This window comes from Haemaphysalis longicornis, unplaced genomic scaffold (assembly GCF_048455015.1).
Source record: "Haemaphysalis longicornis isolate Haplotype H1 unplaced genomic scaffold, Haemaphysalis longicornis Haplotype H1 scaffold_7, whole genome shotgun sequence".
NCBI lineage: Eukaryota > Metazoa > Arthropoda > Arachnida > Ixodida > Ixodidae > Haemaphysalis > Haemaphysalis longicornis.
Window position 1 is genome coordinate 85482490 of NW_027526422.1, and position 50916 is coordinate 85533405.

Here is a 50916-nt window from a genome sequence, read left to right on the forward strand (position 1 = left end):
AAGTAATGGTGTCAAACGTTCAGGGCAGAATGTTGTCAGAGGATTATAGATGGTATCTTCCGATACCCGTGAAGCTGTGGCTGATTTTGACTTAGGTGGAATTGTCTTTGGAACGTCACCGAACCATCTGTGTCACCATGCCACGCCAAACGCTGCGCACGAAAACGACAGTGATAATTGTGATCATCTGCTTCCTTGTCCATCCCCTGCCTTGAGAAAGGGCACGCTAGTGGCGATGACAGCCTTTTTTGTTAATTTTCCACGTGTCGACGAAGTCGACAGAGGCAATTATGGCCGTGGGTAAAAGCTTGCAAAGAGTGGACTCGAACGGCGTGGGAGCGGCGTGGAAAACGTCACCGTGAAATATTGCAGGCTTCTCTCAACGTCATCAACACCTTCACTGCGACTTGTGCGTGTGTCCTTCACTACGAATTTGGAGTGTCGGAACCAGCCCTTGACCTTCCTTTTTCACTAGAAGAGCTTTTTTCGGCCCTCTTCGATGTGAACAAGCGCTCCACACCAGGCCATGATGGCGTCAGCTATGAAGCCATAGCTCATTTGTCAAGGCCTTCTCAGCTGCATCTCTTGGAATTTTATAATTCAATATGGCAAAGAGGTAAAGTGCCTCCGGAGTGGAAGGTTGAAAAAATAGTACCACTTTTAAAACCTGGGACAGCGCCAACAAGCTATGCATATTTCCGGCCTACTGCTTTGCTCGATTGCGTTGCAAAGTTAATGGAAAATATGGTACACTCAAGGATGATCCGGTTTCTTGAGACCAGGAAAACTTTCCCCCAAGAAATGAATGGCTTCCGTCAAAACCGATTATCGATAGATAACATCATCGCTCTAGTGTCTTCTATCGAAGAGTCACTCAATTAAGGCTGCAAACCAACTGCCACTTTTCTGGACATCAAAGCTGCCTTAGACTCGGTCCTCCACGCAGCAATCCTTGCCGCTCTTGAATACCATGGTCTCGGGGGCAGGATATACGCTGGACCGCAGCTTTTGATGTCTACTGCAAATTCCCCCCTTTTTACTACGCTGTAGAAAATGGTGTACCACAATATGCGGTACTAAGTCAATTGCTATTCAACTTGACCCTCATTTCACTCAAGTGAATCCTGCCGCGTGGAGTGAAGATCACGCCATATGCAGATGACACCTGTATCTGGTGTGCCTCACGTTCTCGACGATCTACACAGCAGCGCCTACAGAAAGCCCTCCATAATATCTCCGGCTACCTCGCAGCCCGAGGCCTTCAACTGTCCCCCAATAAAAGCGTAGCCATGGGCTTCACACGAAAAAACATGGATTGTTATCCACTGATTCTAAGCGGCCGCACACTCTCATATGCACGAGTTCAAAAATTTCTTGGAATTTTAAATGATCGCAACTTGACCTGGTCACCCGAGATTAAACGGTTACGGTCCCGCATTTCTTCGGCCACTCAGGTTTTAAAATGTCTTGCTGGTTGACGCTGTTGCAGTGATTGCCATTCAATGGTTATGCTGCACAACAGCTATGTGGATGGTGTGCGGAGGTACAGCCTCCCTATACTAAATAGAATATCAGTAACAAGCCAGAAGAGTCTTGAGGCAGCAAGGAACAACAACTTACGCATCTCTCTTGGGCTTCCGAAGGGATCTTCGAGCATCGGAACTCTTGCAGAAGAACGTTGTTGGCCTTTTGACGTGATTAGGAAACAGGAGACTCTTCGGGCACATGCACCTGAGGCACCGGCTTCACTCAAGAAACCACTTTTTAAGTCGGGTAACCTCAAGCTGCTCGATCTCTGGATTCGCCCAAGCAATTGTTAGCATACCACTGTTAATTCCAAGCCAGCCCAAATAAAAAATGCCACCACACTTCCCTCCTTGGAACATTACTCCCTTACAAATTCAGTGTCGCATCCCTGTAATTACCCCCGAAAAGACAATGCCCCAGACGCAAATACTACATATCGTGCTGGAATGCGTGTATGAAGTGCATTCGGCTAGACCACAAATATTTACAGATGGATCGTCATCCCCGCAAAGCTCTTCATTTTGAATGTACGTGCCACTTACTGGTGAAATGTTTTCATTTCGTCTTCAGTAACCACCGTTTTCTACAGCGGCTGAGCTCTATGCCCTTAAAGAAGCAATTGTTTACATCCCACTCCACGAGCTCCATCAGTGGAGCAAGTCTACATACACCGAGGCAGCTCTGCAAGTATTGTCAAGGAGGAGCAGGTCTCTCCCCCCACCATACCGCAGCCTCCCATGTCTCCTACCTTCACCGTCTCGCTTGCATTGCTGGACACAGTATAAAATGGCAATAGATACCTGGCCATAGTGGTATTATTTGAAATCAAAAAGCCGATAAAGCGTCCCGTATGGGCCTTAACCACAGGAAATACTGTCAGGTGTTCTTTACAAAAGCGCAAGCTTCTACCATGACGCATCGCTTTGCAGTAAGTTAAAGAAACCCGTTATGGTGTAACCAACCGAATAACCAAGTCTTTTTGCACGCGATTGACCCGGCGTTGAAATCAAGACTTCCAAGACAGCTCCCTCGTAGCCTAGAAACATTATACAATCTCCTACGACTGAATTCGGCTTACACCAACAGTTACCTTTTTCGCCTCGGACTGACGACCAACCCGTACTGCGACAACCGTTCTTCTATTGAACGGTTGAACGTATTTTATTAGAATGTGTGGCCTATTCGGCACCAAGATCCCGTTCTGTTTTTAAAGATATTGAACGCCTAGAACAAGGGCCCCTAACTCTGAATACTATCCCATGCAGGACCATGGACGTTTCCCTCAAAACAGCGTCAGGCTCTTGAAAGTTTGTGTGCCTATTTGGAATACATTGGTCACATTTTTAAAATTGCGAATTCTGTGACATAATCGTGACGTCCGTCAAGCACGTCAAGCGACCCCAGTGTTATTTTTTTTTTTCATTCCTGCCCACCTCTTTCCAGGGCCTTTTCCCCTACATCTCCGATCCCTAGCAGAAAAGCATGTAGGCAATTGCAAACATCGCCAGAATTACCTGACTTTTCAATAAAAAGCTTTCTTCCTGCCAGATATCAGGCCGGCTAGCAGCGTTAACCAAGTTGACACAATGAGGTAGTTGTTGAGCCAAGGCGTGGCGGGAGTCGAAAAATGAAGCTCTCCAAGCAGAAGCAGAGGGTTTACTTTCGTGGCACCCAGTGGTGTCTTCGTCGTTCGATTCCTCGAGGAGCCAGCCTCGAGCCCCGAGAGCGAGCTCTGAGCGCGAGCTATCCCTCACCATCTCCGTCACGTCTAGGTTTATTCTTCGTCCTCTTCATGCATCGGAGAAGCGTGGCGATGATAATTTTCAACACAGTGTTTGAGGTAGCGACAAGTGGGGCAACATCCGCAGAATTTCAGGGGGGCCAGCAAGAACGCGCGGAAACAACTCGCAGAAAGGTTTCGTGGAACTGAAACTGGTTAAGCTTTATCACGGCCCGCCCCACTAGAACTGTGATTCAGTCTACTCTGTGAATTGAGGTTGCTTTTTGCTTGAAACATTGGCGTTTGTAGGGAATTCGTGAAAAAAAAGGTTGGTACAAATGAACAACGTTCAATTGTGCGTCCGTCTGGCAATAAAATGTTGCTAGCATCAGGCTCCTCAAACGTCACCTTTTTTTTCTGTTTACGTGCTACACAGAAAAATGTCTGGATAGCAAAAATTTCTCTTTGTAGCACGTAAATAGAAAAAAAAAACGTATACGTATTAGCAGAGTCCTTCATTGAAGGAATCTGGTATTAGTAACGACCACACGCTTATTTTTTTAATTGTGCAAGTTTGATCTGCAGCCTACTCTCTGTACTCGAAATTAGCATTGTTGTTTTGAACAGCAACGAATATACGTCGGTACAGTGCATGCATATGAGCGGAAGACGAACTGTAACAATGACGTTTCGCAAGCTGTATTCAGCGCTACACAAGCTGTGAAGGTTAAAGTGGAGAAGCCAGCAATGCTCATAAAAAAAAAAAAATTCTGTCGTGTTATCTGCTTTCGTCTGCTGGCAGCACAAGCAGCACCGCCCGGACAAGAAGGCTAAACTGTTTGTATTTATCAGAAATGACCAACGCTAAGCACTAGACAGGTTCCGCGCCTACCGTCGGTGTTATGCTCCCTGATAGCTACTGTTATCTTAGACGGCGAATAATTGATGAGCGCCCCGTCATCACTAGCGTGGCCCACGCTTGGAATTCCGTACGGCGTTTTCCTTATCAGCTCGGGGCCGTCAGAAGCCGTGTGCAAGCTCGCTACCATTGTTTACGGTAAATCGGCGGCCCTCATTGGCTATTGTGCGCTGTCCCTATTGACTGGCTCCCCTTGTGTCTTTTCCAACGCAGCACGATGTTCGTTAAATAAAGCATAGAGCCTGCTGGTGTCCAACGCGTCATTAGTCACCGTCCACCCTCTCTACTTTGCCTGATTCTCTGCGCAAACTACGCAGGCTTGACGAACTCGCTATTCTCGATGGCCTCCTGGGACGCTTCTCCTGCCGTGGTTCGTTTAAAAACAAAATGAAAACCCAGCGCATTGCCTCAGCGCGTACGAAACAAAAAGAGTTTTACTAAAGGCACTGAGTAAGGCCGCAATTTGCTTTCGCTCCACGATCATTATGGTATCTTTTAGTGTTCACATCTCCACCACAGTTCGCAAACTCCACGGCCACCCCTTCAAAGCACAAAACATTTTGGCTCATAGGCGTTGCCCGTCGCAGTCCCAAAAGGCCACAAAAGCCTTACTTCACATTTTGAAGTACTATCTTAACGGTTGTAGGGACGTTACTAGTGCGCAGCGTCCTCCGTTTGCCAGTTTTGTCAGTTTACCAACTTAGTTTTGTGCATTTTCTTTTTTTTTCATACGTTCTTTGTACTGCCTCTGTGCTTACCATTCCCACGCATTTTTTTTTTCTGATTTTCTGCTTATCTTCTCTCTTTCATTATGCACCGCTGTCCTTCCTTTCCCTCGCAATTCCCGCCTCCCCACCCCCCTGTGTGAGTAGCCAACCGGACAGCTTACTGGTACCTTTGCCGTACTGCTCCTCTCTTCGTTCCTTCGTTTCAGTGTAGCACTAGAGCCGAGAAAAGGGCTAACGAGTGGAACAGCTGTGGGGAGGGGGGGCTTTACATTCTTGGGAAAGCGAGAAGAAATACACCGCAGCCCATGAGCGGAAGTTCTCGGCAACATTCGAAGTGATTCGAATGAAAGCGCATTATTTGTAAGCGTCAAGTCGAAGCTGGGCAAGAGGCCAGCGTGAAATATTGATCTTAGCACTCGACGGTATCCATGTATGACAAAAACAGCAGCATTTCAAAAATGAAAATCTCGAACTCTTTACTGTAGAAGAAAGTTTACGGGGGTCCACATACGTCGTGGATTAAGGAACTAACTCGTGTGAAAGGAATCCTAGCTCAGATTAAGATGATTGAGCGGAGTTGGGCAGGGAATGTCAATGCGAGAACTGATAGCAGATCGAATATCCGACTAAGATTACCGCTAGCAAGTTATGGGGCGAGAAGCAGGGGAAGACAGCAGAAACTCGGCACGGAGGTCACTCAAGAAAATTCAAGAGCGAATATTTAAATCAGAGAACGCATTATAGATATGACGGAGAGTCTGAGGGAGAGAAGGACTTCGTACTGCGGTGGACATCAGTGGGTGCACGATTATAGTCGTGACACGCACTTATCGCACACGCTAAGTATATACTGTGAGAAGTTCCTAAACCAGCGTTTTAAGCGCCCACAGCTTGTTCTCTTGCTGACATTGTGGTTTTGTTCCCACTCCCGATCTTCTTAATGGGGCCATGATGACGAAATACAAGTTTGGTTCATTAAAAGGACAAAACATATTTTGCCCCGATAACAATGATACAAATCTTATCGCGAACTTCAAACCAGTAATTGAGATAACCAAGAAAACATATGAAGCAGTGGCGACACCCCGGGTCCTTTTCGGCAACTTTTCTCTACGACGTCAAAGAATCTTCTTAGTGCGATTGGCGGCTGCCGACTTAAGCATCCAACAAGAAACATGACTGAGGGGGATTGTAATAGGGCCCCTAGTTCCGTTTAATTGTAGCGTTCGAATGCTAACATATCATTAACCCACACCCATAATGTGTTTTTAATGCTCGCCTGTATTGCGTCATTCCTGCCCATAAAACGTCACTCTAGCGCGAAATTTGAAAGTTTTCTACACTTCTTGCATATTTTTCGGTTAGAAAAATGTTTCTTTTTTTCATGGTTTACACGGACCTGAGTGAGTTGCCCAAGGATGGTTCTTTCAAACTGAACAAAGTTGTATTTCCTTTTTATGTCCCCTTTAACCATTTTGCCCCAGCAGTGGTGACTGCGGCACCTGCGCACCTGTGCGAGCGGGTTGCTGCTCCACCGAATTGTTCCCTCGTCTTCCCGAGTATTCTGGTAAGACGTAGTCCTCACTACAATCTATGATTGTTTGTATATGCAAGCTATTGCAGCTACTATAAACTTTGTCCCCTTCTTTTCTGCTTGGTTCTGTAATCTGAATGATTGTTTTCACACGATGCTTTTGCGAGCACCAGGGGAGTCGGAAGGGGGCGCAAAAGGGGCACTCCGCCCCCCCCCCCCCCCCCCCCCAATCGCCCTTCCAAACCGTCCCAGAAAAATTTCCCCGCCCGTCGCTCTCCCTCTTTCCCCTCAATACAATGGATTTGCCCCCCTCAAGACAAAATGCAGCCGACGCCCATGGTGAGCACTGCAGGCAAATGTTCTGCCACCACATATACGTGGCAGCTTCTTGCACGGTAAAATAAAAAAAAAGCCATTTGATAAGTGTAGAAAAGGCAAATTACAAAAAGGCAAGCTCGCCGAAATGTAGCTCGCGATAGCGCTGTGGTTCCGGGACTCCACTCCCGGTGGAACCACCCATTGGCGGGGTGAGTCTTCTTTTTCTTTTGTGGTGCATTTCCCGAAACGTCGCAGATGAGAGACAGCGGGAGAAGGAGGAGTGAATGAGCTCGATCCATGGACCAGTGTTTCTCATATGCGGGGTCAGAGTTGCCTTAGGGGACAGAGAGGGAAATTTCGGGTTCATAAGGGGTCTCCGCGATGCTCTCTAGGAAGCTCTCTTTCCACTATCCTTGTTTTTTTTTTTTTTTTTTACCGTGGTTTACAAATCTCACTCGCCATGCAAAAACAGTGGCTTTGCTGCATGGTCAATTCGTACGTGCGTTGAACTCCTCCACATGGCCTCTAATTCATAGTCGGCTTTTTGCACAGTGCTGAATGAAGCTCTGAAAAAAAAAAAAAAAAAAAGACACACGAAATGCAAGTGCACGGCCGACCAAGGCCGACCAAGGACAAATTGTTCGACAACATGACACATATCAATACACTTCTCTCTGAGCTACCCATGTCCGGAAGCGATTCCCAGCATGGTTGAGAACCACTTTCGTGCACCCGTACATTTTCACCACTCAGTAGTAGGGGCAAAGCGCAGAAATGTTAAGGGCCGTTTTGCCGCACAAACACAAGGAAGGGATGGTGTTTTTTTTCCCCCTCTTTGAACGAAAACAATGTTCACGGCGGGCGTCGCCTGCGCGAAACGAATATGCAGACGTGCTGCACCTGTGAGGTTGTAACTACGGCTCGCATTTCGCAGTTTCCTGTCGCTTCTCGCGCATTTATTTTTACGACCGCGAAAAACTTCGCAAAAAGTAATCTGAATCGGATGGAAGCGGAGCAATGAGGTTGTTTAAATTGCGTTCCGTGAGATGGCGCGGTAACTCCGCTAGAGCGGCTGAAACATTGGGTCCCCACGCGTGGATGTCTTGCCAGGCGGAGGAAAAATTAAGTTGCTTAGGTTCACCTCAGTTCGGTACAGCCCCACTCGGTCTCAGGCGCAGCGCGTACGCCTTCAGCTTTAGCTTCGTATCGATTGATTGTTATACGGAGTGCACCCGAGCATATCGTTCTAGAAGAGCTGTCTGTAAAGCGGAGCCTAAACATGCCTAAACTTTCGTTGCGACGGAAAGGATGAAATAAACGCAAGGTGGAGACAGCTTCAGCTTATTTCGAGGTTATAAAATCAATCACAATGTCAAGTGATTGTCAACCTCATGAGTTTCCTGGGGGTTTGAACTGAGGTCAGGTAAACAGCAATGCGTGCATTGCGAGTAAATTGAGACATTTTACCTCAACCGCGTTAAACGTGCCTGTTCAAAGTTTTAATGGTGTTTTACACGGGGACGTTACACCCCGCTATAAAGCTCGCTGAAGGGAGGCTTACTAATGGACATAAACAGTCCGGGAGAAATCCTTAGGTGCCTATACACTAAGTCACAGCGCATGTGAAGGCCACCCCTGTGCTTCCTTTAAACAAAGCGCTTTCTGCTAAGCGCTCAGAATATTGCAGTCATGTCAAAGTGTTAGCCGTGAAACACCAAAAGTAGTCAAGGTTCCCTCTTGACACGTTATAAAACACGCGGTATTACTAGAACAGCTATATATACATTAAGGGTACTAGGCACTAAATACGTTTACGTCGAAACCACCACTTTTTCAACTATTATGCGTTGGTGCCTGCGGCTTCTGCTTAGTTATCCTTCTACAATTGGAAGCTTGAATACACTTCCACAACAAGCGTGTGCTTTTCCAAAAGAAGGAAGAAAAATACAGCCCTGCTGAAAATAGTATACTATGGAACAACTATACATGTTGAACGCAACTATGCAGTAAGTTGAAATTATGCATCTTGTCCATTCTAGATGAGCTATGTAATATAAAAAAAAAATTGGCCGCGTATCTGCTCCTTTCGTTGCAAATGCCGTCAAAAGACGAGTCTTTATCGGCTTTTGCGAAGTAAATGCCTCCCTTCGCTTTACCGATCACCTCTCATGTTGTTCCTCTTGCATCGCGCTCCTCCCAAGGTAAAGACGCCAAATGTTTGCTTAAATCATTTTAAATTTCCCGCGTTCCACTGCTCCAAACCGGGTGTCTCGATGCGAACGCTGCCGTACGGCGAAGACGTGCGTTGATCGAGGCACCCTACTTCAACGTTTATAGAACCGCGTTTCCCTCCTCCACGTGCGTTGCAAGCAGAACGTGGAAACTATCTAGTGGAACCTTGCGTAACTGTTGCCGGTTAATTTCTTAAAATGGCGCCAGAAGCTATAGTGGCGCGGGCGACAGCAGGCGAAGGCGGAGTGAATTCTTTTTCTGCAGTTGATGAAGTATTTATTTCGCAAAAGTCAAGCATGTTTGAATTTTTATAAAGGAACACTGCAAATATCACTTCTGTATTGATTTGTTGTCTCATATTTGCGTAATGTCTTGTTCTTTTTCAACAATGTTGATAACTATGAACATTACACCGGACATGGAAGGGTAGATTTAGCTGTGACTATATAAGACTATTGCGCAGGCATTGTTTTGCTTTGGCCGGGTGGCTGAATCGAGTCACAGACAGACAGACGGACAGACAGACAGACAGACATACAGACAGACCAAAATTTCTGGGTTTAAGTAGCCCAACTTTTTGCTTTATTTCGCACTTGGGTGCGCGTTGCATGCCGAATCTGGAAGCGGAGGCGCTATGAATTACTTCAAACCATAAGGGGATCTTTAACCTGCGTAAAATTCTGACTACACGAGTGTCCGGTTTTCGCCTTCGACAGAAAAACGGCTGCCGTTGCCGGGATTGAAACGCCGTCCTGTATGCTGGGCATTGCAGAACAATGACTTAGCCACTGAGCCACTGCGATATGTAATGTGTTGTTTTAAACAGCATGCCACTTTATTTTAAATATGAGCTCATTTCTATTCATAAAACTTGTCCCTTTTTCACAATTTCAGTAGGCTTGAGTCCTAGGCATCAGGTTTTATCAAAACCCTGGACACTTATTTCGCTTTCCAGTTACCCCGTTCGGCGCTGTTCCGTGCGCGAAAGCCGACAGTGCGCCTTTCAGAAACTTTCAAATTTAGATTCGCCATCCCGGTCTCGAGTCTCACTCTGCCATGCATTGTTTATTGTGCCACAGTGAATCGTGTCGGGATGGTAAACAGCTTGTCTATTTTTCAACGTTCTTTCTTTTATGGCGCAGTGCCTGCAGGTAAAAAAATAACACACTGTCGCAGACTGCGAACACGTTATAGTGTCTCTGTCTCTTGCCTTTGTCTCTCCTTGTCCAGTATTAGTTCATTGCGTTGGCCTTTGTCGTGCGCCGAAAACAACGACGTCATTTTATTGTCCCTGCACGTCAATGCAGTTTTTGAACCCGTGCCAGTACGTGTGCTTCGAGCGACTCGTGCTGCCCAAGATCACCGTCAGGAAGCACGCCGACGGAACTCTGTGTACGGTAAGCTCCCGTTCGCCGACCTTGCATCGCTCTTGCTGCTGCTGCTGCTGCGGGTCCACGTCAGAGCCTCCCACCGACTCGGAACAAGTTGCCCGCTCCTAACTTTTGTCTGGGCAGAAATATATTTTCACAAAATCTCCCAACAGATTCACGGCTTGTTCCTGTTGGTTCCTGACCGCACATGCACTTCCATTGTCTCGGAACAGCTGGATTATTTACCGCTGCATCTGCGCGGAGTCACGCGATGAATCCTACGCGAATCTGAAAAAAAAAGAAAAAAACTTTTTTTTTATTTAGATGGTGTTGTGACGTAAATGTCTTCAGAGGTATGTCTATGTCGACGGCACTCTATTATGCGTCGTTTTTCACGGCCATGTTTTTCGCGCTACGATTTCCGCGTAAACCCGCCCCGTCGCAAGCACAACTGTCAGAAAAGCGTACGGTTTCGCGATACTGCTCTCGACGACAAGAGAGGGCGGTGTTTTCAGCTTTCTCCTGTAACACCAGTGAGGATCACGTGTTTGAATGCTATTGCCCTTCAGCGCTACGTCATTGGTCCTGTCCCGCTACGATTTCCGCGTAAACCCGCCCCGTCGCAAGCACAACTGTCAGAAAAGCGTACGGTTTCGCGATACTGCTCTCGACGACAAGAGAGGGCGGTGTTTTCAGCTTTCTCCTGTAACACCAGTGAGGATCACGTGTTTGAATGCTATTGCCCTTCAGCGCTACGTCATTGGTCCTGTCCCGCAGTGCGCATTGGGATGGCCTGCTCTCCCGCTTTGAGATGCAGCCTGAAGTGTCTCCAGGACGCCGTGGATAAGAAGTGACCAAGTTTAATGTCGGAGTCCGCGCGTTAATTCCCCTCTCCCGAAATGCTCTGAAGCGTACGCAGACACGCATACATTTTTACGCCAAAAAAAGTGTACAGCCAGCGCCTCCGTTTTCTTTTTGAAAATTCATTCCAGAATGGAAGACTGAAGATACGAAAGTGTGATTGCACTGCGCCCACAACCATGCCGGTCTAACGTAAACCCGCCCAATGCGAAACTGATATGCTCTCTTCCGCACTGCGTCCAGGAGACTGCATATATTTTCCTACAGCGTCCATTATACCGGAGGGGCGGTTCTCAAACGTTGGCCCGAAGGGGTCTTCAGGGGGTAGGCGAGCCCTTTGCGGCACTCCCGTTTTACTTCCTTCTTGCCAAACCTTGTCACCAACGTAAAAAAGTTGCTTTACCGCGTGACACGTACGTTTGACTTCCACGCATAGCAGCTGCTTGAAAGTCGGCTTTGTGCGCAACAATAACATTGTGCGAGAAAGCCAGACGCACAAAAGGCGGGCTTGAAATAGGCGCGTGGGCGACTTCAGCTGCAAAAGTAAGTTGTTTGACATTGTGACGCCAGTCAGCATACTTCGCCGTGGGGCACCACATTACTTTTGCAATCCCATAAGGGGTCCCCTGCAGGCTCATGCTTGAGAACCACTGTACTAGCTTAATGCGTTCACGCCAGCTCTGCTCAGTAGCTATGAAACCCACTAGGTGCTTCCAAATGCCCCTATCAAAGACCAAACTGCGGCTCATGAGAACATCCTTAGACTTGTCAGCCCCACTTTGGCAACTGAAGTTAAAACAATCGGACCCTTCCACAACAATCCCTGTATAATGTGCTACCGTGGACTTTGTGGATTGTACGTACACTCCGGCAACAAAGAATTATGCATAGACAACGAAAGCACCCTTTTGGGAGAGCTCCTGCATTTTGGTGTTCAGGATGTAGCCAGCTACTGTCAAACTTTACCGCCGACAAAGTTTGATGGAAATAAAGATTGAGGCGGGCCGTGAGTGCTCACTCCAGATTTCGGTTCCTTTCCTCTAACTTATTGCGATAACTATTTCAGAACAGTGGCTCTTAAAAATGCTATCAAGAGTAACAGCCGCATATCTCGCTAAGAAACCTCTGGAACGTGTTACCCAGATCGGCGATGTAGCACACCCATTGTTGTGCTGCCGTACTACATGACGTCGCAGGTTCGATTTCCGCCCGTGGCTGGCTGTTTAAGTAGCCGCGAATAGAACGTCAAATTTAGTTCCACTTAAAAAGAACAGCTCATCAGAATAGAATAATGCCAATTTTATTGCAATCATCAGTGAACTTAGCTATACAATAACGAAGACATCATAAAAAGGGGCATGTAATGACCGAGTTACTTTGGTTACAGTAGATGCCACCCGCCTAATTTGCGCTATCGGCTAAAGCCGAGGAAGATTATATGGTGTCTTTGCAGTTCCAACTCACTGAAAACAAAATTGAAAGACATTGACCGGCGGTTTAGCTGCACCAAGAACCAAATATTGTGTGAGGATAGTATGCATTTCTGCTTAGGAAGCGTTGTCAAATATCCCACTGCGGCCACGCACGATCACTTTGCCAGAATACCAACAGCTACAGTTAGGTTTCTCCGTTATGTTGGAGCTCACGCATAACGTTTCACTTTGAGGTCCTACGACGTAAGCCGTTTCTCGCAACTTGGCGTGCAATGAGCACAGTGACTACATTTAAGTGCAGAGCACTTTATGGGCTCGCCTTGTCGTCGTAGCTCACTAATGGTCGATGCGACTGCCGGAATCAGGCGACGCAGCGAGATAACGGACCCAAGTAGAGCCTCCTGTACCGTCATCAGGGAGTCACGCTGAGGCTTCGAAAACCACGCGGTTTAAATAGTCCTAACCGTTCGAACGTCGTGAACCGCTGGCGCCAATTGTCATACATCTCCCCGTTGTTTAGCGCAAAGAATACTGCAGGTACATTTCGGGCAAAATCTGTGTATATAACCGGCAGCCCCCGCGTTCATTTAGTCAGGAACGCTCGTTAGGTTGGTTTTTACGTAAGCGGAAAAGGCGGCCGTACAAGAAAAAAATGGGCCCATCTCCCCGCGAGGGGGACTCGAGTAAATGCGTCGCATAGGGGGTGGGTGTATTGCGTTAACGTTTAGTGTTTGGGGAGTTGGTGGTAGTGAATGCGTTGTATCAGCAGCTTCTTGACGTAGTTTGAATGAGTCAAGGATATAAGGCGCGTTCGTAGCCTCCCATTCTGTGTCGGCTTTGTGGCGCAGTGGGTAGAGCACCATGTACATTGCGTTCCGCCCGCAGGGTCGAGGGATCGAAACCAGGCGCCGGATAGTATTTTTTTTTCATATAGTGTAGGGGGAGGGGTGCGGACTACGACTACGGACGTCAACGCGGGTGACATCGTGAGTTACTGAAATGCTCTGCATTTAAAAAAACGGTGTGTTGGAAATGACGCAGAAAGGCTCCAGCCATGCAAGAAAAAAATTCCGCATTCTAAATGTCGCGGAAAGGCACAAGCCGCGCAAGACAAAAATGGCGCGTAAGAAATGACGCAAAACAGCTCCAGCATACGAAATTAAAGCAAGCGCAAAAAGAGAAGAACTCTTGCTGGCGCAGTTTGAGGCAAGGGGGCGCGCTAGCAATGCGAAGGCGGGAAATTTGAAATGCACTGGGTGGCAGCAGTGATCTGATAACGGCACTGCAGCCCATTATGGCGAATAACTGCTCTGCACTTGCGAAAGCTTTCTCAATGAGGGGACCGGCTTTAATATTTGTCATTAGACATTCGTTCATGACGTCAGACGTAAGGAGCGTCACATTAAGACTAAGATCCGAATACACTTACTTAGGTGTTTTATATACTTCCCAGTGCACCCAAGACTGCGATTGCCGTTACGTAATTGTATGTTTTACATGTGCACGTTTCATGTGAGGTAACTGGCGATATTAATATCCCAATATCGATACGACGTTAGAAATTGTAAGGCACGATTGCAATCAGTAAAAACAGGGCACATCATCTTCGTGCTAGATATTCATTCTCTGCATTTGTTAATGAAACCTTCATTTTTCATTTCAAGTAATGGTCTGATAAGTTATTCAAGTCAGTCTGAAGGCATGCGTGCCATCTAAGCAATTATCAAAATATCACACAGTCCCCAGCGAACAGCAACTTGAGAAGCGATATTAGTAGACGAATAATTTAGATAAATAGGGAATACAGGGACCCAAGTCCCTGTAGAACATCCGAGTCAACTGTAGATAAGGGTAAGCTTTAATCATAGATGTGCACGAATTGACCGCGAGAGGCCAATATATCCTGAATGAAGTAATGTACGAGGGTCGACATTTAAAACCCTCATTTCTTAGAGAACTAACGAGTGATTCACTTTATCGGCAGGTCTAGCAAAGTGTATAAACATAAAGACAGCTAGGAGATTGTTATGTAGCTGCCCATGCAGGTAGATGCCGAAAAAGAACCCCATTTTGCATTAAAATACTTCATGGTGTATACTAGGAAAACAAACTGTTAGCTTGTAAAAAAATTTTAATTGTGTGAAAAGTGTGTCACGTTATTTTTGGATAACATTGGTTAGTAATTTACCGCGTCGTAAGTGCCTGGATTTGTGAACTAAGATAATTTTGCCTGTTTTTCTATGCTTAGTCAATTCGAAAGCATTTAAAAACAAAACGTCTCGGTGATGCAGCCCCAACTGCAACGTTTTAAAGAAAGAAAGAAGTGATTTCTGCTTAGAAAAATGCCGCTGTCTTGGTGCCGCGCAGCCCGCCTTCGGTGTCCGCGGGGTCGGCACCTGCCGCAATGGCACCTGCATCTTCCCATCTCCATTGGCTGGTGCTGCGCCGACCATGCGACCCCTGGCTGCCCCCCACTACACAAAGGAGATCGTGCTGACCCACAGCATGACGGTCCCCGTTCCGCACCCCACGCCCCGCCCCGCCCCTGCAGTGGTCATCCATCCCGCCGCCGGCGCACCGGGGGCCAAGCCCCGCGAGGCCGTCGCTCGCCGGAAGCGCACCAGCGCAACGTGAATTGCTCGAATACATACCCGTTCGGAGTGTACTAGACGCCGAGTAAAGTTTGGTACATTGCTTTTACACATCATGTATGTAATTACGCGCTTAACAATGTCGATACTTTAACGTCATCGATTGGTGTTGGTAATTTGTGCGCTTGTCAAACCTTTCCTGCTTTGAATTTTCTTCAGCGCCTTTTTTGCGTTTCGTTGAGAGAGTTTGTTTCTGAAAAAAAAACAGGGCATAAAAACTATTGAGCCGCCGAATTGATGTTTCTGAAAATTATATTCCCGCGATAACACAGCGCGATTAGCTGACGCATCATCTGCCGCATGCATACATCCCCTTGAACTTCGTGCATCCTACAGAAGTGAAAGTTTTGACTGTCAAGAAATAAGTGAAGGGTGGAGGCAACGCAAATCTGACAATATTTGCCGTATAGAAAGCTCCGATAAGTCTAAGCGGTACAAGGTGGTATGCCGGTGTGGTTTACCGCACGTTATGTTGAGCACTTCCTTAGGGTTCAGAGACATTTTTCGAGAGGGACCATAGTTGGTTATTAGAGCTGTTGCTTGCCGAGTGACACCGTGTCGCATCTTTGGTACGAAGCTAGGATGCCGTACAAGATTTTATTAAAGCTTCTGTTACTTTGCTAGATGGTAGTCTTGTTTATTTTCTTGTGTGCACTAGTGTCTGGTAGGCATTTTTGTGCGTGTGATTTCAGAGTGCTACTTATCAATTTAGCTGACATCAGTAAAGAGAGAAAATATGCACAAAATGTTGTACCCAAAACATAAAATCATGAAAACGTAACCTGCGAGATAAATCTTTCTACAATAATCGAATGTATGAGCTTTGACACATATCAAAAGGCGTTGCGAAAAAACAAACTTGCAGCTGTTGTCTTTCCCGCTTTGGCACGATGGCGTCCTTTCCGGGAATGGCCGGCGACATGCCGAAGTCATAAAATATTCTATTAGTAACCATTTGCGAGCATTTTTATGTGTCCCCCTGAGGAGGAGGAGAAAGTAAGATGGAAAGGAGGTGAACCAGGTGTACACCCCCGTTTGCTACGCTGCACTGGGGGAGTGGGGTTCAGAGGATAAAAGAGAGGGAAAAACTGAGAGGAAGAAATAGTATTGCCGGTTGAAGCTGCCCGTACAGGTCACGAGAGCGAACGCACCATCCTGCTCCCGCTCTCAAGGACCGATGCCGCGAAGACGGTTAGTTCCTTTACACGCAGCATTACCATGAAGCAATGGAACACACCCGACTTTTGAGATCCCCGTCTCTATATCCAAGATACCCTTCTCCAGCGCCGTCTTGCTTACGAGCTGTCAGACTCTAGTCGACTTTACTTTGTTGACTGTGACTGCGAGTGACCTTCACGAAAACCTACTCCTTCGTCATCGGGATGGCCAGCCGCGCCCACTGGGATGCCTGTGGGGCGGAAGAGACTATAGAGCATGTGCTGTGTCCCTGCACCGAATACTCGTCGGAGAGAAGCGTGCTTGCCACCACGCTCAGCCGATTGGACAATCGACCATTTACAGCGGAGCCAATCTTAGGTCATCGGTCTCCGCCATCGACTTCGCACAAGGTGACGAAAGCTCTTCTACCTTTCCTGATGGAAACGAAGTTACATGAGCGACTGCAATGGCTAAATTCGAACTGGAGAGTATCCACCTGAAAGTCATATTGCACTAATGGCTACAATGACCGTTACTTGTGCATGTTCACGTAAGTATAATGAAAAACCAATGAAAACAAGCACTTTTAACGCTGCATTACTTGCATGAGTTAAATTGCGTGCCGAGCATTTCTTCAAATCAGAGTGCCAGTCCTATCTGTGTAAACGTAGCACGAACTGTGTGTAAAATACTTAGAATGACACATTCATGACAAGCGTTCCGTTTTCTCGCACACCTTTCTTCGCGTCTTCCTGCCCCAAACTTACCTCGACAAGGAAAGGAAGGGATGAGGTCTGCAGGCTGCCATCGGTGCAGACTTCTAATCATCTTCCCTTCGACTTGAAAGTGCAGCGCACGTCTCTCTTCCGCACTCCCATCCCCGCCCAGTTTACCGAATCTGATGGGTGTCTTTGAGTGGTGTTCTCAAAGCCATGCGTACACCACACTCCCTTGAGTATATAGCTGGTAAATTAGCGGGCGACAATTAGGCGAGTAGAATTGTGCACGCTGCTGGCGCGCGGCCCGTCCTGGCCTGCATGTACGTCTACAAAATTTCGAACGCATTTTTTCTGCCCTCTTTGTTTCAGCGGAATGATCGGATTATACATCCTAACGCCAAAGTGCTAAATGGTTAAATGCAGAAAGATGGGCTTGGAACGTTGCATGCCATGCTAGGATGCTAGAGGTGGAACTAGTTTTTATTGGAGCCGGACTTTCTGCCACTGAAAGGCTCGCTTTGTCATGGAGAGAGGACAGAGCTATCGCCTACAGTGCGATCCCGTACGACGATACCTTCAGCTCGTAAGTGCTATTTACACTCCTTGCTTTCACGTATATCATGTATGTCAAAATGTGGGCCTTGTAAAAGTGTAAATAAACTCTGTATACCAATTTAACAGAAAATCATCAGTGCATCTGACTACAACGTACCACCAGATCCGTCGAACCTTAGCCTAAAGCTGAGGACCCCGGCTACAGTATTCCTGATCAGCATCCCGTGCCGGCACCGGCTTTGAACGGCATAACATCCCCATGTAACTGGTATTGCCTCGCCTTTCCCGAACACTAACCATGCACAGGAACCGTCATATCCCAAGCTACTTCTACGGTGTACTAGGCGAGAACAATTTGCGAAATTGTGCCCTGGTATACGATAGGCACATCGGCTTCCGTGTTATAAAACGAAATAATTATTCCATGTCATAAATCTAAATTGAAGGGAAACTAGGAATATTTGCCGAAGACTTCATCCTATATAACCTTACCTAGTCGTCAAGCGATAACAGCACCCAGCTCCCGGCCTCAACGTCATTTCTCAGCTGTTGCCAGGAAACTTAGAGAAACGTAAAGACATGTCGGTTTGTATCAAACAACCTAATCGATCATTTTTATAACAGTGAGTCATTTTTTTCTAAAAAAATATCACAAATCCGACATAATCGCTGTGCACATATGCCACCATGGTTTACGCACATCGAACTCATCTGCTAAAAAGCTTCTCACGCATTTGACCCCTACGCCCCAATAATAAAACCACATTGTCAGACAGTATAAAAAAACATACAGAACGTCCGTAAGGGCAAAGCACGAGCAGACATAGTATATATCAAACCCTCTGCAATTACACTTTCGAACGAATATCAGTTCTTTATAGCGCATTCCAAACTCCCGGTTTCGCCACGTTACTATTTCCCACAGAGAAAACTTGCTTGATTAAAGCCGCCGTTACGAATGCCCTCTCGTTTGAACCGCAATCATCCAATCGCCCTAATAAAGTGCCGTACTCCATCATTGAAAACTTGCTTCTTTCCCCATGGAATGACAATCTTGAATATTCTGCCAGATGACATACTTCATATAACAATCGAGAAACATTTCACGGAAACCTAAGACGTCAAATTACTTCGCTAAGCGCATTTGCAGAGTATCCCTTCCGACTTAAACCTTTGCAACACCGTTTGCTTTGAAACTCATTTTACTTCTGTAGCCTCGTATTTTCTGGACCTGATGCGGCCAGATATGCCGCTCTCTGTCAACTTCGGAATGATGCCCGGCGCGCCCTTTTGAATATTTTAGTGAGCTTGGCGGGATAGCTCAGGCTCCCCCCCCCCCCCCCCCCCAAAAAAAAAAAAAAAAAAAAGTCATATCCAGCTGACTCGTTCCGCTCCTGAAACACGGAAAATATCTGCTGGATTGGACGGCATACAGACAGATGCGTTGAAGGGTTTCAGTCAGCCCTGTTGCGCCTTCAGCGTCATACAACGTTACTGACCAAAATGGGACTCTCGTATGACCGTCCTGTCCACGCGAGTCATGCAATCGCCTTTCAGTGGATTTCCAGTCGCTGCGCCATTGTCAAACACAAAAGTGGCGACGCTGCCGCCCGTTCGGCCTATTAAAGAGCAGCGACCATACACATTTTCTTGTCTAGAACAGATCCATCTTGGGCTTTCCGCATGTATTTGCACAGGAGAGCCTTGTCTAAATTGTCTGAATGGTCTAACCTAAGCCTTCGTAGAGCGTTTCTTGTACCTCGGTGCGTGTCGGTGCCCTTGACGCGCAACTTCAACGTCCCCCGTCCCACTAAGTCGCCCACGATCTGACATGACCCTTTTTTGCCTTTTCTGGCTGGGTGGAGGGGGGTGCACACGAATGCTCCTCCTGCTCTATAGAAATGGCAGCAAAAGTGCCTACTCTCACCGGATGAAGAGCGAGGCAGCAGGGCTGGGCATCGCTCCGTTTCCAGTGTTCAAACTGGACTTAAGAAAAGCTATCGACCAGGTAAACCACCCATACCTGCTCACGTTTCCCCGCCACCCTGGGATTGGAGACGTTATGCTCGAACGGATGGAAACTTGTTACAAGGACATCACCACCAGCCTAGTCCTGAACAGTCTGCCTGGAGTTCCCATCTCAGTCCACAGGCCAGTGCGCCAGGGATGCCCGATGTCCACAGTGCTTGTCACCCTGTACTTTGAGCCACAATGCCGGATGATCGCCACGTGAGACAGAATCATAGGCGCTGTTCTCGGGGAGAAGGAACTGCGAGTCCCGGCATATGCAACAATGTGGCTTTCTTTTACACATCCGCGACGCAGGCGGGCGAGGTAGGTAATCTGGTTTACCATTTCTGCCGCTTCTCTGGGGAAGAAATAAACATGCCAAATCAGAAGGGGTCGAGCCTAGTGGTGGGTTTGCAAGCCTTGTCGCCTCTTCGGCATCGATAGGAAGGGCGGTGTTGACAGCTACCTCGGCGTTAATCTCGATCTGGGGAAGGAGTGCGTGCTGAGACGGCGGGGGAAACTGGCGGCTGCTGAGAGGAAACTCCAGCCAAACGGGACGACGCAAATCGTACTCTTCTCAAAGGCACACGCCTGCAACACCCTCCTGTACGCTGCCATGCTGTACAGAGGGCGCATCGCCACAATCGACACCAGCACAATTTCAAACTTCACCGGTTATGGCCAATTTTCCTCTGGCGCTCAGCATATGAACCCATGAGTCGCCCCAACCTGTTTTGGAGTCTGGAAAAATGTGAACGTAGAGCTCAAGCTGATCGTACAGCGATGCTTGTACTTACGGGACAAGCCGGACTTTTTTTCTCCGCGCGGAATTCAGCGCCTTGGCTCTCCACACCTAACAAGGTGGCTCGCCACGTCAGGTCTTAACCACCGGTCTGAGCAACACAGGTTTGTACAAAGAGGTCGCCGTTGCGCTTGTGACCCGGGGCGAACAGTTTTCGTGGGGGTACCACGTCCCCGCCCAACCGCGAAACCACGAAGGCTTGGGACCTCCTTGTGAAAGGTCTGCCGCCTCCTATTTATCAGATACTCCCCGCTAGCGCACCATGCACGAACGTATTGAGACGTGTGCGAGCTCTTCCTGCGTCCACCGGGTCGAAAGATTGCTTCTTTCGATTTCACGCCGGATTGTTGCAGCTGTTATGAAGCGGCAGGAGTCTTGGGGCTTCTTTCTGCCCTACGGCACGGCATGCATCCTGTGCGGTAGGGCGGAGACACCTGATCACGTCTTCCTGGTATGCAACACTCTCCACCACTTTTGGGACGAAATACAGACTTTCTTTGGAACACGATGTAAAATCAGCTGATCGAGCCTCAGGTACCTAAGTGCGAGAGCAGAATGTCCCATCCTTCGCGATTGTGTTCTCGTCCTGCACCTCCACTTCCTCTGGAAGGCACGGGTGGATGCGGTTGAGTGCGCTGTGTGCCCGAAACCAGCCTGACGTCCGTTTGTTCAAAAAGTCAACCAGACGACGACTGCGCTAGAGTGATTAGACTTAGACCAAACAGGGCGCGATGCACTGGCGCAAGATGATCAAGCCGCTGTTTCCTTTAAGACAAAAAAGGTCAACCGCCGAGAAAACACGCTTAACGGGCTAGTAGGTGCTGAAGGCATGCACCCCAAATAATGTATGCTGCATTACATGTACCACCTCCTCATTACCAATCATCCTTTTCGTCAAGCCGTATTCATGCTTATTCCGCAGCTCGCCGTGAGCGTTATTTGTTGGAGTACTTCGAGACACTGCATTTCTAAATGTAACTATCTACCAACGAGTTTTTTTTTATTTTTCTCACGCTACAAGCTTTGTATCAACTGCTTCACGCCTGTAACCGAGATATTTTTTTCGTGCATATCCATGTGTGAACATGTAGCCGCCCTTGGCAGCGCTTTTGTGCCTTCATATTTCGACGTAAGCTGTGCCGATACTTATTCATGTAAATGAAGTCTTTGTTCGAAAAAAAAAGTGAGGAGTGGGACGTTTTCGGCACGCCAGATACCATACGCCTTTTTTTATGTAAGTGCCCACGTCAAGCATCTGAAAGAAAAAAAAAACGCTTTCGTCAAACTGTGCAACCTGCACTCTCGCCGTTCATTCTCTGAGGAGATCTTACGTCACTGGCCTTCTCCGTCACCATCCCACAAGGAAGTTCATACGCTTTTCGCGAGCGGCAATCTTGAACAAACGGCTTAAGGCTCCAGTGACAGTCCCTGAATTCGAACGTTTAGTGCTGAAACTCTGAGAATCTCTGTCTATTCCTTGTTTCAACCTCTCATCTTCTTTTTTCTGCTTTTTCACTTTTGCTCATATTTCCTGTTGCCACGTGCAGGATAGCAATTGGCTGTAGCTAGGTTAACATTCTTTCCTTTATTCCTTCCTTTTTTTCTCGTTTTATTTTTTTAGTGTTGCGCAGGCTGAGTGCTTCGGCAAAAGGTTATTACATAACGCACTTGGTTCTTTAACGGGAAAATAAATGAAGGGAAATAAAGCACGTAACGGCCAATCGCACCGATCTCAAAACAGTCCTTGCAATTTTAAGAAATACATTTATAGCTCAGAGGAGAACCGGTTCCGCTACGGTACATGGTAGGCGACCGGCGTTACAGCGCGTGCAAAGATTGAGGGAAAAATGGTTATGCGCATGCGCGGAGAGCCGGTCACCTTACGCATACTCTGCATTAACTTTAAAATAAATCACAAGCGCACAGCATCGATCGATCTACCCACGTTAAGCTTTGCTTTTTTTAAAAATAAAATTCAAAGACAGTCTCTGCAAGGAAATTACAACGCGTACCTCAAGGACATCGCATTCGAAGAATCAACACGAAATAAACATAAACATACGGCTGTGCGTTAACAGCTGTCGCTGATCGCGTGTAATTTTTATTCGCCCTCGCTCTTTTGTCACCGCTATTATTCCCGTGTTTCTTCGCACAGTTCAGGCAATGGACGAACGGCCTTAGTGCATCACCAGTGCAGAGGCAACATTGCTCCTTTTGCAGGATGGGTTCAAAGCCCAACTTGTGAAGGGGTTCTTACCATCACAGTATTCTAGGAAGGCCTCACGACCTAAATCTCCAGGCAAGAGCAACAGTCAGCTAAGCGGAAAGCAGTGGAAAGCAAGACATGACGCAAGTGAACTGAACGACGATGACTCGAAACTGTGGCCTCGCCTCCGCCTTGGAACAAAGGACAATCAGTTCTTAGCCAGCAGCTGCGTGCGGTCAGCGCCGAAGGGGTGCATGTCGACGGGCGTGGGCAATGCAGCGCCGCGAGACAATGCCTTCGACAGCGCAATTTGCTCCGCAGCAGCGTGCGGATACTCTTCTCCGCGATCGTTGCACAAGGCCTGCAGCATTGGCGCTTTTCGGAAGGCTGTGGGGGCTCGGAACAGAGGAAGCGCTCGCATCTGGAACAGCTGGTTAACGCCATGAATTCGGTAACGGCACTCGCGTGGTCACGATGGTTACTCCTAACTTCCCTTCTGGGTAAGCGAGTGTTTGCACTTTGTTTTCCCTCGTGTGCGAACGGAAAGTAGCGAACAGCTGCGCCCCTGACGTGTATCAATCTAGAACAGTAAATAATGCATCCTAGGATGTGCAGCGTTAAAAATGTAAGCTATGGTAGCTGCGCGAGATTTCCATTGCCCTAGTACCAGTTATCGCAAAAAGATATGAGTTTAAAACTCACTCAACGATATCTTGTAAAACCGTTGCTCATGGCAACCATCTGTGAGCGACCAAGATTACAAAATACGGCGGTAGGCAGTAGTGTGATTTGCTTCTCAACAGGAAAATCGCGATACCGCAAATAAATGAGCAAAATTTAGTCACGTCGTACACGTTCAATTGCGCCACAAGCCATAAAGGTAAGTGCTGTGTACATCCCACACCAGGAAGGTTGCGAAACTATTGCGATTTAGAAAGTTACTCTTTTTTTTTTCAAATAGTTATCCTATTTTTGTGGCAGTCTCGTCCAATTTTGCCATATTGATAAGCCCCCTTACTTTTGCGAAATAATTTTCTGAATTTTGCAGTCATTTAAACATTAACTCCCCGTCCGGATAAATCTGAAACACGCACGTTTTTCCAGCGCCGCGTTGAATTGAAATGTTCCACTCCCACGAGAGATTTCAGACAGATTGAAGCTGGTATTGTCTTCTTCTAACTATTCTGAAATTCTGATACGCCCGCATGCATGGAAAAACACAAGCGCAGTCGGTCGAGTTCTCTCCATCTGCGCCCGGTCGACTGCACTGCCCCTACAATCGCGCAAAAGTTCGCAGTGGGCAAAATAATGTGCTGTAACATTTGTTAAACACCGCTTAGCTTTCGCTCTCTCGTTTTTTATTTCTCCATTTTTCAACAGGGCGTTCAAAGAATGAGAGCGGTAAAGTCACGGGAATGGGAATAGAAGTACAGAGAAACATAAAAAAGCAAGAGAAGCAAAATGACGTGGTGCAGGCGTCTTCATGAACTGCATAATACTGTAGAGGACAATTACAAACTGAAAATTTATTTGTTTCGTGTGAAGGGGATTATGCGTGCCCACGTGAATATCGGGAAGACCGTAAAGGATGTGCTGCAGCCCGCATGAGTCGGGTTTGGGCTGGTTGGAGGCCTGCACATGTCCCTAAGAGGCCGATAACTTTTCTGAACTCCATTTTTACTTCACAGCGACTTATTTTAATTAGACAAAGTGAGCGCAGATCAAAGTTGTACAGTTGCTCGGGCCTCTAAAGTCTGCTTGCGTGCTTTGCAGGCTAAAGCCTGGTTATACTTATTAACTGCTTTACAGCTAAATCGTATCTGCGTCTCTTTCTTCGCTTTCTTTCTTTGACCTTTTTAATACGACCGGCCTCTTTTCTGCTGCCCCGTGTTTCCGTCTGTTTCTTGCTTTCATTTCTTCTTCTAACTCAGCGAACTACATCAGCCAGCAGACTGGCACATGCCACAGCCTGTCCAGAATCAGGGTTCTGCGCAGCTGGCACCCACTTGTTCTACTCCCATGCCGTTACGTCCAGGTGTCACGGTGCACGCTCCACTCTACAATTCTTACGTTTCCAGTTCCCAGTTTTGTGAATTTTGAGAAGCGGGCACACTATCCCCTCAAAGATTTCGATTCCGGGCCGATCCCCCCCCAAGTTCGCGGGTGCTACGAAGAAAGGAGCGACAATTACAACAACTTTTGTCCAGTGCTCGCAACGTTCAGGGATAGCACAATCGGTAGAGCAGCGGGCTGCTAATGTGGATACCCGGGATAAAATACCACCGGATAACAGGTGTTTTTTTTTTATTTATTTAGAATTTACAGCGGCGGCTATTCTCTGGACCGTACAACAACAACAGAGCTTTATCGCAGATTGGGGAACTTTAGGCTATCGCCTTAAAATCAAGGAGCAAGGTTTTTTTTTAAAGAAATACTGTGTTTCTTTAAGCCCTTCAATTCAGTTCCATAAAGGCAGCATAGCCGGCCTCACGTGCCGCCATGTGACTTTCACATGACGGGTGTAGTTTACACGGCAAGACCCGCTGCGCTGGCTCAGTGGCTAAGGCTGCTAAGGCGTTGCGCTGCTGAGCACGAGGTCGCGGGTTCGATTCCCGGCCGCGGCGGCCGCTTTTCTGATGGAGCCGAAAAGCAAAAACGCCCGTGTGTACGAGATTTCAGCGCACGATAAAGATCCCCAGGTGGTCAAAAATAAATCCGGAGCCCTCCACTACGGCGCGCCTCATCGCCTGCGTTGCGTCGGCGCGTTAAACCCCACAATCAATCAGTTTACACGGCAAACGTGGAAAATCGTATTCACGCTACTATACATAATATATGTAATGATTCCTTCAGGCACACTGCTCTCTGAATTTTGATTTGATTAAAGGGTTTAACGCGCCTGAGGAACACCTGGGCTTCGAGGTGCGTCGTACTGGAGGGCTCGGGGTTAATTTCGACCCCCCGGATATGTTTAACGTGGCCGAAATCTCGACATACAATTGTTTTTGCTGTTCGCCTCCATTAAAAAAATCAGCCGCCATGGCCGGGAATCGACACGCCTCCTTTGGCTCAGCAGCATAACAGCTTAGTCACTGAGCCACTGCGGCGGGTGCCCTGTGACTACTGACCGAGGTCAGAATGCTACGTTGTTTAAATAACTCACCCTGATTAGACGAACAGAAGTTCATTTTAAGGGCAAACTAAAACAGCCAGCCATGGTTGCAGCATGAAGCGTCTCACTTAATGAAATAATCGATTTTATGTGAATTGTTAAAACTTGTATTTTAAGAGAGATTAGCAATAGTTTAATAAAAAATTCTAGTTGAAACGGCAGATGGAAATCAGACGCCCTGCGTCGTTAGCAAAAATTGAACTTAAAATGGCCGATGGTTCAAAGCAGGTTAAAAATTAAAGTAAAAGTCAACATGAATCAAAAATTCGTTAATTTCCATGGGGTTTGGAGTTGCTAATATGACCCCAGTAATGCGAGACGAGCGTATGGCTCTAGCTGACCAAAGGTGGACCTAGGGAAGGCAGTAAGGACTCAGGCTTAGAAACGTCTGCTTGAGGCACGTAGTGAGGCCTACATTAGTCATCCGAGCCAGCGAATGACAAAATTAGCAACAAGGTCAGCCGCAAAGTCATTTTTCCGCTAAACGTCCTCTTGCTCGGTGATGCGAACACGGTTATGTGCAGCCTGACATTAGTAGCGCCATCAGGAGGCATCAACTGGAACCCGCGGTCGTGGGTTGCTACCACAACAAATTGCGCTGGCGCGCGGGCATCGAACGAGCATATATATGTGCCGGCCTGATGTTAGGCAAAACGTGAAGCTTTGGGGTTTAATGCCGTCAACCGTTACCCTCCGCTTGATGTACAATGAATGTCACGTTGCCTGACACGTCGTAACGCTTAGCGTTGAAGCTACAGAGCGTTAAACCTAAATATAAGCCTTTCAAGGATGATTGGTTATGGAACTAATTCATAGTAACAAAGAGAACAAAAAGACGCAAAGGGAAAAGGATGATTATGATAACAGTGCACCTTCGCCAATCGGACTCAAGTGCTCTGGAATTTAAAGTATTGAGAGGTATTCGGAGGAAATCGCCGAACAAGCTGCATTCGCATTTCATAATGCACAAAACACACGCAAGCCCGGAAGCACCCAGAAATTTGCGCCAACGCGAAGCACTATCCACGGCGCGATTGATAAGTTCAGTGACGAGAAGTATTCTGCCGGAAACGTGTAAAGAACTAAATCCGCCAGCAACGAGTAACAGGAAGCGGTGCTGGAATGTAGAGCAATAGAGAACAACTCTATGAAGAGAACTGATCGGAATACGACGTATAAATTACTTATCCACAGGAATCCATGTGCCATCTTGATCACGGCTGCCCTCTCGCCGAGGGGGAGCTGGTCCGGGCGTGAAGGACTAGACAGCAGCGTCTCTCGCTGCTCTTGAAGGGGGGGGGGGGGGGGGGGGGGGAATAGTAGAGATGGTTATTCTGGATTGCGTTAACATGCATTGATATTGTGCCTGAGGGTCCCTGATTGCGGGAGGAATTTCATCCATCCGAGTATTGGCTTGGGAAAATTTCGTTACGCCGAATGGAATGAGGCTAGGTATTTGTTTGGAGAAACCGGAGAGTCGTTTGCTGGTGCTTTGTGAGCTTGGGAAATGGGAGTGTTCTCCTAATAAGCTTATAGTGCTGAGTAATCATTTGATATGTAGTTCATGGGATAAGCTCTGGCGTACTTTCCAGCGCCCGGTAGGTTGTACGAGGGCCTGTTGACAACGAGTCTGCTACTCGTTGCCCTTCATAGAGGCATGTCGTTCACACAATGTCGGCTTTTCTGTCTGGATGGACCTGATGTGCTAGAGAGGCCACCCATCCCGTTTGATAAAATCGCTGTGGTTTTTGAGAGTCCGTGAGGATCGTACGGGCGGGGGCGTGCGTCAGCGCTACAGTGATGGCCGATCCCTCGTCTTCTTTTGTTGAACTTTTTCTTTCAGCAGAGTTGGTGACGAGATCTTGCTTGTTTGTCACTACTGCCTTTCGTCCATAAAGCACTGCCGCATCACTGTAGATCGTATTTCGAACTGTGCCATGCACCTTGTTAAAACTTTAGCTCTCGCTTCCCGTCTGCGCGTGTGGTGGACAGTGTGAATATTCCTGTGTATAGGACGAAAAGCGGTTTGCTCTCTCCATTGGTTAACAACTTTGAAGGCTTCATTTCCAGCGGCGGAAGTTTAGTTGATCGTCTGAGTACTTCTTCTTTAAGCCTGAGTCAAGGCTAGAATTTTCTTCTGGCTTAAAAAGTGGTCTCCACTAACTCGTCTACCGTATTGTGCAGGCCCATTGTCAGCAGTATGTCGATGTACGCGCTCATTGGAATTATTATAGCTTGCTTTCTTGCTTTGGGTATAATAGTACCTTTTTATCGGCGTCTGTCTTCAAGTAAGGTCACAAGTCGGTGCTTCCAGAGAAAAAACGGGCTCGAAGGGGGAAAACGGTGTCAATTTATTTCATTCTTTATGGCTATTTGCCACTGTGCGTATCATGTGAATTGACTTCTCAGTGGATTTTGTCAGATGTTCGGTCGCAACGTTACTTTCACTGTCAGCTTGGATGTGGTGGAGGCCGGGTACTCGAAGGGCTTGGCAAGACCTGACTGTGTGTCCTTACAAGACGACGTAAATGTCCCCTTGTTTTTTATTTGTTCCTTTGAGGCAGGACAACCGATAGTTCTGGCTTTTTTGGTTAGCAGGTGAGGCCGAACGTTTTCACATATTGGCTGGCGACATCCCTGTTGTAGCGTGTACTGCAACTTTCCGATCGATTCGCTCCAGTTCGAAGCGTTACAACACCGGCATAGAGGGACTGGCTTATGTTAGGCACACTGGCCAGTTTCTGAGGAAGACCAAGTGGGGCGACAATGAATAAGAGAGTAGATGTGACGGATCCTTGAGAAGCACCGCTGCTCCCTAGGTATAGGACTGGAGGTGATGACTGTTATTTTTGAGTGCGGCAGTGTGGTCTCAGATGAAGCTGATTATGTAGTCGTGGGCCCTCTGACCACAACCTTCGTCGTTGAGATCCTTACTTATGGCTTCGTGGGCAACGATGTCGAACGCATCTGATAGGTCCAGTGCTAGTAGCGTTCTAAAAGCGCATTGCACAGTTAAGTTCGGGGAGGACGTCTTTAGTGTGTAAATGTTCGCGCAAGCCAATCATGGTGTTATGAATGTGTTTGAAGGCGCACAGATAATTTTGGAGCCATTCGAAAATTATTCTCCCAGGCAGGATGGGAGAGATACTGGGCGTAAGTTGTCCATGTGGGATGACTTGCCAGGTTTCGAGATCAGGCTTACTTCGGCTGCCTCCCGCTGAAGGGGCACTCGTCCTTCGGACCAAATTTGGTTGAAGTAGTGAAGTATAGGCTCAAACGCTTGGTCACTTAGAAAAGTAGCTTGTAGGTGGGGCCGGCCTGCCTCGGGGTACTGTTTTGATTGCTTTAGGCTAGTTCTTATGGTAGTTTATGGAGTTCAATTGACTGGTTTAGAGTTGTGCTACGGCAGCAAGTGCAAGGTGAAGGGTCCATTTTGAGGCCAGGTCCGTTTTTAGATATCCGCCCTTAGGTGCTTCATACCTGATGTGTGCTCCATCCGTAACCGTCGATAGTGCGGGCAATGTTGCGATTGGTCTCACTCTTGCTAGTCAAGGGGTCGATGATATGGATGGTGTAGGATCATCCAGGTCTTTCAGGTAGACAGTATTCTCTATAGGCCATGGCACATTTGAAGCAAATTCCAGTTACAGAAAAACACAGCCCAGTCAGCTCTTTGGTTGTTGATTTCAGCTATCCTTTTGCGCAGCTTTCAGCTTTCGGTGATGTTGTTTTAGATGCGGAGTATCTCTCGGTCGGGGGGATGTCACTTGTCCGTGCCCCGTCCGCAGCGCCTCTGGTGATGATTGTGGCAGGATGCCCCTAAGGATTGGCCAACCAAAAAATCCATCACGAGATAGCTTCGAGTTAAACCACCGTCGTCATCTTCCCGTAGGGGAACCGCTGAAGAAGGAGGAGAAGAAGACAAAGCTGCGAAGAGGAGGGCGTGTACGTTGCTCTCAGCCGGTGCACCAACGTCAACAACCTCTACCTCACCAACGCTGACCGAGACTACCGATTCTACCACAGAGACGACAACATCGACAAGAACATGATTCTCGGCGAGGCGGTGGTTCTCGGCGCCCCGAGAGCCACCGCCTACTCACCGTCACACAACAGTACTTGCGTGCCTTTGCCACCGGTGTGGACCCGGACGCGGAATTCCCTCTCGCGCTACTAAACACCAGATCACTCAACATAACGGCAATACAATGGAACCACACGGAACCCCCATGATGCTTCGAATCCTCATCAGGGTTCCCCACGGGAAGATGGTGTAATTTTTCCAGCGTTTTGTGAGGCTACGCCTGGCATCCCAAAGGTGTAGTAGGCAAGCGTCTCAGTACGCGGTGGAGTATGTGTTGAAAAGGGTCACGTGCACAACCGGCACCTCATGTATAGAGCCACTGCAATATGGCAGGGAGAGAGAGTGAGAGAGTAATATTTGTTTTGCAAAAAAAGGAAAAGAGTGGTAAGCAGATTCCTCATTACAGGATACCATTGGCACTTGCTGCCTTCTCTTCTCGTTTTAGCAGCCGTAGTTCAGGGTCACGGATGGGACTGGCCCGTCCTCTCTCCCTACGCTCATAGGAAGCGTTCCATATTGAGTGAAGTACCATGTGGCAGAGAGTTCCGACCTCCTGGCAGTCTGGGCAGGGGGAATTTACCGTTCCGAGTTTAGATATGTGGGAGGAAGGGTTTGTTTGAAAGAACCCGAGTTTATTATCCTGGTCATTGTAGATGACGAGTGTTACCCATCCAGTGCTGCCTGATCACTTTTAAGGGATGTGTGGTGCTCTGATACGTACACTGGAAGTGAACCGCCCATAGGTAGCCATATTGCAGTGAGCGAGTGGCTAGTTCTCGGGCTGTCGTGGGGGCCAAAATGCCGGGAAAGGCCCAAACCAAATAGATCTTGCGGTGAGAGGTTGTCGATGAAGGATGTTTCTAACCCTTCTTAATATTCGGTTGCTGTGGTAGCTTCGGCATGCTTCTTGAGTGCAAATGATTGTATCTGCTGATGTGTGGGTGATGGCAAGAGCAATAGCTGCTTCGTCATGTTGGGGGTTGTTAATTCTAGGAAGTGTGATACTGGCGGTGTGTTCTGTGCATGTTGTGACAAGAGCTTTCATTGTATTCATGCGAGAGTTTTCTGGAGAGCCCGTGTACACGTTAGTGGAATCCGATCGACGGTTTCTATCTAGTGCCTTTACTCATATCGCACGCTTTTCCTGGTGAAAATGGGGGTGCATGTCGCAGAGAATAGGAGCCACAAGGATATTTTGCCTGATAATTGTGGCTGTCTTCATGGCCCGGCTGCCTCGTTCTTCTGAAGTAATGAATCGTATGAAAGCAAGTAGTTCACGTCCTGTCCTCTTGTCGCTAAGCGATGGTGAGATTTACCAGTTGGGCTTTTATTGGGCCTCCACCCTGTGATGAATGCCTAATTTGAGACTATGCCTGAGGTCGGGATAATCGGAAGATCAAGTGGGTTGCTCTAACGCTTTCCGAATAAGTGTAGAATTTGTTCAAAAACGTGGTGACACTGTGATACACGCGCAAACAGGCGCCGCTAGTCAACCTTACATATTTGATACTTAATAGTGTCAAGGACTACATGCTCGACAAAAATATCCCAAATCGTAAGCTTTGTTGACAAGAGAACTAAACTGAAAGTCTGACACCTTGAAAAGCTTGGCTCGCTGATTACTTTATCATTGATTTCCTTTGTACACAGCTTAGATCAATACAAAAACTATTGATAGCTTTGTCCTCAGCTGAGCTGATTTATACGCTTCCTGTATTATACCATATGCTGGCCATTCACAGAAAGGCAAGACATCAGTATTGCAATTTCACGGGAACCACAGTTCTTAAAGATTCTCGGCTGTTTGAGAAACTCGTAATATTGCTTTTTTTGGGGTTTGAGCGCAGATCGTTGCGGTAGCGTTCCAATTTCATAGCTTGTAATTTGTCACTCCGTGTAGTTTGGACGCCTTGTGCATGACTTACAGAGTTGCCAAGACATTTACTACATGGCTGAATTGCGACAGGAGTGTAACAAAATCACTATTGGCTAACAGTGCCTGCTCAATTGAATGCCTAGTCGATACTCTTTTCCTTCTCCAGCTTTTCGCGATACATTAATTAGCTCTCTCTGCTGGTTTCAGTTTATTTTCAGCTGCAGAATTCCCAGCTTTCACGTCATTGTATTCACCAGGAGTGACGCCATCGTTTCTGCTTACGTCAGGACGTGTTTTATTTCTGACGTTGATGTCACGTTGGCGTCACGTCCCCGTTGCGAAAGAAATAGGTAACAGAGACTAGGAGTAAAAAATAAAAAATGAGCCCTCCTCAAAGATGTATTGTGGTTAGTTTTCTAGCGTTTGGGAATTCATGGCGCATGGTCACTAAGCGAGAGTTGTGTGATGCACTTCAGCATATCCGACTATTTCTCGAATTGATACATTTTTATGCCCTTACTATGAAGTGTGGTTAAATGGTATCACGATGAAAGTTGGATAAACTCAGTAACTCTTTCCACCATGTTCGGAAAAAAAAGTTTCAAAATGAGTGTAATGGCCATGTAAGAATGCTAACTGGTTGGGTGCAGTGAACCCAGGCTTTTAGGCAACATTGTCCCTGATTTGTCCCTCCACACGAATAGTGTCTGAGCGATTACATGTATTTGGGAAAAACTACACGGCGCTACGAAAAACTGCAAAATTGGTTTTGAAACATTCGCTTGGAATAGCTGACTTCCTTATTAAGTCACATTTAAATCAAGGCGGTCAAGGAACCGACAATAAAGTGTTTTAGTGCATGCTTGCTGATAATTTCTGTGCAATTAGATTGCTGTAAAGTTTGCTTATATAGAGCTAAATAGCCAGCCATTCCTCGATTGCGGAATGGAAAACAACGCTTGTGACAGTAAACAACGCAACAAAAGCTTGAAGAACAAGACTGTACGAAGAACAAGACTGTATAAAGAAACAAGACTGCTGGAAAAGCAAACTTTGTGTCTACTATAACTTCAAGTACGAAACAGCTGGAACAAACAGCATGTCATATTCAAAGCATATCAATACAGCTCAGAGCCAGCACGGCAGGCAAAAAAACTTTTGTGGTGACAACAAAGAAATACGATCAACCCCTACAAAAAATTTTTATCGGTTGCCTCAGGGAAGAGCCTGACCATAATTCTAAACCATTGAAAAAAAAACGTCACAGACGAAATTTTCAAAGAATAGTTTACTGTCGCTGTAAATACAACGAAAAAACTTCGCAGTTCCGGTATCCGCCGGGATCTGTTATCCGCCTGGTCATGCTTTACTTAGGCTCGAAGACTTAGCAGGAAAATCGAGTGTTGTCGTGCTGCTACTAGCTTAGCTGTACAAAGACTTCAAAATCAGAAGGCTCTTCGAAAATAGCGCAAGGCACACCTGCTCAAATTTAGGGCAATCAGCAAAAGAGTACAAGGCCTAAGTATACGAAGCCTAAACCTAATGGCGCATTGTATGTTTGAAATCGAATGGATGGAAGCTCAGGATGGAAATTACTGATCGGTGTTAAACAGTTCCTTGTTGTCGGTGCCGACACTTGGCAAGTGTCATCATAAGACGCAATCAAGAATGTTTCGCGAAAGCGTGAGGCAAAGGAGGCAAAACAAAACCAGGCTTGGTAACGGATAAACTAACCTCTGCGGCACGAGGAGAAGGAGTAGGGGGTGCCGATAGCTCGACAAGAACTGCTGACAGGAATGGGGGTGAGTCTGGCGGAATTGTATTGGTTGTCATTTTAGGGATCGTCACAGTCGCGGTGTTCATCGGGTTCAGACTCGACTTTTTGTTCTTCGTGCCTGGGGGAGAGGATCCTGCCCCTGAAGCCCCACCGTCCGGAGCAACTGCTGCAGGGGACGGAACCGCGGATTTAAAGGAGGAGTAGGGGGGATAATGTTAATTTATTGAGCAGAAAAGTTGGTGGATTTCTTAGTCCAGAAAGCAGAAAATCGTTAATATAATAGTACTGATAACACATTTATAGTTATGTAGTTCATATGTATATTTCTCATTCAAATTTTGTTTATATTTATAATAAACTTAAAAGATGTACTCTAACCGCTCACTGGTAGTAAATTGTTCGAGTACCGTTTTTAACTTTTATAACATACCAAGCACGGCAATGTCCTTGTTCATAAGCAGCAGCATATCCTTAGGTCTGATTTTTTAAATTTTTTTACTCGATTGGCAGAAACAACGCATGACGTGACTCTGTGTTTACGTTAGAGGTCAAGCAGATGCAGCCGTCTAAAAACCAGGTTTTTAATCTGGTTCCTTGTGCTGATTTGTTTGCAGAAATCCCCGCAATTGGTGTTAACTTTAATGTAGGTTCATGCAGCGTATATTTCCTTGAAGGAAGAAATGGAGCCTAGCTATAGAAAATTATGCCTGTCTATTCCAGATGTTTTTAGACCTGCCGCACGGTTTAGCTCTTGGCCCTTCTTATTGCCTATTTACGTCACGATAATCAGTTTTGTGTTCAGCATCTTATTAAAGTTAAACGTCTTGCGAACAATTGTATCCTGTATGCTGCTATAGATACTGTGGAGGTCTAAATAAAGCTTGAAGAGTAGTTAATGCAATAAGAATGGCGCCATAGACGAGGTATGAAACTACGTCCACCAAAAACTTTACCAATACCACCCGTACAAAAGGAAGTACCCACTTGACTTTACTCGCATATTAGATGGCAAAAGAATTTATAAAACTAAGTGAATCGCGTAGGAGAGCTCCTCCCGGGTAACCTTCCCCGAAAGTCAACCATTGACGCCGTGTGCTGGAAATTCCAAAGAAGTTGCCTATTTTGAGAAAACGATTACGTTGTAGGCTCCCACAAATTAAACCAACAAGTGTAGGACTCATCAGAGACTATTCGAATGTACAGATATTACATGGAGCCCGAACAAAATCTGACTTACCAAACTGAACGAATACAAAACGTAGCCGGAGTGCTGAGGTTTGTTCATTCGCGCGAAATTAGTATGTCGGTTGTCTGTAGCAAACCGAAATTCAACGACGGTTAAGATCGCATTTAGGAATAATTTACATTTTGTACTCGTCCATTAAATATTACCTTCCAAGTAACATCAGGTGCAATTTAAACATTTTTCCTGGGCTTAAAGGCGCCATGAAGACAAAATACAAGTTGGGTTTATTAGAAAGACTGCTTAGTCCCGATAACAATGATAACAATATCATCGCAATCTTCGAACAAATAACGGAGATATTAAAGAAAACGTCTGAAGCAGTCGCGAACCCCTAGCCAATTTCCCGCAACTTTTCTATGACGTCACAGAACCATGTTTGTACGATTGGCGGCCGCCTAACTGACCTGTCGCGACGACACATGACTGGACGTCTGTAATAAGGCCTCTAGTTCCATTTGACCGCATCACTTGAATGCTAACGTGCAGTTAACGCACTGAAAATCATGTTTTATTGTTGTCCCGTTATGACGTCATTCTTGCTCATAACCCGTCACTGTGGCGCAAAATTTGAAAGATGCGCTCAAAGTGGCAACTTCAGGGACTGCTACGATTTGAACCGTTTGGCAATGCAGCTGAAGATGTTCCCCAGCGACGTTGTTCTGGGAAGTCAATGATAGAGAAACAATCCAGAGGTAGTTCTGGCTGATTAAGAGCTTTGATGTATTTTTAAAGGAAACATCGTTACATCAGTGCAACCGGAGAAGAAGCATGACTTACCCACCAAAATCGTTGCCGGGTGAGCTGCAGCATGAGATATGTGAATGAAGAGAAGTATCCTGGCCAGTTACCTATACCTAGATCAGCAGCTCGGTCGTTATAAGTGGACTTGTATACTATTAGCTAGCATGCTTTCCCTTTGTTTTATTTACAATTTTTTAACTAACATAACGGTAAGAGTAAATGATCACGGAACAAAACAAGTTCATGAAGACTAAAGTTTAAAAACCAACTTCATAGCTACCTTTGCGAACTGCTTACACATTTTTTGCAAATATTAGTAAGTAAGACACGGAAGCGAAATATAGACAAAGTAATTCCAGAGTTTGGCGTGTAGCTTCCGCATTTATATATTAAAAACAAGAGAAGGGCATCAAAAAGGTCAACGGCGCCTCAAAAGGATGCTACTGGGCGGCGCGTTGTCGAAAGGTGATTATTATTTAAAAATAAGAATCCGTGGTAGTACGCACACTGTTCTACAATACATGTGTTTTGTTTGTGCCGCGTATGTTTGTTAAACTGTTTTCCCGTTATCTCGCCTTCTCAATTTGGTCTGTATTGGCATTTTGTTCTGATACAAGTTCCCCTAAATAAGGAAGTTTAAAAAAAAAAAAGACGGACAATAAAAACCCAGTAAAAAGGTTCCCTTTCTGTACTAGAGGCAAGAGAAACGCATGAAACGTGGTGGCATTTAGGCAGATGCATAAGAACCCAGTGGTATTTCAGCAAATCTTAAAGGGGCCATGCAGACAAAATACAAATTTGTTTTATTCGAAAAAGTTCGTGTTTTATAGTGCCCCCAGCGCTTTACCTGGTGCAAACGATGCTTTATTCACTGAGAACTGAATCAATTTAAGTTAAAATTTTGATTTTCCCGCTAAATCGTGTGTTTTCGTGGTCTGCAAGGACATCACAGGAACCGACCGCTCTGCAGCTGATTGCGAAGCCTTGCTTACCATTAGTGAACCTAGATGGCGTCACCATGCCGCGGAAAGCCCAGGGCAGTGCTTTGCTTTTTGAGGCTAGAGCAGGTTGCTTGCGAACTAAGAGCTTTGCGTGGAAGTATTCACAAAATGATGAGGTATGCGTGGTCTGCGGAAAAGAAACATAAATTATGCGGCTCATGGAGGTAGAATGCGAGGGTATCCATCCAAACCTACATGAGGGAAATATTCGGCTTCCGGACGCCCTAGGGTTTAACAGTAGCACAGAAATAGTTAACTTCAAGGCTGTCGAGGCGGCGAAAAGAAGATTAGAATGCTGGTGGTCGAAAAGCAGAGAGGGGAATGCTGCCTAGGACAGTTACGACCTGTAACATAAAAAAAAGTATTTTTTACCTTATAAGTTTTTTGTGCTTGCCTTAAGCAGCATTAGTACTAAACCAAGAGTGTAAAACATATGTATATTAGTCCGTTTTTGTAAGATGACACGTCGTCACCCCGCTACAAAGGGGAGAAACCTTTAGCAATCATCATCATCATCATAATCATCATCATCAAGCCGTTTTCTGCCTTTGGTTTGTTTTGGACAGTATTTAAACCTGGCTTGTTTTTGTTCTGGGAGAAAATAATCGTTTCATGAAGTATAGTGCTCGCTCGACAAATATGTTCACGTAAGACAACGTTCTTGGATCAATCGGCCAGTGTCGTCTGAGACAACCCCAAAGCCCCTCAGTGCTCTGCAGCTAAACCAAGCATAATGCGGGCCGTACCAACAGCAGTACGCATCGGTACTTCTATGTTTACGGTACATTCTTAACTTCCACTGATTGTCCCACCATTATTACTGCTTTAAAAAGAGTGTGCCCTAAATTTAAGCACAAATAGCTCGTTCGGCAAGCTATAAGCTCTGCCTAATTTGCGTTTGCTTTTGCCGGCCTCCGCCAATCGCAGAGCTGGCTGGCATGAGATCATAGGTTTTGTTGCGGGAAATGAGATAGTGGGCCGCATGGCCATTCCCTTTTTTCCTAATTAAATAGCTTATTCGAGAAAAGTTAACCTTAAAAGTGGTGTCAGTATGATTCTAACGAGGCAATCTTTCGAATGAACCAAACTTGTGTTTTTTCTTCATGGCCCTTTTAAACGGGCCTAAAATGGCGGTTCATAAATGGGGCTGGTGAACCAAGGTACCTAAGACGGCACCTCTAGGAAAACAGCATTAAACTGCCCTGTCCCCATTCGTTTTCTGTTCTTGTTGGCTTTTACGTATGCATGTGCACACGTCATGCTTGTTTTTCTAAACTCTCGCAATAATTTAGTCACTTTGTAGAACATTACACCTGGGCGAAGAGGCCAGAAACGATAAAGGTTTCCGTAAATCTGGTGAGCGAGCCATTTTATCCAAAATAACAAGTACTTAATATTTTGCAAGTCCACTACTTGCCCATTTCAGCAAGAAGCCCTCATCCCTTTTGAACGCTTAAAAGCAGTCCTCGTCCAATTCATGGTTGATATTAACTGCCTTACAACGTATTATTTTCATTTTCAGTGGGAGTCTGCGCCAGCGCACTCATTAATGGAACGGCACACGAAGCGGCCAGCCCAGTGAAAAAAGTAGGGAAATGCAGGGGAGCGCTGGTGAGTATGGCACGGTTATGGTACTTAAACATAACCGGGCATATTAAAAAGTGCAAATTCTTACCGGATGTTTTGGGGACATTGCACTCCTTAGCCCAACTGTTGACCATTTGCTTTCGCGTGATTTTTGCAATTTCAGCTTTATTTTGCCTCCCAAGCTTACACACAAAGCAGTGGTGCGATGACGGAGGCAAAAAGATTTCGATTGAATTGATTGCGCTTGCACACCTCCGAAAATGGCAGAGATGAAGCAGCATTTAACATTTTAGAGCAACTTTTGCCATTGTAAGGAAGAAACATTCAACAGCTTACCACAAATAAAGCGATGATAGAGTCATCACCCAGGTGTTCCAGACTGAACAAATGACTATTTTGGGTCATACAGAAATTTATTAACTATTTCGGTCCATACACAGACGTTAACCGTGCTTAGCAGGACGTATTTTAACCTTTGGCAACAGCAGTTTGCACATGTGCGGTGTACTTTACACCAGTATGTATTTTCTGTACCATACTGTTAAATGCTGCGTGTTGTTGGGTAAGTGTTCCCAGTTATTGCATATACTTAAAATTAGTTTTTCCCACCAGCGTGGTTATGGTTCAACAGATTTATTCCCATAGTTTACGCATCAGCAGGATTATGAAATTACCAAACGTTAGCCCAGTATTTTGGCCATGAAAACTTTTCCGATGGCAGTAACATCCTGTTTTGTGCAAAAGCGCCACTAACCAACTATACCCTGCCGTTCGTCTGTCTATATGATGCCTCTTCTAAGATGGCTGACTTTATTTTACTATGGAAAGACAAGGTAGCATTGTTGGATCATTGAAAGGTACTATGGCCTTGAGATAGTATGGTATGAAGGTACTTCTATTGCTCCTAAAAATGTCTTCTTAGTTATGCATTAGTGTATGGGGCCGAGTCTAGGGGCGCGGTGCAAGCGTGGTCTTTGTGAGCTGGCTTTCTCATATTTCAGTTGCAGGGAGGCATACTATGAAGAAAAATTATAGCATGTGTGCAATAAAACAAGTCTAACAACGACACCGTTGCTGAAAAGCAGTTAATTAGCAACCGGTAAAGCAACGACCTTGAAAAGTGCCCCAAGCTGAAATATTACAAAGCCTTTCGACAACGTGAGGCATAAAAAAAGCGTCCAAGGTGTTCAATTGGGCATTCTTGTTTTAGTATTCACAAGCCATACGATGTGCCTATCTTGAAATTAGTAATTATTCACAGTGCAAAATATTTGTATCCGTGGTTTATTTTTGGTGCCACAAAAATGCTTCCGACAGCCTCCTACAAAAGCCGTGAGGAAAACATTTGTTCGACATGACAACGTGGGTTCGGTTCTTGGCTCGTCAAATCACACGTCCAAGAAAAAAAGTTTCGTCTGCCAGCAGTTCTAGGATTAGCTTTGTGTCCAAGTTTTGTTTATTTTGAAAAAATGATTCTAAAAGCACTGCTTCCCTCACAAGTTTTTTTAACGTAACTCTGGTATGTGCGACCGCGTTGACGACTGACATTGCTAGGCAGGCCAGTGTGATTCTCCCAAAGCTGTGGTGATCAACGGAAACTTATATAATAGAACGTATATAATATATACTTATATATACTTATAATCGTAAAATCAAGAAGTTTGAGGGGATAAATTTGTCGCAGTTAGCACAGGAGAATAATGGGAGAATAATTGGGGAATAATGGGAGAGGCCTTTGCCTTGCAGTGGTCGTAGATAGACTGGTGGTGCTAGTGATGATGATGATACTTAATATAAAACCCTATGACACCAGGGGCTTCTGAAACTTTGAAGTCCTTCTAAACGAGGAATCCGTGTTTTCATTCTTTTCTATTTGCTATGTTTCACTGAATAGGGGCCAGCACAGTTACGCCTGTGGCGACGAACCGCTACGAAGCGCGCCGTTCAAGGCGTAACTTTTCTTGGTTTTTTCTTGGTTTTCAAGAGTTTTCTTGTAGTGAAGGCTGCCGTAACTGATTCAGTGCCGGGCGGGTGCAACAGAGAGGGTTCATTGACAGAGAGAGAGAGAGAGAGAGAGAGAGAGAGAGAGAGAGAGAGAGAGAGAGAGAGAGAGAGAGAGAGAGAGAGAGAGAGAGAGAGAGAGAGAGAGAGAGATTTAATGAATACTGAAGAGGTTAGCCCCACAAACGGGGGGAGGGGGGTTGGAACTTCGGAAGGGGGTGAATATAGTGAGGCGAAGAAAGAAAAGGGGAAGAGATACATAGTAACAGTGAATAAGAGGAAGAAGAAAAGGACATCAGTTCGGAACGTACAAATATTCACAGTATTAGGAGGGAACAAAATAATATCTTAGGACCTCAAGGTTAAAGAACACCGAGTAATCTTGAGCCAGACAGAGAAAGTTTAAAGAGCCTTTGTCCCTTGCGACGCTTCAGCGTGATTTCGGTACGGACAAAGAAAGTGAGGCAGTTCTAAAGTGTTCCCGCGTAGCAGTCGCACAACGGTTCTTTTCACTGTTTAGCGTTAGGTTGCATGCTGCGGGCAGTAGCACAAGAGGTGCGGTATGTCTTCTTTCACAGAGCACACAGAGCCCAATGGCCGAGTACGCCCAGCCTATGTTGACCTCCCAATGGTAAATATAGTGAAAAACTCACTCTCTCTCCTCCAATGGCGCATTCCGCCGGCGACGCAAGTTCAGCGCGCCCCACCAAAGCAATAACATCTGTCTTCACCGAAGGTACAGATATACCGACTATTGAGATAACCAATAAGTTTGAGATAGCCAATATTGAAAGAGCCAATTGGAATATCTAAATATTGGCTATTGAAATAACCAATAACCATCCACGCCACCTCTACAAAGTTTTTTTCTCGCGAAGTACGCACGCTAGAGAAACACGGATTGCACTTTTATACTTGCTGGCTTGCGCCTTACTCATAAAAATGTGTGTGTGTGTGTGGGGGGGGGGGGGGGGGGGGGGGAATGCGTGTTTGCATGCACGTTCCTTCTCTCGTGGAATCACCCTGGGGCATATTTCTACGTCAATACTAGAAATTGTTCCCCGAGATAATTTCGACAAATTCTTTGCGGGTCCGTTATGACGGTATTCACATTCGTCCGAGAGCGTCACCCGTAAGAGGCTAAACTTATCTGATGTCATTGCTTAAGCGACGCTCTACGGATGCATGACGCTCTTTCTTTCTGAGGAGCTCCTACTCTGTGGCTGTCAGTCTGACTTGATTACGCGATCAAGATCGGGCTTTATAAACTGTTTGAGAAGCAATCATAGACGTCAGTGCGACTGCAGCGCGCCACTCTGAATTTAGCTTCGAGTGATGGCTTCATAAACTGGGTGCGAAGGCAAGCAGTGCGTACGGCCGCTCCTCCGTGAACGGGCCACGGGGCTTTAGCCTTTTCTGCAGCAGCCAACCTTGTGCAAGCACAGAAGGCGCATGCGTTCTCGGACCACATCGAAGAAGGCGCAAATGTGAAGAAGTGCGTATGACGTTCCTCTGTGTGCGCGAGGCGCGAGTTGGGCTGCTTTTGCTTTGAGTCCAAACAAATTGCGATAGAGGCAACTGAAGGATTACGATTTAGAATATGCTCCCACAAGTGATCCGAACCCTCAGCTTTCAGATATCACAGAAACCAACAAATATACGTAACACGTTTGCTAACTGAGCTGCAGCGGCGGCTGTATTTTATATAACCCCTCAAAATTTAACATGTCGATCTGCGAGTCATGGCCCGGGGTTGAAAAAACAGCATCATTCGTACCGCGTTGTTAAATTAGCGTTTCCTACCACTTTATAGGCACCTTAACGCACCCTGAAACGCGCTGGAGTGCAGTCGCCTCCGTAGTTTAGACAGAAAGGGCATCCGACGTGTTATCTTACAGTTCTGGGTTTGAATCCCAACTTTGGACGCACATTTTGTTGAGTTTTCTTTTTTACCTAGCATTCCTTTTCCGCCCCAAACTAGACACACTAGTTCTCCTAAGTCCCCCATATTGTTCTTGAAAGTTCGTTTTCTATTCTGCCTCCGCTCTCAAGGGTCGATGCCTCGAAGGCACTCCTTCGTTTTGCCCGTACGAATGCTATGAAGCAACGAAATACACAGGACCTTGTGAATCCCCGCCGCTACATACAAGATCTATTCCAGTGATGTCTTCCGTGTGAGCCTTCCAAACCCAATTGACTTTACTTTGTCGAATGTGGTTGGGAGTAGCCTTCTCGAAAACTTCCTGCTTCCTCATCGGGATGACCAACAGCGACTGCTGCGACGCCTGTGGGGTTGAAGAGACAGTTGATCGTCTCCTTTTTCATTGCCCCCGATATTCTGTGGAGAGAAACGTACTCGCCACCAAACCCAATTGATCGGCCGTTCATGGTACACACAATGTTATGGCATAGGCTTCCTCCATCAAGCTTACAGAAGGCGAAAAAATTACGCCCACCTCCCCTCGCGGGAACCCTGGTGTGACGCGACGCTGAGGGGGGTTCAAGCGCAAGCGGGGAGCAACCGTCGACAGAAAGGCCGCTGGAGAGCGGCGCACCGGTTATATGCGCAGCGCGCCCGAAGGAGAGGAGACCACGGAGAGAGAGAGTACTGCACATGCGCAGCACCGCGCGCAGCGCCGCCCACCGGCGGAGTGAGAGCGCGCTGGGCCGCACTTCCGTAGATGTTGAGAGAGAGTGTTCGCTCTCACCTGGGCACGCGCTGGCGCCAGTGCGTCTGCCGCGGCTATGACGCAACACAATCCAACACAATCCACTTTAATCCAATCCAATCCAAATCCAATCCAAGTCAAGCCAATCCAATCCAATGCCCCTCGCGAGAGAGTGTTCGCTATCGGAGAGGAGAGGGGGAGAGTGGAGGATATACGCAGCCTTGCGGACAACAACGGACGCACGCAGGAAGCACAGGGCCGCCGACAAGAGATGATCTCAGCGTCGCATCTAAAAAGCCATTCTCACGTTAACTCACGTTAACACAAACGTCGTTAGGTTTAGCGCCCGCAAAAAGTCTATGACCGCTAGTGCGTACGCGTTCCTATTGGCCTCGAGGACATACCGTGGCGCCACCTACGAGTGACGTCACTTGTAGGACGCCGAATCGTGTTGTCGTCTGCTACAACACATTTCCCGTGCGGATGCGGAAACGTGCTTTCTTGTTGTGGCCACCGTCTCACCGTCTTGCATCAAATCCACCGTCCTTGTGGATTTGATGCAAATTACCAAAAAAGTTGTCTGTAAACCAAATAATCCAGGCCAGCAAACAGCGACTCGCTTGTTCCCGGCGATACCGCCGCGTTTAGGTAGTTGCTACCATCGCGACCCACAGCTCTTACATACGCAGCCAGCTAACGCCAAGGACGATGCAGGTGATGCCTAGAAAAGTACGCTGTAAATTCATTATGAAATACTTGTGACGGTACATGTGTGTGCAAGGAAACACCTTGTAACAGCGACGGAAACGTGTCGCTCACTTATGGTCTCACCGCGCGAACTGCTCGTATTGCCTGGTAAATGAATGATATATATATATATATATATATATACGTGAGAACGGTGATCAGATTGCTTCGCCGCACATGCTTAAAAGTATTGTTATGGTCTGGAGTTTGGCTTAATCAGTGCCTATTTCCCCTACGATGTTTTTATAGTCATGCCCGGATTTGATTAATGATCGCTGCCGTAGCCTGTACTCTGCACTGATGATGTTTACTTTTGGGGACAACTTGTCCGCAATGTATGAACGGTATGAACGCGAGTTTTTAACGCCTTCGAGTGGGTTTGTACAAGGTTGTATTTAGTTTTCATTAGGTGCTTGGCGTGGTAATTTATAACTGTAGCGTGTTTTGTATGTTTACAGCGAGCCGACCTTTCTCAAGCATCAATTTCGAAACTCACGACTGCTGTCAGAAGGCGAGGCTGTGTACGAGGCGAAACACGTCTTTAATGATTTCGGGTAATGGGTGATTTAGAATAGAACCGAGCGTTGGGGGCCCCCAAGAAGCTACAGCCCAAATGCAACACGCGCGTGCACGACGGCAGGGCCTTCCCCGACAGCTCGCAGCCGGCTTCGGATGCACGTAATCGGATGTTGGGAACTTTAGGCTTGGCGTCGCAGCAGATATTTCATCGCCGTTAGAGTTGCGAGTGACAGTCCCTAACAGAACGTTTCACCGCGCTGGGAACTCTGTAAGCGCGGTGATTTCCGTTGAAGCGATCGACGATCAAGATACCTGCACGGCCTCGGCCGATTCTTGCCCGCAAGCATAGCCATCCATCGACCGCTCGCCGCACCGTGCGTGAACGGGCGGGCGCTGCCGGGACCGACCTACGCGGCCGGTCGGCGGAAATCGCGGCAGATATTTGAGCATCGCTTTGAAAACCACAGCTGATGGCTCTACCTAGCACAATTTTTCATCACACTAACATCCACTTCACCAATCTGGAACTTATTTTCCACGACTTGTGTGATTTTAAAAAGCGGCGACAAGTTGTTGCTGCCGCGACCTGCGTCGGTTCGAGTCGGCCGTGCGGGCAGGCACGGCAGCTGCGTGGGCTTCTGCAAGCAGTTCACGCTTCACGATTTCCTGCTTTATACATTTCTTGCAAACAAGGGAAATCTAGAAACTTAACTCGGCGATCGTCGTAGACCACATTGTTGATCTGGGAAACAAGCCGCTGCTTACGCTTCGGTCGCATACGTAATACACCACCACGCTCATGGTGTAAACGGATAATCTACCACAGTTGATACGGTTATAAAGTCCCCATGAGGCCGAACTGCGCTTGACGCACTGAGAATTAACTTCAAACGAAGGAAATTAACATGAAAATACTTTTAGAACGCGCTTCTTAAGCGAAGCGTCACGCGCTGCAAGCCAACTACGCAGCAAGATAGGAACGGTGATCCTACAAGTGACGTCAAAACGATCGCAGCGCCGGCCTCTCCAGTGGTGGGCCTCGCGGCCATACTCCTACTTTGCGCTTGTCCCGGTGTTGCGCTGTCCGGCCCTAGGCGAGACAATTTACGCCTGCTGGTGGACCCTCCTCTCTTCCTAATTATCAATAAATACATGCACACTTGCCCCCTTTTTAACAGCGGAGCTGTTGTTGCTGGTCGGAATGTGTCCGGTGTCATCGGAAAACCCCGAGTTATAGTTACTTCCACCGTTTACCGCACTCTTAAGCATGCGCTTTACGAGGAGCGTTCGGCGTCCTCCAGGCTTGAGCTTGGCGCCCGCAAAAAATACCAAGAAAATAGACCACGTGCGTCGGTACCTCAATGGGGAGCGCAAGACAGCTCGCGCTGGGGGCGCCCATTTCGCGAAGCCGGTTGCCGCTGGTTCTAGCGCGTGCTGACGTGTTCCAATTTGGGAGAAATATGAAAGCCTTCGGACAAACCGATTGAGGCTCGCCAGTCATGCATGAGGCAGACGACTATATAGATGGATACGACGATGACTACTACGACCACAGCGCAAAGAAACGACGGAACACGTAAACAAACAATTTAAAACCTATATAATGCAATGCGTGGTGATGTGTCCTTCAGTACTTACATAGAAAGAAATCCTCCAGCTCAGCTGTGGTTCACGCCTTGCGCGCCTTGGCCAAGCTTCGCCAATTTTTTTATTATCCCCTGTACCGCACTCCCCAGTGCCGGGTAGCAAACCGGGCTCAACACCTGGTTAAACTCACAACTCGTTTTCTTTTTCTCGCTCTCTCTTTCCTGCTTAATAAAGTTCGTTCAACAAGAGCCAAAACCGTCTTAATATGCACATACCCGTTGAGATTTCTGGAGAAACACACCCCTTTCGTTGTGGTTTTGAAATTTGTTTTGTGGTAGGCGATACATACTCCCATAAAAGATGGGCAGAAATCCATAAAATTGTCTACCAATGAGGAAGAATCCTTACGTGGCTTGTCTTCAATGCGAGTGTTTGGCTGCCAGATGTGGATATCAGTAGCCGCACTCATTTCGTTATTTATTTGCTTTGTACTTTTTTTCTTTTTTTGTCAGTTTTTTTCTTTTTTGCTAATGAAGTTCATAAACATTATTATCACGAATAAATGTTTGAACATTTAAAACGAAGTATTTTGAGAAGGTGCAAGCGCTCTACAGCATTGGTGCATTTTTAGCGATTTTTATTTCTATTTCGATCGTTTCTATTTAGGATTTTTTTTTATTTTTTGTTAGTTGTTTTAGGGCGGGCAGAAAATCGGTACTCATTATTTTGTCAGTGAATTTCTATTGATCTTCTGTGTTTTCTATTTTTGTTTTCTTATCCTTCCTGCGCCAAATTGCTTTGTTTGCGGTATAATGATGATTAGATGTTTTAACTTGGTCAACTCTGCATGTGCAAATTGAGGCGTTCCACGATTGGTGCTTTTTCACGATTGTTTCCCTCGTGCTTCGTTTAATTTTTTTTTAATTTTGTCTGTATCGTGTGAGGGCGATGTGTAAGATGCGAGTTGCTTTATATTTAGAGTTCTTGAAGTTTCACTTTTTCCATTTGTTCAATTTTTACGATTTCGTTCGACCATTTGTCTGTATACGGTTGGTACCCCTTGCAAATATTTTGTTTGTTGTCGTTTTTTGAGGGCGCTGTACAAGGTACATGTTTTCGGTTTTGAGAGTAATTTTTATATATAGGTTTCAAATTTTGTATGTTTTTTTTGTCAGTTCCCTTAGACCAATTATGTTATAACGGCTTTTTTGCGAAATTTTCCATTCATGCGTTTCTGTGCACATTTAGGCCGTTACGCCATTTGTTGTCAAAAATTGCTTGCGCATTCAAGCATTTCTCTTGTTATTTTATAGGTGCTAAAGGCTGCGTGTTTCGATTACTTGTGCACACCACCATGTATCTCGTTTTAAAACTTTGTGTCGTAGTAAATAGCTTTGGTGGACGTTACGTAAAAGGAATGTGACATCTCAAAAGAAAGCGTATAAAAGAAAGCGAATGTAAAGAAAAAAAAAGTCGGCAGAAATTCAAAGTATCATCTACTAATGCGTAGCATTAATACGCCGCTTGCCTACATTGTCAGCTCTTTACAGCCAGATTTAGCTATGAGTAGACAACTACGGGAGGGTATTTTATTGGTTCTAAGCTTTATTTTGTTCTTTTTGCCAATTACGTAAATTTACACCAATACAAGAATCAAGTACATTTAATTAGAAAATTATGCTTTTTTCACCAGATTGATGGAGTAGTACAAAAGTTGGCTCATTTTCGCTATTTTTTCATTCGTACTTCCAAAGGGTTTCTGGGAATTTTTTTTAGATCAATGGTCGTGTTTTAGACATGTGGAAAGTATATATTTTTTATTTCATCAATTCCCTTCCGTAAAATTTTATATTTTCTATTTCCTGTATTTTTTGGTTTTTCAAAATTCCGTTCGACCAATTATCTTCATTCACGCTATTATCGCTATTGTTACGAATAAATGTCTTACTTATGCAATTTATCCATTTTTGTGTATATGCCGGGCGTTACATGGTTCGCTCATTTTCGCTATCTTTTTATGGGTATTTGCAAAGTTTATTCCCCCCGGTTTTATTTTAGTGTTCGCTTTCTGGAGTGGGATATATATTCTTGATTTCGTCAGTGCACTTTTGTAAAACTTTCATTTTTCTATTTTTTATTCGCTGGTGTGTCAAATTTCAGTTCGACCAATTATTACACTACAATGGCTCTTAATGTTTGTTACGTTGTATATTATAATAAAAAACGCAGACAGCGACCACATAGAAATAAAATGCCGCTGGAAGGGAGTCACTTCGTTTCGCATGGACAATAGGTATACTAGCGCACACTGCTCAATGTGATTTCTCGCTTTTTGCTACTTTGAAAAGGAGCCCGTATTTACCCGCTGCTTTCAATGGGCTCCTGCTGCTCATAATCTGGCCAGGAATGGGCTCCGACTGGTTATCACGCGCCAGCGTGCACGCTCGACGCTTCTTTCGGCGTCCAGCACGAGATTGAACAGTCGCCGGTATTTGTCGCGCAGGGACTTCCATTTTTTGTGCACGGTTTCTGCGGCACAAACACACGAAAACAATGACGACTTGTTACAATAACTATGCGCACAGGCTGCAGCGCAAGTGACAAGTGCCTTACCTCCATCCGCAGCATCAGGCGCCACGGCTGCTGCCACTTCATCCCACAACATCTGTTTGCGGGGTTTGTTCTTGTTATCTTTGTGTTTAGCCTGCCATAGAGTGGGGCGGGCTGCGACTGCAGTTAATAACGCCCCAGCGTCGATGTTCGGCATGCCGGCCACCATTAAAACAGCGAGTCGGACTGGCACAACCGGAAACTGGCACCAGCGCCGCTTCCGACGCTCGCGCCGATATCGGTGTCGCCCGAGCGTCAGCCCGCGTCGCCATGCATTTTGGCGCGCCGCTGACGCTCGTCGACGCCGAACGACGCTGACGCTCGCGCGACGCCTAAAATACGCTGCATGTGGTTGGCATATCAAGAAGCCACCTCGCGCTCCCGGAGCCCGTGCATTTGTTGACCTGTTGACGTCTCTCGCTTCGTGCACGACAATGTCGTTATTAAATATGCGATGGTTGCGGTCTCCGAGATACTGGCGACGCGCGGTAAACATTACATCGGTCAAACCAGAGGATGTATCCATGAGCGCTTAGAACTGGCCCTTTGGATAAAGAACGGAAGCAGGTCATTTTGGCCCTTGAAATCGGAGTTTATCGGATAAATCCGAATTGTAGAAAATTTTACCGGCGAATGTTTACCGGATTTTTTCGGATAAAACCGAAAACACGGAGCCCTAAATATAAAGCACGGAGTTTAGAATCGCAAGTGTGCATGCTTTTTTTTGTAACAGTAACTTTATTTACAAAATACAAACAGTGCGGTATGGAGTGATTATGGTGGTTCCCGAGTACAACAGAACATGGTGTTTCGCTTGAACATAAAACAATCTTTTGGGTGACATGCGACGCAATGGTCAGCGTGCTTAGCCAAGTAATTGTAAGCCAGTCGAGGAGTTTTGCGAACAAAGCCGCGGAGCGTTTGTGACGTTTACAGTGTGTATGCTAAATGAGGAGCTATTTGTTGAGCCCGTCCATGATGTTGTCGACGTTGGGAGCTCATGTGACTGAATCCAAACTGTCTATTCTTTTAGCACATCCCTTTCCTGCCATGTGTGCAGTATTGCATAGCTCGATGGAGGCTCTTATTCCCGGTGTATACCCGAGAGAATATGCCCAACGGAACACCCTGTAAGGTATGTCCATTCGCTTTTCCGTGTATTGGGGCGATCGGGACGCTTTATTTAATTGCGGAAGGCTGCATTGACACTAGGTCACTTTCGTTCTGTTAACCAAGGGAACTTTAGGCAGTTAATCACGGAATCAACTCAGCAGTTTTACATGTTGTCCGCCTCATATCCAGGTTAAGCGTACGATAGGGTTGGTGCAGCTAGCCGTTTTAATATTTAGATCAATAATGTAATCCATCCCGCTTAATGTTTAAACTTACTTACATGTCGCTATAAATTACCCCAAAATTTACCTATCAAACTACACATAATTGACAAAAACGATAAATAACGTGACTAAACGTCATTCCTCACGAAAAAAAATACGTCACTTCTCCTCGTTCTTTCAGATTTTTTGTTGTCACAAGGAAAGCACTGCGCCGATTTATGACGCCTGACTACGGTTCTTGCAGTAATTCGATTCATAAAACGTAATCACAAAGCGCAGCCTGCAGGCAAAAAAGCGAGCTGAACACCTTTGTATTTTGTTTAGCTATTTAATAACTTTTCCTTGCCGTTTTCAGAAACTTCTCATAGTCCAAGGCCATTGTAAGGACGGAGCCTGCGTAAAGAATCCTGTAAAACGGCCCGCAAATGTCACTGCTACTACGCCCAGACCGGGAGTAAACGTAACCGATATTATACGCACAGCCGAGCCAACGACGACGACACCCGTTCCGCCGGCCGCACAGCCCCTCCCGGAGCCTCAAAATCTCAGCCTGGTGCCTCAACCGACCCACCTACAGGCTCAACCGCAAGACATGCCGAATAACCCACCTCTTGGCCTCATGCCGTTCCAACCATAGAGCAAAAGGCAAGAGACAGGCAAGCCCCCACGAAGCCACCAGCGTGTTTGCAATAAAAAAGACTTGCATGTGTTCGCACTCTCATTTAAGTTATAACAGCAATGCCACGCGAAGTGTTGCGCCCTATGTTGTTGCACTGTACAGTGCGCAATACACCTGTCTATAACCGCGAGTTGAACTTCACCTAATTGTGCCTGAGAACTGCCAAAAAAAGTTTTACAAACATAGTGAAAACAAAAGGGGTAGGCTTAGACATCAGAACGCCGCAGTAGTTTCCTTCAAATCCCGCTCAGGCGAGCCAGGATAATCCTGTTTTAACAAGTACGTTGCACTCTGTACGCTGTAAAATGCGCCATGAATGCAGCTTCTGTAGACTGAACTCGTGCGACTACCGGCATAACGGCCATTTTTCTTTTCTTTTTTTTTCGTACCCCAGCATACGTGGTTTTGAAGCATGTCAGAGAGCCCAACAAACTCAGTAACCCTCCATTGCAGCGTGCTTGATAGCCCAGGGGTAGCTTCGGCACGGCGGAACACAGACTTGAATAGCTGCTCTTTATCGTAACATAGTTCGGAGGGAAT

The 50916-nt window shown here is 46.4% G+C and overlaps 1 protein-coding gene and 1 long non-coding RNA gene across 3 annotated transcripts in view; both read left to right on the forward strand.

The window, feature by feature from the left end:
• Nucleotides 1-15916, forward strand: part of LOC144146034 (uncharacterized) — a 17176-nt gene extending 1260 nt beyond the window's left edge. The window contains exons 2-4 of one of the 2 annotated variants that reach the window (XM_077677954.1): nucleotides 6379-6461; nucleotides 10286-10375; nucleotides 15010-15916. In XM_077677954.1, the coding sequence (XP_077534080.1) occupies nucleotides 6379-6461; nucleotides 10286-10375; nucleotides 15010-15276 (440 nt within the window). In that variant the 3' untranslated portion in view covers nucleotides 15277-15916. The remainder of the gene's footprint in view (nucleotides 1-6378; nucleotides 6462-10285; nucleotides 10376-15009) is intronic. The other variant, XM_077677955.1, reaches the window with a different exon arrangement.
• Nucleotides 15917-23030: 7114 nt separating this feature from the next.
• Nucleotides 23031-50190, forward strand: LOC144146035 (uncharacterized). Its single transcript, XR_013317640.1, has 4 exons — nucleotides 23031-23243; nucleotides 38163-38251; nucleotides 49394-49495; nucleotides 50053-50190. It is a non-coding gene; the product is annotated as an uncharacterized LOC144146035 (long non-coding RNA).
• The last annotated feature ends 726 nt before the right edge of the window (nucleotides 50191-50916 follow it).